The 72,089-nt window shown below is 39.4% G+C and overlaps 1 protein-coding gene and 1 long non-coding RNA gene across 2 annotated transcripts; both read right to left on the bottom strand.

Moving 5' to 3' along the window:
- Positions 1-28,304: 28,304 nt before the first annotated feature.
- On the bottom strand, positions 28,305-29,973 carry LOC142748163 (uncharacterized). Its single transcript, XM_075855281.1, has 3 exons — positions 29,462-29,973; positions 29,105-29,258; positions 28,305-28,989 (listed from the first exon to the last, which is right to left on the bottom strand). Exons 1-3 carry the CDS (start codon positions 29,643-29,645, stop codon positions 28,326-28,328), a joined length of 1,002 nt encoding a protein of 333 aa, XP_075711396.1. The 5' UTR covers positions 29,646-29,973; the 3' UTR covers positions 28,305-28,325.
- A 5,807-nt stretch (positions 29,974-35,780) lies between these two features.
- LOC142748162 (uncharacterized) lies at positions 35,781-70,117 on the bottom strand. The gene is made up of 4 exons (XR_012882165.1): positions 69,971-70,117; positions 46,857-47,002; positions 39,313-39,465; positions 35,781-36,136 (listed from the first exon to the last, which is right to left on the bottom strand). It is a non-coding gene; the product is annotated as an uncharacterized LOC142748162 (long non-coding RNA).
- Positions 70,118-72,089: the final 1,972 nt, after the last annotated feature.

Genomic DNA, 72,089 nt, shown 5'->3' with positions numbered 1-72,089 from the left:
GGAGACAATACAATGACAAATATAGCCGGCCGCAGCAGTGGCTACGGACAGAACATCACTGGTGTCCAAGCAGGTGGCCGTTGCTGTTTACTGACAAGTCGTTAATAAGGATGTCAGGTAAGTCCGCACAGAAAACGCATAAGGCATGGGGGGTAGGGACTGGTTTTAACGTTTTGGAAACCCCTTTAAGGGGTTATGCCTGTGGGACGAGATCAAACTGTTTTCTAAAGAAAGATGTCACTATACCGTTATTTTGTATAAAAAAAAAGGCTGTTCCAGGTCTCAGACTGGCAAGAGTTTCCTCTACAACATGTGAACTACTGACTTTGGAAAAGAAGGTGAAATGGATCTAACCTGGAATGGAAAAGAAGGCCTAGATGCACAACTGCACAATTGACAAGAAGTATCAAAATCTACTATTGTCATCGTCAATGACTAAAAAGATGACTTCGGGATGCTAACCTCACAGGGAGATTTACAAAAAAGTCACATCTGTAAGTGAAGAATAGAATTAAAAGAGTGTTACAGATGTTTAGACATCAGACGAATGAAAAGATGCTGGAGGAGAACTTCATGCCTTCTGTCAAGCACGGTGGGAGAAATGTAATGGTGTAGAGCTGTTTTGGTGCTAGGGAGGTTTCAGCTTTAATAATAAACCAAAAAGGTTTTTTACCATTCTATAGTACAATGTCATGCCCATGGTTATTGCTTGACTGGTGCTAGTGTCATAAGGGAAATCTGCTGAATATATGCCACCTGCCCATAGACTTTAGTAGGCAAATGTATGCCAAAAATGTGCCCTTTTGGCATACATTCAGCAGGGATATGTCGTGATTCTACAGCCCCGGCTGCACTTTTCAATACAACTGTACACAAAAAAAATATACATGGTACTGTATGTGCTTTTTTTTTTTTTTTTTAATAGCAGACCTATGCAATTCCATAAGCATTCAAACTCCACTGATAGAAGAAACATAGCCATACTACCGTCTGATGGATTGCCTGCCATAATCATGAGATCTCAGCCCTATGGAACTCGTATGGGACGATCTTCACCATAAGGTAGTAGAAGCCAGTTGCACCTCTTGGAAGAACTACAAAAGTTGTGGATAGTAATTTCCTCAGAATATCTCTATAAAAACTGACAACCAGAATGACAAATATCTGCACAGCTGTCATTGCTGCAACATGAGGATTTTTTTTTTTTAAAACGAAACAAAAGTTTGATACATAAAATAACTACATTAAATACAAATTCAAGTTATGACCTTGTCAATATATTGTCTATAATTTCTGGTCAAATTATGGGTTACTTATATTAACAAAAATCTCTAAAAACGAAAAAAAAATCTTACTTTAAATTTTTTGCAAACTAGTGTATCATTCCGTGTTATTAGTCTTTTTTTGTAAAAATCATTTGTTTTAAAAAAATCATTAACCTTTAAAGGCCAAATATACTTTCAAATACTTCAAAAGATAAGTGAGCCCACATTATTGATTCTATCAAGTATTTGGTTTGCTGTTGATATATTTCCATGTTTTGTCAATACCAGTGTGAAAGGCTTTTGCTTCAGATGGTTACTTAAGAGATAACGGAATATATTGAACATTCCATAATGGAAACACAATCTATACTGATGGAACCTTTCATTAGGAGTTCTATTGTCCTACACACGTCAGTACTCATTCAACAGCAGATACACAGTCAGCAATGTGGCAAGCTTCTATGAATGGTCTTCTTGGCACAAAACTGCAGAAAACCAGCAGCTGTGTTATACAATTAAGACACTGTTGCAATGTCTGATATGTTTACTTGTAGAATTCTTGTAACATTCCCAAAGAAGTGGCAACATTATATTGTAGTCCAAATTTGACCATATTCTGAGATACTAGTTGTAGGATAGCTAGAATAGAGTGAAGTTTGTTATGAAATTGATTTTATTATATTTTCAATTGCACTTCTATTAGTAAAAATGTTCTGTACCAGTAACTAAGCTAAGATGGCACCTATCTACCTAACTACCTATCCACAGTCTGTTATTGTATGCATGTGTCACAAAGCAGCTTTCAGGCATAAAAGGCAGTTATACAGTATATCGTCCATATCAAAGGTCTCAAATACGTGGGCCGCAGGCCCCATGAGGCCCCTGAATCTGAGTAATGTAGTATTAAAGATTTTGCAACCCCTATCTCCTATTGCAGCAGATCGGCGCAGCAATGTAGATAAGAGTAACGTTTTTTGTTTTTTTTTAAAACGAGCATTTTTGGCCAAGTTATGACCATTTTTATATTTATGTAAATGAGGCTTTCTAAAGTACAACTGTGCGTGTATTGTGTTAGTTACATCGGGGCGTTTTTACTTCTTTTACTAGCTGGGCGTTCTGACGAATCAGCATCATCCACTTCTCTCCACAACGCCCAGCTTCTGGCAGTGCACAGACACAGCGTGTTCTCGAGAGATCACGCTGTGACTTCACTCACTTCCTCACCAGAGGCTACAGTTGATTCTGCAGCAGCATCAGCCTTTGCAGGTAAGTAGCTACATCGACTTACCTGCAAACGCCGATGCTGCTGCAGAATCAAATGTAGCCTCTGGTGCCGATGTGTCCTCGCTCGTCCGACACGATGAAGGACCTGGGACAGGAAGTGAGTGATGTCACAGCGTGATCTCTCGAGAACACGCTGTGTGTCTGTGCACTGCCAGAAGCTGGGCGTTCTGAAGAGAAGTGGATGATACTTCTATACACAACGCCCAGCTAGTAAAAGAAGTAAACACGCCCAGATGTAACGAACACAATACACGCCCAGTTGTACTTTTACTTTAAACACGCCCAGTTGTACTTTAGAAAGCCTAATTTACATAAATATAAAAATGGTCATAACTTGGCCAAAAATGCTTGTTTTTAAAAAAAACCAAAAAAAAACGTTACTGTTATCTACATTGCAGCGCCGATCTGCTGCAATAGGAGATAGGGGTTGCAAAATCTGGTGACAGAGCCTCTTTAAATAATTATAGTAATGTAGTATTGTTATAGTAATGTAGTATTATTATAGTAATGTAGTATTGTTATTGTAATGTAGTATTATTATAGTAATGTAGTATTGTTATTGTAATGTAGTATTATTATAGTAATGTAGTATTGTTATTGTAATGTAGTATTATTATAGTAATGTAGTATTGTTATAGTAATGTAGTATTATAGTAATGTAGTATTATTATAGTAATGTAGTATTGTTATAGTAATGTAGTATTATTATAGTAATGTAGTATTGTTATAGTAATGTAGTATTGTTATTGTAATGTAGTATTATTATAGTAATGTAGTATTGTTATAGTAATGTAGTATTATAGTAATGTAGTATTATTATAGTAATGTAGTATTGTTATAGTAATGTAGTATTATTATAGTAATGTAGTATTGTTATAGTAATGTAGTATTATTATAGTAATGTAGTATTGTTATAGTAGTGTAGTAGTGTTATAGTAATGTAGTATTATTATAGTAATGTAGTATTGTTATAGTAATCCAGTATTGTTATAGTAATGTAGTATTGTTATAGTACTGTAGTATTATTATAGTAATGTAGTATTGTTATAGTAATGTAGTATATTATAGTAGTGTAGCACTGTTGTAGTAATGTGGTATTGGTATTATAGTAATGTAGTAGTATTATAGTAATGTAGTAGTGTTATAGTAATGTAGTAGTAGTATTATAGTAATGTAGTAGTGTTATAGTAATGTAGTAGTAGTATTATAGTAATGTAGTAGTGTTATAGTAATTTAGTATTGTTATTATAGTAATGCAGTAGTGTTATAGTAATGAAGTAGTATTATAGTAATGTAGTAGTGTTATAGTAATGTACAGGGTGGGCCATTTATATGGATACACCTAAATAAAATAGGAATGGTTGGTGATATTAACTTCCTGTTTGTGGCACATTAGTATATGGGAGGGGGGAAACTTTTAAAGCTGGGTGTTGACCATGGCGGCCATTTTGAAGTCGGCCATTTTGTATCCAACTTTAGTTTTTTAATGGGAAGAGGGTCATGTGACACATCAAACTTATCGAGAATTTCACAAGAAAAACAATGGTGTGCTTGGTTTTAACGTTAATTTATTCTTTCATGAGTTATTTACAAGTTTCTGACCATTATAAAATGTGTTCAAAGTGCTGCCCATTGTGTTGGATTGTCAATGCAACCCTCTTCTGCCACTCTTCACACACTGATAGCAACACCGCAGAAGAAATGTTAGCACAGGCTTCCAGTATCCGTAGTTTCATTTGCTGCACATCTCGTATCTTCACAGCATAGACAATTGCCTTCAGATGACCCCAAAGATAAAAGTCTAAAGGGGTCAGATCGGGAGACCTAGGGGGCCATTCAACAATTGCTACATGATGATGTGTTTCCCTCTTTATGCACTGAAGCTGGCACGTTCCCTGAGTTTTTCCAGCAAGATGGTGCACCACCACATTATGGGTGTCAGGTCCGAGTATTCCTAGATGAACAGTTTCCTGGAAAGTGGATTGGTCGTCGTGGGGCAGTTGAATGGCCCCCTAGGTCTCCCGATCTTACCCCCTTAGACTTTTATCTTTGTGGTCATCTGAAGGCAATTGTCTATGCTGTGAAGATACGAGATGTGCAGCAACTGAAACTACGGATACTGGAAGCCTGTGCTAGCATTTCTTCTGCGGTGTTGCTATCAGTGTGTGAAGAGTGGGAGAAGAGGGTTGCATTGACAATCCAACACAATGGGAAGCACTTTGAACACATTTTATAAGTGGTCAGAAACTTGTAAATAACTCATGAAAGAATAAAGTAACGTTAAAACCAAGCACACCATTGTTTTTCTTGTGAAATTCTCGATAAGTTTGATGTGTCACATGACCCTCTTCCCATTGAAAAAACTAAAGTTGGATACAAAATGGCCAACTTCAAAATGGCCGCCATGGTCAACACCCAGCTTGAAAAGTTTCCCCCCTCCCATATACTAATGTGCCACAAACAGGAAGTTAATAGCACCAACCATTCCCATTTTATTTAGGTGTATCCATATAAATGGCCCACCCAGTAGTATTATTATAGCAATGTAGTAGTGTTATAGTAATTTAGTATTGTTATTATAGTAATGCAGTAGTGTTATAGTAATGTAGTAGTATTGTTATAGTAATGTAGTAGTATTATAGTAATGTAGTATTATTATAGTAATGTAGTATTGTTATAGTAATGTAGTATTATAGTAATGTAGTATTATAGTAATGTAGTATTGTTATAGTAATGTAGTAGTATTATAGTAATGTAGTAGTATAGTAATGTAGTAGTATTATAGTAATGTAGTATTGTTATTGTAATGTAGTATTATTATAGTAATGTAGTATTGTTATAGTAATGTAGTAGTATTATAGTAATGTAGTATTGTTATAGTAATGTAGTATTGTTATAGTAATGTAGTATTATAGTAATGTAGCACTGTTGTAGTAATTTGGTATTGGTATTATAGTAATGTAGTATTGTTATAGTAAAGTAGTAGTGTTATTAAAGTAATGCAGTAGTGTTATAGTAATGTAGTAGTATTAGGGTATGTGCACACGATAGCAGGCATTTACATCTGAAAAGACAGACTGTTTTCAGGAGAAAACAGCTGCCTCGTTTCAGACGTAAATGCTCCTCCTCGCATTTTGCGAGGCTTCTGTGACAGCCGTAAATTTTGAGCTGCTCTTCATTGAGTTCAATGAAGAACGGCTCAAATTACGTCTGAAAGAAGTGTCCTGCACTTCTTTTGACGAGGCTGTATTTTAAGGCTGGGTTCACACGACCTATTTTCAGACGTAAACGAGGCGTATTATGCCTCGTTTTAAGTCTGAAAATAGGGCTACAATACGTCGGCAAACATCTGCCCATTCATTTGAATGGGTTTGCCGACGTACTGTGCAGACGACCTGTCAGCTGTCAAACGACGACGCGTAAAAATACAGCCTCGTCAAAAGAAGTGCAGGACACTTCTTTCAGACGTAATTTGAGCCGTTCTTCAATGAACTCAAGGAAGCACAGCTCAAAATTTACGGCTGTCAGAGAAGCCTCGCAAAATGTGAGGAGGAGCAATTACGACTGAAACGAGGCAGCTGTTTTCTCCTGAAAACAGTCTATCTTTTCAGACGTAAAAGCCTGCTACCGTGTGCACATACCCTAACGCGTCGTCGTTTGACAGCTGTCAAACGACGACGCGTAAATGACAGGTCGTCTGCACAGTACGTCGGCAAACCCATTCAAATGAATGGGCAGACGTTTGCCGACGTATTGGAGCCGTATTTTCAGACGTAAAACGAGGCATAATACGCCTCGTTTACGCCTGAAAATAGGTTGTGTGAACTCAGCCTTATAGTAATGTAGTAGTTTTAGGGCGGGTTCACACATAGCGGAATTTCACTTAAATTCCGCTGCGGACACTCCGCAGCGTTAATCCGCAGCGGAGCCGTTTCTCCATTGACTTTCACTTTAATTTAGCAGTGTTCGTTTACACGATGCGTACAATTCCGCTGCGGAGCATAGGCTGCGGAGCGGAATTTGGTGTCCGCAGCATGCTCTGTCTGTTGCGGAGCAGTGGCGGACTGGTTGCGGACTCATGGCGGAATTTCTCCATTGACTTCAATGGAGAGTCAAAATTCCGCAATGAAGTCCGCAGATCTTATGTGTGCTGCGGAGCGTATTGTTTTTACTACCATGACATTTCTTCATTCTGGCTGGACCTATGTATTTCTAGGTCTACAGCCAGACTGAGGAAGTCAATGGGGCTCCCGTAATGACGGGAGCGTTGCTAGGAGACGTCTGTAAATAGTCACTGTCCAGGGTGCTGAAAGAGTTACGCGAGCGGCAGTAACTGTTTCTGCACCCGGGACAGTGACTACCGATCTCAATATACATGTATCTGTAAAAAAAAATATAAGTTCATACTTACCGAGAACTCCCTGCGTCTGTCTACAGTCCGGCCTCCCAGGATGACGTTTCAGTGTAAGTGACGGCTGCAGCCAATCACAGGCCAAGCACAGGCTGCAGCGGTCACATGGACTGGAGCGTCATCCAGGGAGGTCGGGCCGGATGCCGAAAGAGGGACGCGTCACCAAGACAACGGGCGGTAAGTATGAATTTCTTTGACTTTCACTAGGGAAAGTGCTGTCCCTTCTCTCTATCCTGCACTGAATAGGGAGAAGAGAAGCACTTTTCCTGCAGTCCGCAGCTGCCAGTCCGCATCAATTTTCTGCACATTTTGTGCAGATCCGCTGCAGAATCTGCAACGCAGATTCTGTGCGGCATTGATGCGGACAGTTGCGGAGGAATTCCGCCATGTGTGGTCATGCCCTTATAGTAATGTAGTAGTGTTATAGTAATGTAGTATTATTATAGTAATGTAGTATTATTATAGTAATGTAGTATTTATAGTAATGTAGTATTATTATAGTAATGTAGTATTATAGTAATGTAGTATTATTATAGTAATGTAGTTTTGTTATAGTAATGTAGCGTTATAATAATGTAGTATTGTTATAGTAATGTATTATTATTATAGTAATGTAGTATTATAGTAATGTAGTATTATTATAGTAATGTAGTATTATTATAGTAATGTAGTATTGTTATAGTAATGTAGTATTATTATAGTAATGTAGTAGTATAGTAATGTAGTATTGTTATAGTAATGTAGTATTATAGTAATGTAGTATTGTTATAGTAATGTAGTATTGTTATAGTAATGTATTATTATTATAGTAATGTAGTATTGTTATAGTAATGTGGTATTATTATAGTAATGTAGTATTGTTATAGTAATGTAGTAGTGTTATAGTAATGTAGTATTATTATAGTAATGTAGTAGTATAGTAATGTAGTATTGTTATAGTAATGTAGTATTATAGTAATGTAGTATTATTATAGTAATGTAGTATTGTTATAGTAATGTAGTATTATTATAGTAATGTAGTATTGTTATAGTAATGTATTATTATTATAGTAATGTAGTATTGTTATAGTAATGTGGTATTATTATAGTAATGTAGTATTGTTATAGTAATGTAGTAGTATAGTAATGTAGTATTGTTATAATAATGTAGTATTGTTATAGTAATGTAGTATTATTATAGTAATGTAGTATTGTTATAGTAATGTAGTATTATTATAGTAATGTAGTAATGTAGTATTATTATAGTAATGTAGTATTGTTATAGTAATGTATTATTATTATAGTAATGTAGTATTGTTATAGTAATGTGGTATTATTATAGTAATGTAGTATTGTTATAGTAATGTGGTATTATTATAGTAATGTAGTATTGTTATAGTAATGTAGTATTATTATAGTAATGTAGTATTGTTATAGTATTGTAGTATTATTATAGTAATGTAGTATTGTTATAGTAATGTAGTATTATAGTAATGTAGTATTATTATAGTAATTCAGTATTGTTATAGTAATCTAGCGTTATAGTATTGTAGTATTGTTAGGCTGGGTTCACACGTGGCGGAATTTCACTTAAATTCCGCTGCGGACACTCCGCAGCGTTAATCCGCAGCGGAGCCGTTTCTGCATTGACTTCCACTTCTATTTAGAAGTGTTCGTTTAGACGATGCGTAACATTCCGCTGCGGAGCATAGGCTGCGGAGCGGAATTTGGTGTCCGCAGCATGCTCTGTCTGTTGCGGAGCAGTGGCAGACTCATGGCGGAATTTCTCCATTGACTTCAATGGAGATTCTAAGTTCCGCAATGAAGTCCGCAGCTGTCATGCACATGTTATGTGTGCTGCGGATGCGTCTTGCTTTTTTGCCATGACATTTCTTCATTCTGGCTGGACCTATTTATTTCTAGGTCTACAGCCAGACTGAGGAAGTCAATGGGGCTCCCGTAATGACGGGAGCGTTGCTAGGAGACGTCTGTAAATAGTCACTGTCCAGGGTGCTGAAAGAGTTAAGCGATCGGCAGTAACTGTTTCTGCACCCTGGACAGTGACTACCGATCACAATATACAGCAACCTGTAAAAAAATATAAGTTCATACTTACCGAGAACTCCCTGCTTCTGTCTCCAGTCCGGCCTCCCAGGATGACGTTTCAGTCTAAGTGACGGCTGCAGCCAATCACAGGCCAAGCACAGGCTGCAGCGGTCACATGGACTGGCGCGTCATCCAGGGAGGTCGGGCTGGATGCCGAAAGAGGGACGCGTCACCAAGACAACGGCCGGTAAGTATGAAATTCGTTTACTTTCACTAGGGAAAGTGCTGTCCCTTCTCTCTATCCTGCACTGATAGGGAGAAGGGAAGCACTTTTCCCGCAGTCCGCAGCAGCTAGTCCGCATCAATTTACTGCACATTTTGTGCAGATCCGCAGCAGAATCTGCAACGCAGATTCTGTGCGGCATTGATGCGGACAGTTGCGGACGAAATCCGCCACGTGTGGTCATGCCCTTATAGTAATGTAGTCTTATTATAGTAATGTAGTATTGTTATAGTAGTTAATATAACGAATTGATTAACAATGATTTTGTATTTTATCAAATTTGAAAGTAATGCGGCCCGTCAACTTCACATTTTTTCTATGTGCGGCCCATTTATCTGGCCGAGTTTGAGACACCGCAAACTAGATGCCTCTAAGCGTATGTTCACACGGTCAGTATTTGGATTTTTAGGGAAATCTCTGGAGAACATCTACAGCTGAAACTTGGATATTTGCTACTTATTTGCATGGCAATACGCGCACTGGTAAAAAACGGCAAAAAACAAAAAAGGTCATACCTAGAGCATGCTGCGTTTTGGTAAGGACGTCACTGACTCCATATAGCGACAAAAAAATGCCACAAACCAAAATGCTGTGCATGCATTTGCATTCTCATATTTCACTAAAGACTTTAACATCTGGTTGCAGAATTTGAGTCCCAAAAAAGGGCAAAAACACTTGACCTGTTAGACAATTTTGTAATCTTAGATTGAGCTTATTTTGTAAACATAACAAAAAAATAAAAACATGTACAGTACAAAAACAGACATTTTACGATTCTATTTTTTACCCTTTTCTTGCAAATTTCTGTTTTAAATATAAACAGCATCTTCCGGCAGATCTTATTTTGTGACGAAAATTTTGTGCCAGGTTTTTGGCACCATTTTAGTGCACTTTGACTTATTTTAAGCCGCGCCCCACAAGCTCATCTTGTGCCAAGCCCCATTTTTGCTAAGCGATGACCCTTTTTCGAGACCTTTAAACAAAGCCAAAATTGAGCGCATTTTTTGACACATCCTAGACACATAGGCAGTAGTAAATCTGCCTTTATGTGTGTTACCTGTGCAAAGGAACATTTCCTCTATGGTGCAGGGAGCTTGTGTTATTTTTTGAACCCTAAGTTTCACATCAGCATCGAAATGTGTGGCAAAGTAAGTTTGTAACAAATGCATATTATGCTGCAGATTTCAGGCCACTGCACAGCAGATATAATCTGCTGCATGTGCACATTGTAAAACGAAGCACAATAACCATATACTATTTATGAGCTATATGTTAAATGTATCAAGCATTAAAGCCTTTATAAGCTCTTTAATCACTGCAACGCTTCTATATTTATATAATAATGCCCCCTGCATATCGTTATCTAAATTTTTTATTTTCATTTACGATTACGCTCCAATCTCTACATATTGAGGTTTATTTACCTCTGTTTCTTCGTTCTGTTGCTCTTCAGATCATTGTGTTCCCTGCATGCAATGCTCTGGCAGCAGGGATTTAAATTAGATTTTACTGCGCATGCAGGATTGTAATAAAAATATGTTGGAACGCATAGGCGCTAGTTCATGAAGACGTAATTCGGAAGAGCCCACGACAGGGACGTCACAGATGATGCACCATTTGAGCAGAAGACCGGAAGAGGAGCTCGTCCGGAAGTACAGAATGAAGAAGACCAGACGGGACTTCAGCGGAAGAGAAAATTTCCGATGCTGGCAGAGTCACATGATACTACTCGGTAGTAGAAGACGACTACAGCTTTGAAATGGTAAGTATATTACAAAGATATTTTATTACATATGTATAATGTTTTGCATAATTGTTTTTCAAAGGTGGACAACCCCTTTAAGACATAAAGACTAGTACAAAGAAAAAAGTGCTGGATTTAGCCTTATTGGGCAATATACCATGTTGTGCCATATTACATAGAAGTATTCTGCATTATGTGCTAAAAACATATTATATCTTTATACAGGCTGAAACATATACAGGATCAGAGCCCCTAGTGGAGGTGGTGGTTGAGGATTGGTTGGTATTAAAATCATATTCCAATTTCTGAGCCTTTCCGCCTGGTTGGCAGAGAGGCACCACTTTATTGAGGAAAGGGCATTTGTATGATGAAAGGATTTGCAGCTACAAAGCCTTGGTCCCTCTTGGACAATGATAAAACTATAAGCATCTTATAGTTGCTCTTTATTATGTGGTGACAAAGTCACTTTAATTGTCGCACTGTCATTGTGACCCAATAATGCCTATAGAAATATACAGTAGAAGAGTCTAGTTGTAGTTTGTTTTGATGTGACATGACACATAGAATTAGTATTTTCCTCCATGCATAGTTTCCAGAAAAAAACAATAATTTATGGAAACTTTAGTTTTGCCGCTGAGATACAATTAGAATAATTGCTGGAACCAGGTGTGCACCAAGGAAGGAATGGAGATCGAGAAATAAATAATTTGCGTAGGACTTCAAGAATAACATAAAATCATTTATATTTGGGGGATTTCCTATATAAATATTGTAATGTCTCCCAAAGAATTTTAATAACATATCTGATAATGGTTCAGTTGTGTTGGTGTTGTTAGCATGTGATTATCATACAGTAAATACACTGCATGAAAATGAAATGTCATCCACATGTGAAGTGTTCAGAAAGAGAATAGATTTGATTCAATATATTATTTTCAACCAAGTGATAAACTTTAAAAACATAGCCCCAACATTGCCTAATTAGTTTTTGCCTCATAAGTGGCACAAATGCTCTAACACAGATCCATTACCTCCAATGCCCCCACATAGTGTCTCAGCCCAAGATGCCCCTGTGCAGTGCCTAAGCCCCAGATGCCCCTACGCAGTACTTCAGCCCCAATTGCCCCACTAATTGTCATCCACAAACACCCCCATAATGTCTGCCACTGATGCCCTCTAGAGTGCCTGTCACAGATGCCCTCCAGAGTGCCTAACACAGATGCCAACCAGAGTCTCTGACACTGATACACTACATATCTGCACTGACCTGTGAAGATGGTGGCTACGCGGACTGTCCAGAGTCCAAAGGTTCCTTGTCTATCTGCAGTGGGGCCACTGGTCACAGAGGGGAGTTGTTCTCATAAACTTTGATGGAAAGCGACCACTCATACGCTTTCTGTTGGTGAAAATTGAGCAAATTATGTTACCCACGAGTTCCATTATTGACACTTGCAAGGATGCATGAGAATGAAATACTATAAATTGTCAAAATCTATTTTCGAGGTATGGGAGGATTAAAATAAAGGACTTGTCAGAGCAAAATGCATCTAGTATAATCGGTGTATAATAAATAAAATGAAGCAAAATCAGTGAAATGTCATAATTGTTTATGTGTGCCTATATCTCTAGAGAGAGAGAGAGATAGAGATAGAGATAGAGATAGAGAGAGAGAGAGAGAGAGGGAAACAGATAGAGAGATGTATATAGATATAAATATATTTGTGGTTCTATAGAAAAAGTGCAATGAAGTGAAGATTTCCAGTATACATTGCTTCAGTACTGTTTAAACAGGTATAAGTTGGGTGACCTAAAGACCAATAAATGACCCCTTTGATATAGGTAATCACAACTCAATTCCATCCTGATTGCTATTGACCTAAATGGCTGCTAGTCTAACATATAGTGTAATGCAATGATAAGTGAAAGCTGCTGGAGGGTTACAACAGCCTCGTACTTACAGGCACTTAAGATATCTATGATTATAATGTACAAACAAGTCATTGTAATTCATTTATCTCTACTGGAAAGAATACATTTAGTGTTTATAGACTCTTTTTCAGGTCAGGCTGTGTTTACATTTTTGGAGCTTTTAAGGACCGCAAAATTTGGCACACTAGTCCCTCCATCCAATTTCCACTGAACGCAGCTGAATTTTATCTGGTTCCTTCGTAATATAGAATATACTGGGTGTTTCAAAAGCTCTTATACTTAGGGAAAATAAAACATCCTAGTTTTTTAGTTCTTGGATTAGCCTTCATTGTACTGTGGAAAGGTGTTCTACGTTTCTAGACTGCATAGCACTCAACTTTTACATGTAAGGGCACTTGAAGGTCATAGTGTAGAGTAAAAGATATGAAACATGAATTATCTAAAGGAACATATTCAAAATACGATTACACATTCTATATATATATATGTACAATACTATACTGTATTTCTAGGACAATGATAAAAGCTAGTTGAGAGAACAAAAACAGTTGCCTCGTCCTTGGTAACCAATCAGATATCTGTATTGACTTTGTATTCTTCTCATCTGATCTATGACGATATCATTGTGCAAATGAGTTCCCTGTATAGGTTATACTATATTAGAAAGTCAGGGACGAGGGACAGAGTGCAGCATATATGCTTCTTGTAAAGGCAATCTAAAGTTGACGCTAATTTAAACAGGTAGAAAATGTAAGCAATGTTTTCTGCTTAGGTGAATTTCAATGAAATATCCAGACCATCGGAAAATAATCTGAATATTCACCAAGCATGTTGTTTATGACAACATTAGACAGCAAGAGATGAACAATGAGGCATTAGTTCTGTCCCTTTAAAAAGGACACATTCAGTAATATCCCTTCTTATAATAAGGTGGATTAAAACAGATGGACTAGAGATTAAACATTTTGATAGAGATTAAAATTTCTATTGACCTTATAAAAAAAGAAATGATTTCCCCTTCTGTCTTTGTGAAAGGAGGTAAGTAAATGGCCGCTGGACAGAAAGCACCTTCAACTCTCAGATTCTTGGAACATACAGTATTTTACAACTAGCAGAATAACTAGTTTCATAGACAAATGGAGCTATAAGGCCAATCTTGTCATCTCAAATAGAAGTCCTCTATAGAGCGATATCTTAGATTCAGTTTCAGCGTAAAATAATCATAATTTTCCAGGCTCTAATATAATAGCCTTTCCCTAGAGCAAATCACCTTTGTAATTCTTCTGCCAATGGTAACATGGTTGCTGCATGATAAGTCTCTATATACACAATTGTAGACTTCTGGCTAATAGAAAATAGGAGATATTCTTTGCAGATATTGTGAGTTGGGAACCAATACATAACACTGTCTTTGATGAAAGGTCACTAAATCATGTAACACGCTTCCTAAACTAATATTCTATGATTTTCACCAGAAATGTGTCAAGGGAAAAACATTTTCTCCCAGCAATGTTATAGTTTTGGTAACTAAAGTAACAAGAGCAAAAAAGGTTGTCCATGTCATGTCGTCTGGAAAAGTTTAAAGGGTATATATATTTTTTTTAATTTATTTCTGAAGACCCTGTATTAAAATGATATGGTATGATAAGGTGGTAATTTTTTTTTAGAAATGTTTTACAGAAGTAGTAGTGGATTTTATACACTAGATACAATTCAAATGCCATACATTACTAAGCTGTCTAAGATTTAGACAGGATATACTTAGACCAGACAGTCTAGCACACTGTATAAAAACGTGGTGGCTTTTGCTAGACTCTTTACTCTTCCTTATACCAATCTTGTTTGGCTTTGTTTTTGTTTGTCGCACTTTGGTTCATTTTGGCATATTTTAAGCCACGTCCCTTCCCCGCTAAGCCACACACTGTTTATAAATGCTTTTTATAAGTAACTCATGAGGCACGTCTATTCTTAAATCAGTCTAAAATGAAATACACCAATATGCTAATTTTTTGACGGTGCAGACACAGTAGCAAATCGGCCCCAATAAGAGTTCATAAATTATTGTTGACGTCAAAAGAAACCTAAAACAGAGTCCAGATCAGTGATTCACAAGCTCATTACTATAGAGAAGCCAGCAAAAACTGTTTCTACTACCAGGGAACCCCAACTTCAATTATGAATTCACAGAAACTTGATGTAGTGGCAGATAAAGTATTCTATTCCTGTTTTATATTTTGGCCAAATAAGTTGGCTGCTTTGCCTGCCTCAATGCCAAGTATCTCCAAAAACAATTTGCCAACCTTAGTGTATAAATGACAGCTTCTGCTGTCTTTTGGGGAACTCCTAGATTCCAGGCTCGGAAACACTGGTCTCGATTCTCATAAGGTTCATTGGCTGTGGAATAAACTAGTGGATTAGAAGATATGTAATTGAATTGATCCTGAATGAAATCATCTTCTAGTTGACTATAATAGACTCTCCTAGAAAGAAGAATTATATTTTGAACCCATTACAGCTTTTCATTTGGCGGTTTTAAGGTGAGTTACATCGTTGTGTCTTAGAGTGGTGCCCAGAATGTATTATATAGCTCAGAAAATTTTCAGAGCATAATCCGGTTCTCTCTTGTAGGTGGTAAGTCCCCTTGAAGCTATAGTCGAGTGTCTAGGAGATTTATAATTTACAGACATCATTTCCTCTATAAAAATTTAAAAAGGCTACTCGTTTACACACTCAAACTGTAGAGTTACAACATGAACTAGTCTTATCATGGTTATGCTCAAAAAAAGTACACTAATATGTGTATTACCTGCCTGCTACATATTGAGCCACTACTCGATGAAACTCCTAAACAAAAAAAGTTACGTTATTAGAACCAATACAATTATTGGGCCAATTTACCTAACAATTTATTTTAGGAGTTTTGGAGGAAACCAGAGTACAGAATGGAAACCCAAGGAGTGCATACAAACCCAACGCAGATGTTGTGCTTTGCCAGATTAGAACCCAGAACCCTAGCTCTGCAATGCAACAATGCTAACCACTGAGCCCCCATACTGTCCCATATATGCAGCCATCTCTTACCAGGATGCCATATAACACCAGACGCATTAGTCCACCATTCTGCATGGCACTTAACTCGGTAAGAAATGAAAGTCAACATTTGGGCTCAAGTATCAACTACTGTACAATGAACGTGCAATTCAATTACTCAATTACTGTACAACATATGCAAGTTCATACACCATGTTTACAAATATTTGCTTACGAAATCGACAGCTATGCGAGTCTTAAGAAAGGAGCAGTGGTTAAGCAGTCATTATATACCTACATACTGTATGTAAAAAATATATTTACTGGATTTTTTTTTCCCACCAAAGAAATTACAGATTCACCAGCATCCCTTTTATAACAAATGTGTCATGTGAACAATACTATTCATACATGATCCCCTTTATATATATTTTATATTTTGACATTATTGGCCTTACAAGCAGTATTATTATTAGTCCTTATAAGTATTCATTAGTTCTAATATATATCAAATAAAATGATGAAGTCTCCCTTTCCAGCTTAAAAAATATAATTTACAATTGAATCAATTTGGAAAGTTTACGATAAACGTATTCCTTTGTATCTTATTAAACAGGGAGCATTCTGCATATTATGTCATCAATATACTCTGCTATCATTTCCTAGTGCGGGAAAAAAACATTTCTTGCCACTCGCCACACAGTTGTCTGACATAATAGGTTCATACAGCAGGCTCAGAGGCAATCGGAAATTAAGTGGTTTGAAGGGCTGCTTCTCGGGCACATTAAATGGCTTCAGGTGTGAAACCCTTGTCTTCAAGAGCATTGCAAAAAAATGTAGATCTCCTTTCAGGTGGCTCCCTCTGTCCTCTACAAGGGGAGACAAGGACGCAGGGGGACACTCCAAAAGCAATTCCCTTGTCAGGCCGTGAATGCGGGAAGCTTTTCACTGTCTCCCTTGTGTTACTGGTATGGGGTGCAGATTGCAGTGGCACAAACAGCTTTGGCCACAATAGTTCCTGAAGAGAAAGACGCTGAGAGAATAAGGCACAGAGAAGGATGTCTGCATGGGAGGAAGGGACAATTGTTCATTGTGGTTAAATGTGTTTCAAGTGTGAAAAGGGTTCATGGACAATGTTGATCCATACCCAAGAAGGGAGATGCTCGGTTCCTTTTAAAGCATTTGTATCACACCTGTGCCACGTATTATTAAAGAAAAGAACATTTAAACAGAATTCTCAAACATACATAAAGCCATAATACCCTATAAACAAAAGGTTCAATTATCACTTTTGAGGGAATTAAGGGCATTCCACTGTATAGCAGGCATTCATTTGGTTTCTTTGTATAATAATACATATGGTATAATGTAGTCGTACCTGTAAAGTATAATAATAATAATTGAAGTCATCTATATGTCCCAAGACCGTCCTAAGCACGAGGCCACTTGCATTTATACAGGTCCCGAAACTCATCATTGACTTCTAATATTTGAAATAATTTATATTAGGCTGTACAATATTCCTTATAATACAAACTTCAGCTACTGCACTACCTCATTTTTTGGGGAGTAAGGGAAAGCTTCATTTACACCATTAACTTATTGATATGATATGCCCTCATCCTTTCCAAAAAGAATGTTGTCGGGGCTTGTAGTACTATGTCTTGCAGCAACTGGGGTACTGCACTGTATAATACATGCTGCAGCTGCTAAAGAACCTCTTCTTAAAGAAAGAGGAAGCACTACATGTTAGTCAATCAGTGGTTGGCACAGGTGAAGAAACCTTTAGCAAAAGATCTCTGTGATAGACTGTTTCTGCAGGAAAAGATGAGTAGTGTCAACGTAGCACTGCTTATTTCTGTCCCCTTAGTCCATGGGGCTCCAGAGTCCAGGGGACCCACAGGCTCCCCTGCCAGTTCAGATCCATCAGGGCCCAGCACACAAGATTCTGACACTGGCCAGCGTCAGCACGTTGTATGCTTTGCTCACAAGTTCTTGACGCTACGCAACATCAGGACGTTGGGTACTGCAGCGCATACAAAATCCTAACGCTGACGTCAGGACGTGTGTATCTGGCCCTAAAGTCAAAAGTAACTGGCAGTGAGGAGAGGTACGTAAATACCTTTTTTTATGCACCCGGATAAAGTCGGACTAAACGCACTATTGATATCATAAGCCATAGCCATGCAGTGGGACCTTCGGCTGGCATAGCCTCTATACACCAGAGCAGTGGTTGCTATGAGGGATAAGAATATTGGCTATCCCCTGGATTAATTATCAGTATTATAACGTACACTGGGAACATTAGAGATTAGGTCATTGTCAAATTAAGAAGTCTTAGGGTATGTTCACACGACTTATTTTCGGCCGTATAAAGGGCCGTATACGGCCGAAAAATTGTAAGCACAACGCCTCCAAACATTTGCCCATTGATTTCAATGGGTAAAACGTCTTTCTGTTCCGACGGGCCGTTTTGAATATCGGCCGCGAAAAAGAAGTGCAGGTCACTTATTGGGACGTTTTTGGAGCCGTTTTTCATAGACTCTATTGAAAGCAGCTCCGAAAACGGCCGTAAAAAAAACTGCAAAAAACGCGAGTGGCTTAAAAAACATCTGAAAATCAGGAGCTGTTTTCCCTTGAAAACAGCTCTGCATTTTCAGACGTGTTTGGTTAATTGTGTGAACATACCCTTATAGGCGGTGAAGGAATACCGGACCTGCTATGCGTGAGTATCACCGGAATGATTTGTAAGCTATTATACTTTACACTCTCTGCTTATATTTTTGGCATACGCATTGGATTAATAGCGCTGATATTTGGAGCAGTAATATATGTATATGTATTGCAGTTATGCAAAGTAAGCCAGACATATAATACCCAGCTCTTGGAAAGTGTGCTATTTGTGGCAACTTTGACATCTTGATACATCTTGCAATTTTTTATTATTCTGGACTTAAAAAAGATGTTGTTTTGTGCAGCTCTCTCATACAATTTGCCGGTGACATCATTGAAGTACTTATATATTGTGACTATTATTATATTATGCATTTATCAAGTTTACTGCCTACACTGGCCTGTTGGTTGGGAGACCTAGGCTTTGCACTAAAGTAGTTGCACAGTGTTCAGGTTATTTTTCATGATTATAATAAATAATTTATCTTACCAAATTCTCTTAGTGTTTTCTAGTTGATCCTACTTGGATTACTGAGCACAGTACATTAATATTATTTGGCACTATGACCGGATATTGGGCTACATCACTTCATTGTATGTTTTTTTGTTACCTTTTTTTTTTCTCTGATCTGGGGTCTGATTGAGAAATAAATGAATGGAGAACTCTCAACGACTTTGGATCAAACATTTTGATTGACCTGTATGTATTATTGGCTAAAAATATTTTTTTTATTGTTTTTTATTTCAAATTTTGAATTGTTTAGCTTCTGCAGCTTATATGTGTTCCAATAACACTCCGACAGACTGGATCTCTGATGGCTCAATCTTCAATGGCTCCAATCTCCACCTGAATACTCATTTAGCTTAGATGAGCGTTCAGGAGAAAAAAAAGGAACGGATGGAGATCGGGCTGTCAGATATCGTAGCCCGTCTGTCGGATTGAGCTCTAAGCGGCATTCAGCAGCTTGCTATGTAATGAAATAAACGGAAGCTGCAGATGCTAAATGTGCAGCTCGATAAAAAAAATAAAAAATTGTTCCAAAAGCGTTCATTACCTTTAATGCTTGGTTGCACATATAAGCAACCTCTCTGAGAAGTCCATCCGCAGAATGCAGTTTGCCAAAAGCAGAGCCTGTATTCTGCTAGCTCTTTGTTTATTAGGAAAAAACTTTAGTTCTGTTTTTAGGGAATTGTTTGTAGTGTGTAGACCATACTGTAGATATGGCACATTTATCATGAAATGATATCAAACCTTTGTACATACTCCTCTTCTCTTTTATAGCAAAGGGGTCTTTGGCCATTCTTCTGCCCTCTTCCTCCTCTTTGCTTGGAGAGCAAAAGCTAACAGAAAGTACATTAGAAAAATACATCGGTTTTAGTCCTCTTATTTAAAGTGGTCGTCCCATTAGAATAAGCCCTTTCTATTGACCTATTAAAGCATATTGATGTCATAGAAAGGATACCCCACTCGGGACTCCATCTATTATTCAGTGTGGAGAGCTGCTGCAAGTAGTATTTTCTGCTCCGGAGGACCTGGTGTGACCAATCATTATGTTGTCACTTATTCATTCATAAACATGTCGTAAAATCCTCATGACTTAGTAAATGTTACTGTTGAAAATTTTAGAACAATATAAAAAAAAACACTCAAACTGCTCATACACATATGGAGCAAGAATATGCAAAATATTCTAAGGAATTATGAAATTTTCCACATTTTTATACGAGTCCCATTTTATTTTTAGCAGTTATATTGTATATTTTTTTTCTAGTTTGCATGATCATTCCTAAGTTTATTTGTTGTTCAAAGAATCTACAATATATACATAGTAAAAAGGAGAGTTCTACAAAGGTGGAAGGAAGCAGAGTCCCTTTTGGATCATATATCATGAGGTTGTCGAGTGTGAAAGCAAATAAATGGCTTATGTTTATCTAAGCTACACTGTGCCGTTCTCTAAAAGATTCACTTCATGTAGCTTTATTCAGCCATAAATAAATTGACCAAGTCAGGGCCTGCAGCTGATAATGAAGTGCTGTCGGAAGCGGATTCTCTCCGTTTAGATTCTAACCTCCTTTTATCAGGCCCTGATTGGGAAAACCCTTTTGCTAAGATGAAGTAGGTAGGAATCAAAATAAATGGATCCTATTAAAACTAGCAATGCATCACCTGCCTGATAAAGTGATTAATATACAGCTTTGGATGGTGATTGATTAAAGTCTTTAATCAAACAGCTAAACTGACTTAATATTGATAGTTTCGGAGCGCTCAGACAATATATTTTCTTTTGCCAGTGCTCAGTGGCTCTCGTGTGTGCCTTTTCTGTTGCTGTTTTCAGCATGGGAGTCGCTCATGGGGAAATCATTTCAGGGCAGGTCATAAATAACTTATCATTTGTGAGTGAGGCTGCCTAAATTTTGCACATGGGGTATTCCAACCATATTTTTGTTGCGAGGTCCAAAATCATTATGATATATAAGATATTCATATTGAATATGGTTAATACCATAAGTGGGCTTCTCATGCATTTAACTAAATGAATAAAAGAGAATTAGTCGCTGGTGTGTGATAAGATGCATTAATTTCTGTAAAAATGGTGCAAACTGCACAGAATTTATCAGAACGGCACATGTCACATTATATGTTTGCCCACAACTTGCTAGGCATGTAAGACACATTTCCATGCCTTACTCCACCTTGTGACTGATATGGTCATGTCTTAGAGGATAAACACAACACATTTTGTGACTCCCCACTCCTTTACCCTTACAATTTTCAAAACTGTCAAAGTAGGTACAAAAGGTATAAAAAAAACAACATAATAAATTTGGTGCATACCATGTACTTAACTCTAGTCACCTCTACTGATAACGCTACATGGCTCCCTTAAAGGGGTTGCCCAGTCCCAAAAAATTGATAGCCCAGCCCCAAGATTTTCCATCAATATCTGATCCGTCGGGGTCCGACTCCCGACACCCCCGCCAATCAGCTGTTTTGAAAGAGCTGCAGCACTCGTATGAGCGCTGCTTCCTTTATGGTTTCCTAAACTGCTCACACTATGAATCGCCGACATACTTGTAGCAGTATTACAGCCTTCTCCCTTTCACTTTATATGAGCGCTGTGGCCCCTTCAAAACAGCGGATCGGTGAGGGCTTCCGGGAGTCGGACGAAACGTCGTACTTTTGGGGTCAATAAAGCACCCACTTTTTTCACCATAAGCCTTTGCGAGTGCTACCTATTTACTGCTTTTTGTCTAGAGGGACAGTGGTCAGTTCCGTAAGGCTTGCAACCCCTTTCATTTAAGCCTGTGCTGCTGGATTCTATTTTTGTATATATATATATATATATATATATATATATATATATATATATATATATATATATATATATATAAAAGCTTGAGAAAGGCTCAGGTTGTGATTGTGAGAGCCGAAACGTCGCACTTTTGGAGTCAATAAAGCACTCACTTTATTCACCATAAGTCTTTGTGAGTACTGCCTATTTACAGTTTTTACTTTTATATATATATATATATATATATATATATATATATACACATACACATACACACACACACGCACACACACTAATCAGCCATGACATTGAAATCACTGATAGATGAAGTGAATAACATTAATTATTTGGTTACATTGGTGGGAGTGGAGTATATTAGGCAGCAACATTGGTGGGAGTGGAATATATTAGGCAGCAAGTGAACAGTCGGTTCTTAAAATTGATGTGTTGGAAGCAGAAAAAGTGGGCAAGTTTAAAGATCTGAGAGAGTTTGACAAGGATCAAGAGACCATCTGTAAAATATCAGGTCTTGTGGCATGTTTCTGGTATACAGTGATTAGTACCTACCACAAGTGCTCCAAGAGAGGACCGCCGGTGAACCGGTGACAGGTTCATAGGCACGAAACTCTCATTGATGCGCATGGGGAGCAAAAGCAAGCCAGTATGGCCCACTCGCACAGAAGAGCTACTGTAGCTCAAATTGCTGAAAAAGTTCATGCTGGCTATAATAGAAAGGTGTCAGTGCATTACAGCTTGCTGCATTTTGGGTTGTGTAGCCGCAGACCTGTCAGAGTGCCCATTCAATTACCGAAAGCGCCTACAATTGGCACGTAGTGTCAGAACTGGACCATGGAGCAACCGAAGCTAGTGGCCTAGACTGATGAAACAATAGTTATTTTACATTATGTTGACGGCTGGGTGCTTTTTTTGTGTACGGAGCCTTAGTTATATATGACGTTGTTTCATTTTACTTTTCCAAAAGTGTTAGGAGCAGGCAGTAAGTAATCAAACCCTTATTGGTCAATGCTATAGAAAAATGGATTCAGCTCTTATTTTGTTTTCATAATTGAAGAATACATGTCCACTATATTAGTGGTTTGAGGGCTATGGTACACAGTTGACTGGTGCATTTTGTATTTTTTCAATTAATCAGTACACAGAGGAATCATATATAAAAAATAATTTGATCCTTTTATGTGAAACATTATCTACTGAGCAACCATTTGCACCTTTGTTTGTAAGGGCATATGGATAAAGTTCAACACAACAATACAAAATTAAAGAAAGTGTTCCAAAGTAGACACATCATTAAAACTCTACAAAGCTCTATCTCTATCAGATGTGAGAAGGAAAGTTTCTTTATTTTAAGGACAAGCCATTTCATTATTTCATTCCAGCTAAACTGTGAATCTGCCTCTAAAAATAGGCCATTTTGGCTTTGTTTGATAGGCTAAAAACAATACTTCCAAGTGTATATATTCAGGGCTAACGAGTGATACCATCTGCAGTACTGGAATATTTTCACACTCCTCTCTATTATACAAAACAATAAAGTCTCTCCAGCTGATTTTTTCTCATTGTAGGACGCAAATTGGCAATAAAAGACCTCGGGGTGTGAGAAGACACTTATCAAATAGTCATTACACATTCCTCCTCCTAGCTATACTATGTAGAGACGATAAGTACAATGCTGGGAGAGAAAGCTACCTGCAAATCAGCCTTTGTGAGCCATTCTCTAACTAACCCTTTCAAGGCATGACTCACATTAATGGCCAATCAATACTAAGAGCAACAGTTCTTTAATTGGTGTTTTGTATCGCGTCTTTCAGTTGTAGCATATTGGAAGAAACACTGGACAGATCACAATTTAAAAATAGATAGTGATGATATTAAATAATATTAGGAGTAAGAGAAAGAAAGAAAGAAAGAAAGAAAGAAAGAAAGAAAAAAAGAAAGAAAGAAAGAAAGAAAGAAAGAAAGAAAGAAAGAAAGAAAGAAAGAAAAAAGAAAAAAAAAAGAAAGAAAGAAAGAAAGAAAGAAAGAAAGAAAGAAAGAAAGAAAGAAAGAAAGAAAGAAAGAAAGAAAGAAAGAAAGAAAGAAAGAAAGAAAGAAAGAAAGAAAATTTTCTAAAAGTTTAGTTCATCTAGGGTTATAAGCTAACTGAGTTTTAGGGAATTGATCATGTGTTGATTGATGTTTATTAAGTTGTGTTTACACACAGCATTTTTACCCCTAACCAGACTAATGTCTCAATAATCTTTTATAGGGACCATCATCTCAGCTATATGCAAAGACAGAACTGTTCCTGAGCCCCAATGCAAAATCTGTAACAAGACTATCATGGGCCATTTATAATACTGATGTTTTCTTATGTGGTAAAGAGGTCGTTGAGCCCACTTAGGCACCACAACCCGGGTACGACTGCACTCCCTATAGCTATACTTTTGGATACTCTTTGATAGTGTTACTTGCCACTTTATTGGGTGGACAATATTACTTAGGAGATATTATGGCAATATTACACTCCATTTTCATCTGCCCAAAAAATTATTTGATGAAGGCCTCAACACAGGTTTTGCCCTGGGGCAGTCACAGACCTTGGTCAAGTCCTAGGATTTACCTGCTTAAAGTGAAATATTATTCCGTATCATTTATCAAATAATCTGTGAAAAATACAAATATTTGGAGTTGAATTCTCAGAACCCATAGCCATCCCTGCACTGTGCATAAGAAAATACTCATTTGGGTCAGACATTAGTAAATATTTTGTTCTATAAATAGCATTGCTGCAGGAGGTGTGTGTACAGAGCTGTTATAGCAGCTCCAACCCCAATTTATCGGATAATACTTGAATATTTTTGCAGATTTACTCAACATTTTAAACACTGAAGTGATAAAAAAGAAATGGTAAGGGTATGTTCACACGGCCTATTTACGGACGTAATTCGGGCGTTTTAACCCCCGAATTACGTCCAAAAATGCGGCTCGTTAGCGTCGGCAAACATCTGCCCATTCATTAGAATGGGTCTTACGATGTTCTGTGCACACGGTCATTTTTTTTACGCGCCGCTGTCAAAACTTTTTTAGTGTGAAACATTTTAAACATGCATTTTTTCTGTCATTTTTCAAATTCTATAAAGAAGCCTATGGAAAAAATGCCATTCGCAGAGAATGCTACATTTTTAAAAATACTCCACTGAACCCAAAAATGCCACTAAAGCGCCAAAAATCAATACACTATGGAGCAGATTTACTAACCCTGGCATTTCATGCACTAGTCTTAGCCATCCGCTCCGCTGGACTAAGATGCGACAGATTTATTAAGAGTTGCACGCCTCCTAATAAATCTATTGCATGTTTCCGCGGGCCATGACCGCGGTCGTGCGCCATAATTGGGGTCGGTGCAACAATAGCGGGTGTGCACCCTCCATTCCCATCCCCAATCGGACATAAAGTTAAAAAAATTTATACTTACCTCACTACTCTGCTTCACTTCTCCCCTTCAGGTCCCATCAGCATTTCAGGGAGGTTCATACAATGTCCTGATGCCGAGAATCGTCAGGGCCTTATATGGGATGCATCACTCAATGTCATCAGTGCCGCACCGAATACAATGTTCTGACGCTGCCCAGCGTTAGTACATTGTATGAGTCATGCCATGCTGTGAGGACCCGGAGGGAAGAAAAAGAGCGGTGAATCTTTTTTAAATTTACTTAATTAATTGCCTGAAAGAGAAAATTGGGTTCGGAAGGGGGGTAGTCTGATGGGGGATTGGGAAATATACAAGACTTAACCAGGGCCTTTGCCTTCCTATGCCCCACAGAGTTAAATCTACGCCACCTAAAAAAGCGCCATGAAAAATAACGCTGTGTCTTAGGTCTTTTTAAACATGTATTTTAAATTTGCAGTTTTTTTCTGCCACTTTTCAAGTGCAGAAAAACTGCATACCCAGAGTATGCTGCATTATGAAAAAAACGCCACTGATCCCAGAAATGCCACCTTAACGTCACAAATCAATATTTCACTATAGACTTTAAAGTAATATCTCACTGCAGCATTTTTTATCTAAAAAAAAAAGCCTTGGAAAAACTCAACATAAAAACACAATGAAAAATGCTGAAAAATGCTGTGTCTAAATCCAGCCTTAGGCCTCATTTACACGAGCGTGTGCGTTTTGCGCGCGCAAAAAACGCTGCGTTTTGCGCGCGTTTGGATGGCGTATGCACTGCGTATACGCAGCCTTGTTGCGTTTTAAACGCGCGCACGACAAGCGTTTGCATCGCGCGTAAAAAACGCAGAGGGGATTAGTGGGACGCCCGCCTACAAATAGGCCAGCTGGCCCAACCCCTGCTTGCTGGTAGAAATCTGTTTCCAAGCTTATTTCCGCCTCTGCAGAAACCACAGTGTTTGTTTTTCCCTTCAAATTGGAATCGCTTTGACACCCAACTATTATGGCTTCGCCAGCACTGGCGCGTGTGCTTCTTCTCTGGATGATCTCACGTCGGTTTGGCCAGCGCCGACACATGCTGCAGCACCACACGCCTGGAAGAAGTCGCATTTGGGTTCACCCACTTGTGGCCCAACGTACAATAAAAGGGCATTTCCATACCCTGTTTGAGGACTTACGCAGGCATCCCGACAAATTTCGAGCCTTCTGCCGCATGTCTGTGGCCACATTTGACCTTCTGCTTGAGCAAACTCGCTCTGGTCTCACCTTCCAGAATACGAACATGAGACGCTGCATTTCGCCCGAGGAACGTCTGCTTGTGACCTTGAGGTATGTATGAAGCTGCTATAACTTAGTCCATGCTGCTGTCTGCTTTACCAGCCCCCCACTAACATGTGTTCTTCCTTACTTTTTCTTTCTCTTTATTTGCTAGATTTCTGGCCACAGGCAATAGTTATCATTCGTTGCATTTTGAATTTCTTTTGGGAGTGACCACCATTTCGTTCATTGTCACATCCACCTGTGTCGTGTTGTGGCAGAGTTTAAAGAGCACGGTCATGCCTCAGCCCACGACAGAACAGTGGCTAAGTATATCAGAGGGATTTCTTAGAGCTACTGAATTTCCTAATTGCATTGGTGCCCTTGACGGCAAACACATTCGTGTGAGAAAGCCCCCACGCAGTGGCTCGCAATACTATAACTACAAGCAGTATTTTTCCATGGTATTGTTAGCCTTGGCGGACACTAATTATTGTTTCACTATTGTTGACATTGGCTCGTATGGAAGCTCGGCAGATGCCCGCATATTCCGTACATCAAGAATGGGGAAGCGACTCGTGAATAGGCGACTGGGGTTGCCGGAACCCTCCATCCTCCCAGGCTCCAGCGGGCCCCCAATCCCGTATGTAATCGTGGCAGATGAGGGGTTCGCACTCACAAGGCAAGTCATGCGTCCCTTTGCAAGAAGGGGCTTGGATGACCGTAGGCGCATGTTCAATCTCCGCCTGGGCAGAGCTCGGCGATGTGTCGAATGTGCCTTTGGCATTATGTCGAACAGGTGGCGTGTCCTTCTGTCAACAATGCAATTGTCCATGCATAATGTCACACGTGTTATCCAAGCGGGTGTAGTTCTGCATAACTTCTGCCGCATTAATGATGCAAACTTTGATGCTGACTATATCATAACACACGCAGACACCACTGACAATGTCCCGGTGATTCCTCTCGGGCGATCTGTCTCCTCCGGCCTTCGAGTTCGTGATACTTTGGCGGCATATTTTGAGTGCCCATCTGGACCAGCACCGTGGGGGGCTGATGACCTGTGAAGGGGTGAATGTTCTTTTGACGCTTCACTACCGACCTGAGATGTGGGCATTTTTGTTTTGTTTCTTTTGTGTGTTGGGGTTGGGGTAGGGACTCGCAAAACATGAGGACCCTTGACGCGGGTTGCGAGCTTATATCTCTCGGGGTTTGAGCAGGACTTTACACAGTTGCCGCCTTACTTTGCCCATATATCCTGTTGTGCGGACTGCAGTTAGGGAAGTCCAATTGCAAGTGTACTTATTTTGCTTCAGGGCCCATGGCAGGACCTAAACTTTGGAATCCCTTTCAAGCCATGTCAAACCACGAGAGATTAACTAAAACCTCATATCACATGTCCATGCATTGGTTCAAAAGGCCTGAAGTGTGTGAGAGTGTAGGCTAAGGAAATGTGTGCCACACCTTCTGTTGGGTGGTCGAAAAGAATAATAAAACGAAATCAAACCATGACCTTTTTTTTTTTTATTAAGGTATTCGGACCAATCCCAAATTTTGGGGTAAAAAACAAACACACCAACATGGTGTAACGAAATCCAAACGAAAAACAGGATCACACAATATACGTGGCCAGCCCTGCACCACACACAACAGTGCCGTCCAGAAATATTGGCACCAACACACTCAGAGGTGTTGATATAGTTGGGCTGGGGAGGCATATGCCTGCATTTCAGCACCACTATGCTGGACCTGGAGCTGGGAAGGTTGTTCCTGGCCAGCATAGTGGTGCTGATGTGGTGGCTGGAATGTGGGCCCCGCGAAGTGGGGAGCCATAGGGCGCATGTATGGATGCGGACGGGCCATATGGGGAACAGGGTGAAATTGGCCAGGCACCTGGGCCGTGGGTGGCGGCATGTAACTATTTCGCCACTGCTCGATTGCCGTGAAACACGGATGGGGATTGTGTGGCGGTCTGCAAGCGTCGATCAATGTGACGATCGACGCCTGCAGACGGCCCATAAGGTCCATCGGCACCAGGCGTAGGAGGGGCACAATGCTGCGGCCAAAGGCATCATTGCCATCCTCCTCTGCGGCTCGCCTCAAATACTCGAGTACCCGCGTATCCACCTGGGCAGATGTGGAGGGCTGTGGGGCACGAAGACGCCGACTGCGGGCTCGCACGGGCCGCTCCTGGGCTGGAGAGCCAACCGGCCGTTCTGACTGGCCTGGTGCGGGCTCCTGGGGTGTCGGCTCGGGGCTGGGTGGCAGGATATTGGGAGCAGGGGCTTCGGCCACAGACTCCCCCACGTCAGTCTCCTCTGCTGTATCCTCCAAATTGTCGGTGGTTCTACAAGGAGGCAAAAAATTATGAGTACAAAATCTAACAATGCCCACAACAACACGTTGACAGACAGGACCTGGACAAACACACAGTACACTCATGCAACGACATAAATGCTTACGTGCGCATATCCATGATGTCCTTCAGGAACATCAGCTGTTTAGTATAAATGTAGGGCCGTTTGCGAGATGCCCCATCTCCGCTGCGTCCCTTGTCACCCATCTCTCGCCTGAATTGATCACGGCAGCTCCGCCACCGTGTCTTGATATCTTGGACTGGTGTATGTAACAAAAACAAAACACGCCATCAGAACTATCACCTCTCACTACAAAATGAAGGGCCCTGCAATGGCAATGCGGTGGGACGTGGGAAGCACCTGCTCCACCAAAGTTTCTCGTGCTCATGTGCGCAATACACATACAGGGCCCAGGTTTTCAATAGGCATGACAGGCATTGACAGAAAATGCCAGGTACTCACCCAACCGAGTGCGGTCACGGGTTCGGCCTGTCTCCCACTCTTGGCCAAAGAGGTTTTTGGCCACCAACTCCCATGCGTCCTCCTTCACCGTCCGGTTGTGATACTCCTCACATCTATTATCCCATATTGCTGGATGCTCCTGGATAAAAAGAATGAGGCGCTCCACATCCATCCCGCGCGGCATGGCTGTAGTATGTGGCTGTGAAACACTCCAAAATAGACCCAGACAACTCTCCTGGCACTGGCTAGTCTTGCCCCCTCGCACTTGAAAGGCAGGCACTTCCTGGTTTGGAGAAGCTTTGTGTAGCTTTATAGACTAATTAGAATGGACATAACAGCTCTTGCGTGTTTTTCGCGCATGCAACGCAGGACCGTCCGTGTGGCATGCGTTGTTTTCACGCACCCATTGAAGTCAATGGGTGCGTGTTGCGTGAAAAACGCACGATTATAGAACATGTCGTGAGTTTTTTTCTGCGCACACGCGCTGAGCGCAATTCACGCATCGTCTAAACAGCCCCATTGACTAATATAGGTGCGTACGACATGCGTGCAAAGCACGCGCGTCGCACGCGCGTATAATACGTTCGTGTAAACGAGGCCTTATACGCAGTATTAGGGTGAATTCACACAAAGCAGATTTGTTTCAGACATTTCAGGAACTGAAAATCCATTCCATACATCTGAGGTTGTTTCTGCAGCATGTGCATGGATTTCATGGTATCATTCTTTCATAGTTTGTAAGGCCGACAAAAGTCCATCCAGTTAAGCCTATTATTCTGTAATGTTTCTGCAAAAAAATCTGTCGCGTGGTAATATATTATACCCTTATACTTTGCCCTTTCTAGTATTCCGAAAAACGGAACTCATCTGTTCTGTGTGAATGTGGCCTTATATACACAATATATAGTAACTACACCCAAAACTGATAACTTGTGCAGATATCACACACCCAAATCTATCTTTGCTTGGGTTCTATAATGTAGGAGTTCAAGGATTGCCACAATCACTCTCCCTCAATCTACCTATAAAAACATTTTAACAATATAAAAAGTTTTAACATTTTCAGCAATTTAGATCATGGAAACCACCTGACCAATCACTGGGTTTTATTGACATCAATGAGGCATGAAGCTTTTTATTGCCTAATGTTTCAATGATGTCACAATTTCCCGACGAGCTTATATAGACTGAGCTTATATAATGGCAATCTTGGAGGGGGTAGGCAGGGGATGCATTTTAAGAATGCAGGTCCACATCAGCTAATCTTGTCATTTAACAAATAGCAAGCAGAACAACAATTAAGATCAAATTAATTTGTAGCGTTCCAAGACTGGAGCATTCAAACGTTCACTGGTTCTCCATGATGGATGAATTATGTGCAGGTCTAGCCCAAGTTACATCTACTTTCAGTGGTACACTGAGCAATGGGACATTCCATTAGGTTTCTAGGTAACGAGAATTTTTGAGAAACAGAGAGGATTTCAGATGGGGCATAGCTAGACAGCATAGGGGTTGTCAGCAATGAGGTGCAATGACATGTCAATTTGATTGCCTTTGTGCATTCACTTAAAGTGTCTCATAGTATTCCTCCCTGCTTTGATTTTTTTATTCCTTTTGTCCCAATAGAACGTCTCCCAATGGTGCTTGACAATGAATGATCTTTCACACCCGCTGGGTGACCCCTAACTTTCCATGCATAACCTTTGACTCTGCATTTGACAGTTTAATTTATTGTCCGGTGTTATGATTTATAGAGAGCTGCTTAGAATAATTAACAGAAAACAGGTGGTGGCACAATATTTTTGATTACCCAGCAAAACACCACAATGTCGATTTAGTTTTTTGTGCCGATGAAAAAGACATCAAAACAATTAGAGATTAAACTCAACAAATCTATTTTATACCTTAATCTGGCAATTGTGGCTTGTCCTTGGAAGCATGGCTGGTGGAATTGCATATTATCACACAAGCTCTGTTTTTGTGTTGAAGAACACCAACAAAGAGCAAAGAGAGCAGTAGTCTCCATGACGAGAACATAAAAATATCCATGAATCATTTAAATGTCTGTCCGTCCATCCGTCTGTCTGTCTGTCTGTCTGTCTGTCTATGTATCTACCTACTTGAGAAAGGCTCCTTTGAGTGAGCCGAAATGGCCCACGTTTAGGTGAATAAAGGATCCACTTGTTTTCAGTATATCTCAACTGCTGCCTTTTCATCTATCTATCTATCTATCTATCTATCTATCTATCTATCTATCTATCTATCTATCTTTATCATGGCTATCTATCTGTTGAATAACACGTTTTCTGTCTAAAAGCACATATATATATGGATGTGCATATAACTATTAAAATGGACAAGAGCTTAGGTGGTTATAAGGGTCAAATATAAAAGAAAAACATTAAGAGTCAACAGAAAACAAAATCCAACCATAGAACTTGTGACTTTTCATACTTTTAAGTAAAAAGTGTTAGAAATAAGTAAACCCTTCAAATTTTATGCTGCATCATGAAATTTGGACATCCAAGAATTAATTCATCAATCTGCCAGCATTTCTGACAGGAGGGCCTTGTTCTATTAGGGTTTTGTTTATCCCCACCGAAGAAAGAACAAAGACCTTTGAATGTCTGAGTAAACTGAAGATCACCAGTATTGTTTTGTATCATCAATACAAAACTGTCCTTCATCATCATCAGTGTCATGTTTACTACAAGTGTTTTTACAGACATAAGAAACTTTTTTGGGGGGTATTTTTGTTACATTTTTTTACATTAAATTAGGAAATTTATCAGCTAAATTGATAGAAAGATAGATATGGCAGATTATTGGAGATACGGATAGATAGATACGGATAGATAGATAGATAGATAGATAGATAGATAGATAGATAGATAGATAGATAGATAGATAGATAGATAGATAGATAGATAGATAGATAGATAGATAGGAGACAGATAGATAGATAGATAGATAGATAGATAGATAGATAGATAGATAGATAGATAGATAGATAGATAGATAGATAGATAGATAGATAGATAGATAGATAGATAGATAGATAGATCAGTTACTTACTTTTCACAAAGTGAATTTTAAAATGTATGCATTTGCATCATGATAATACTAGGATAAACTATGTTTTATGTTTTCAAGTCCGTGTGTAATTATTTATTTATTTATTTATTAATTCTAACCAAAAGTCTTCACAGGTGTTTCTTTCACACTATGAAAAAGTCTTGTTTAATGATATTACTCTTTTCCTCCTGGAGTCCAGTGCATTACTATTATAATATGATCTAACTAGTTAAAATCCAATTTATAGTGTTTTAGTTTTCCATCAATTCTTAAATTAATTATCTGCAAGCAAGCAGGGCTTAATTTTTGGCATAGACGTTTTGATTAGAGGCTGTGACCCCTAACATCTTCTGTACAATACTGGTGACACCGAAAGTGACCCTTGACATCTGATTCAACAAAAAGTAACTGCAGACCCAGATCTTCCATATTCAGCAATCTTTTTGTATTCAAAGGAATAATTAACCTTGTCTACATCTTAATCAGTTTTCTCCAAACGACAGACCAGTCGCCATCATAATTCATGCATCTTCCATCCAAACATATCAACTGTTCCTATTTCAATCTTATCTTTCCAACATATAACATTATATTTGGAAGTAATAAAGATATTTGCACACTAATCTCTACACAAAACTGAATTCACAGCCAGGAGGAGATAATAGGAGGTTTATAATAAATAAATAAATAAGTAAATAATACATAAACAAAATGGGAATTTGTAATTTGGTTGCTAATAATAATATAATTTTTTAACTGTTTTGTTTTATGTATCTTTCTGATCTATTGGAAAGAGGATTGGGACATATATGAAGTATAATGGTTTGTTACTTAAATTTTCTATTATTCAAATAATTAGCTCCGCAAATGGGACTGGATCCGATAATGGGCGATGCACACGGCTTTGTCACTTGCATGCGGACTGTAAGGCGGCGCACTGAGTCTCTATATGTCTGTATTATGAACCCAAAGGCACTCTATGTGCCGCCATATGGTGCCTCCATGAGACCTGTTTTTTCTACCTCAAGCAATGTTTCTAGGGAAAAACACCTTCTTAATACAGCACAACACAATATTTAAAAAAAAAAAAAAATTACATCCAAGCTGCCAAACATGTAGAAATATTTTTTTAAATTGAATAATAAATTTAAAAAAAGGCATACAAAATTTAGAAATCATCCAGTTTGGGAAAATTGCCTGTACATCTTTTCACAGAGATCTTTAAAAAAAATTAAATAAATAACATTGTAACATTTTGGAAAAGCTTCAAATGCAGCCAATAGGATGAGTGATGCTGTTCTTTTGACACTTAAAGGCTATGGAAACCTTTGTGCATGAAAAATAAATATACATGTGTGTTACTAAGCCCCTGCAGAAAAAAAGTATCTTATCTGTTTTATGCATTGAGCTTTCCTTTTTATGGCTTCAGCAGCTGTCATAACAAGTTTGCAACCTTTTCTCCATTCAAACTTCTTCTCTAGGGGCGTTCCCGAGCACTGGTCACATGTTCTCTTCTCTAGGGGCGTTCCCCAGCACTGGTCACATGTTCTCTTTTCTAGGGGCGTTCCCCAGCACTGGTCACATGTTCTCTTCTCTAGGGGCGTTCCCCAGCACTGGTCACATGTTCTCTTCTCTAGGGGCGTTCCCCAGCACTGGTCACATGTTCTCTTCTCTAGGGGTGCTCCCCAGCACTAGTCACATATTCTCTTCCCTAGGTGCGTTCCCCAGCACTGGTCACATGTTCTCTTTTCTAGGGGCGTTCCCCAGCACTGGTCACATGTTCTCTTCCCTAGGGGTGTTCCCCAGCACTGGTCACATGTTCTATTCTCTAGGGGCATTCCCCAGCACCGGTCACATGTTCTTTTCTCTAGGGGAGTTCCCCAGCATTGGTCACATCTTCTCTTCTCTAGGGGCATTCCCCAGCAGTGTCACATGTTCTCTTCTGTAGGGGCGGTCCCCATCACTGGTCACATGTTCTCTTCTGTAGGGGCGTTCCCCATCACTGGTCACATGTTCTCTTCTCTAGGTGCGTTCCCCAGCACTGGTAACATGTTCTTTTCAATAGGGGCGTTCTCCAGCACTGGTCACTTGTTCTCTTCTCTAGGGGTGTTCCCCATCACTGGTCACATGTTCTATTCCCTAGGGACATTCCCCAGCACTGGTCACATGTTCTATTCTCTAGGGACGTTCCCCAGAACATGTTCTATTCTCTTGGGGCGTTCCCCAGCACTGGTCACATGTTCTCTTCTCTAGTAGTGTTCCCCAGCACTGGTCACATGTTCTCTTCTCCAGGGGCGTTCTCCAGCACTGGTCACATGTTCTATTCTCTAGGGGCGTTCCCCAGCACTGGTCACATGTTCTCTTCTCTGGCTGTGTTGATTTCTCATGCAGCAGCACAGCCTTCTCTCTGCTCTCCCCTCAGCTCTCCCCCTCCCTTCTGCTGCTTCTGAGGCTGGATATGTTCACACGAGGTCATTACGTCCGTAATTAACGGACGTATTTCGGCCGCAAGTACCGGACCGAACACAGTGCAGGGAGCCGGGCTCCTAGCATCATAGTTATGCACGACGCTAGGAGTCCCTGCCTCGCTGCCGGACAACTGTCCCGTAATGTAATCATGTTTTCAGTACGAGACAGTTGTCTGGCAGTGAGGCAGGGACTCCTAGCGTCGTACATAACTATGATGCTAGGAGCCCGGCTCCCTGCACTGTGTTCGGTCCGGTACTTGCGGCCGAAATACGTCCGTCAATTATGGACGTAATGACCTCGTGTGAACATACCCACACAGTTACACAGCGTGTCTATGTATATCCCATCCTCCACCCTCACCCTCTGAGCTTCTGCTCAGGATCTTCTAACTACACTATAGCTCTCTGCTAACACAGGGGTCATGGATATGTTGCACTGTGCATGCCCAGCTATCTGTGGTTGGGCGTGATCGCTGGGCATATACTGTTATCTCCAGTGAAGAGGAGAAAGTGGCTGCTGAATAACGGAAGGGGAACTGTTCTCATCTGCACAGCACACACCAGTGAGTAGGACCTTACACATGCGCAGATGTCCCACTAAATGCTCATACATGAGTCTACAGAGGAGGAGCTGCTGAGTTTGCCGTCAGGGAGCTGACTGACGGATCAGAGAGAAAACTGAAGACAGCAGCTGGCCATGTACTGAAATACACTGCAGGAACAGAGGACAAACGATAGACAATTTTTAATTAAGACCAATTAGAAATGTCGTTTATTTCGCAAGAAGCATACAATGCAATGATAAAGAAAAAAACAGTGCAAAGGTGTACAAAGCCTTAAAAGTGCAGGTTGCGTTGTGGGCACCCTGCTCTGTGCATTGACCCTTATGCTAACTGAAAATGCCAGCTCTGTACCAGCAGCCCAAATGTTTTTGCAGTACACAAGGAGGTTTCTCTGATGCTAATTATAAATTTAATTTGCATTTTAATTGGAATGGAAGCAAATTAAAAGCACGGCAGCTGGAGAATGTTGAACGCTTTGCAGTGATTTCTTGTCTGTATCTCCCAGTGTCCTTTGCTGTCCTCCTCCATCTCTCTCCCATTCATGTGTCCATTCTGTTATGTGTTCTGTGCTTAATTTAAAAAAAAAAAATATTATGAGAACCCTTCTAAAAAACCCACAATAAGCTATTTATTCATATTCTTTTATTTTGGTTTCATGTTGACAGCAACATTAAAGATTGCTCTAAAGAAGTACAAATTATAATAAAAAAAACAAAGCGAAAAGATTCCACTGAAGTATACTGTTTAATTTAATTGCTTATATTGGTCAATTCTCCAGCTGAACCTGTAATCTAATCTTAGACTAAGGCTAGGTTCACATGACGTTTGGGCATTATGTTCTGTGTATATGCCAGGAAATTCTTCCGCCTTATGCTTCTAACAAGCCCATAAGCTATTATGAGCCAGACGTGTGCCATAAGTGTGTCCTTTTTGCATATGTTAGGCAAGTATACATTGGTATACCTTTGCTTCACTTGTATTGAAAGCGTAGTTATACTGCATGGTATACTTTTTTTTTTAAAGGAAGCCAATGCCAGATGCATGTAACTGTATAGGCACACAATTAAATAAATTAGGAGCATACATTTGGTGTTTTTTTTAAACATAATGTGAACCTAGCCTTAAAACATGCATACACACACACACACACACACACACACACACACATGCAAAAACCAAACACATATAAGATTTTAACCTGATTTTACAATTACAATTGGATTACAATCAGTCTAAGTGTTTAGCTTAAATCTATAAAACATTAATTCCCGACCAATGGAATTATATTTTACTAAATATTCTACTGATTTTTCTCAGGTGACCACTATAGGGAATAGAAAATTTTTATTTTCTTAAGAATTTAAAGAATTGTTACCATTGTTAAAAAATATGCCTACATTTAAAAGGATTGTTCATGAAAATAAGTTTTTTGTTTTTTTTCAGTGACTATTGAAGCTCAGTAGTACTGCTACTTCTACTACCACTACTACTACTTCTACTACTCCTACTACTACTATGTGTCCGAAGATGTTCATACTTTCCAGCAGAACAACAGTAGCTGAAGACTCAGCATTGACCTTTTAGGGTATGTTCACACAGAGTATTTTGCAGGCAGAAAAATCTGCCTGGAACAATCAGCTCTGTTTTTTTTTTAAGTGGCTTTGCACCACAGGCGTTTTTTGGCGTGATTTTTGTTGCATTTTTTTACGTGTTTTTTTTTACCTATTTCTTCAAGAGGCAAGGGGAAAAACCATTAGTGGTTTTTGACATAAAGCATGTCAAAAACGCCTCAAAAAACGCGTCGGCCGTTCACAGCATTTTTTCCGTCTCCCATTGATTTCAATGGGGTTTTTGAGGCGGAAAACGCCTCAAGATAAGGCATGTCGCTTCATTTTCCTGCGAGCATATTTTCTGCTCGCAGGAAAAAAATGCCTCCACCTCCCATCGAAAATAATGGGAGGCAATTTCGGCCGATTTTTGCCACGGTTTTTGCCACGGTTTCCGCTGGAAAAATGTGTAAAAAAAACTGTGAATAGGGCCTTAGGTGTCTAGTAATGCTTTTAAATTTCTAAACACAAACAAGTTTAATGAATTATGAAAGATTATTTTTCATAATGGGCTGCTGCATGTATGTAAACCCATATATATATATATATATATATATATATATATATACAGACAAATACACCACAATATTTATAATAGATAGTTGACCTATCAGTATGAATTTCTGAACTAAGGGAAATACAAAAACCTTTTGGAGAGTTCAACACTGAGAAAACATCACTAAAACTTCTGATTAAAATTAGGCCCTTCCACCCAGAGGAATAACTTACTATACCTGATTCTACCTCTTTTGATAGATCTGTTACTAAAAATTCTAATATTTTGTCCACACCCAATCTTAGAGTACATCATACACAGAATACTGGCTATTACTCCAATTGATTGTATTGAATGAACATAAAAGGTAACATATTATTTTAATATTTATTGCTCATTTTGTCTTTTGCCAAGTCATTACCAGTTTCCCTATTAGGTTTCATTGGGAAAGATACAGTATGTGCTATTTAGCCTTCGTTTAAGTATAATCTTCAATTTTAGTCAATTTATCACATGCTCACAGATATTATCAGGGCAGAAAAAACAAAACATACATTTGTTTCTTTATCAAAAGTTGGAATGGTGGACACACCATCAACAAGTAGTGAGTTCAGAAATCTTATAATGTTTGGTTATTTTGGACTTCACTCTGCCCCCTGTATCTTGTCTTCCCCTCCTTGGCTTGTCAGTCTAAAGGCCCGATCACTCCGATCACTCGTCCCCATACGTTATTATCATGTCAGCAGCACCTCTACCTGGTTACACATAGAGATGTGCTGCCGACAATGATAATATTTAACTTTTTTAAAACGATACGATCAGCAGATAAATTAGCATTTGCTCGTTCATCTGCTGATCGCTGCCCTATTTACACAGGGCAATTATCGTCAACGAGCGTTCTATGAACGATCGTTTGCCCGATAATTGCCCAGTGTAAAACCCCCTTTAGGCATTAAATTGGCTCTGTCCTTCTGCACGCTCTTCTTCTTTCTATCTACCCTTTCATTAGGTAGATTCTTCCCTTTACAGCAGCAGCAATTGCTTCTTTAAAGACTTATACTAGAGTAATAGTAGTAAAAGTGAGCCCACTAATCTGAATGACCCTATAGCAACTACAATGACCACTATACTGGTAGTTACGCTATAATTGAAAATTATTGTTTTTTTGTATAGAACATTTTCTTACATAATTAAAACATCTTCTAGAATGACTAAGCGGAAAGAATTGAATTTCATTAAATGTACATGGGGATGTGTAATGAATACATGTGTTGATATCAAGCATCTTGTCTTTTAATCTTATGGGGACACTATGATGTGCCAACACATACTCTATAACTTGGGTTGACCTTTGGGTCCATCTATGGACAGATCTGTCGTTTTCTCTATAAGGTGTCTGCTTGGTCATTTTAATTTCTTCTGCTTACTTTCCCCATGGTGTCCTAGCTCAATAATTTTTCATTAACTGATTGACAATGAGCAAAGACCTTGCTGAACCTGATCTTACTTCCTTGTATGTTTTAAATAATAAGTGCTTGTATGTCCAATAACCTTGTCACCTCATCAGCAATCAGAAAATGAGCATGCAGATGTATGTAGAAAGTGATTAGGAGCGTAACTATTAAAGGAGCCTTGGATTTACCATGCAGGTGTCAGAGGATATTTTCATTTCAGAAATGACAGCACCTATTCTACTGCTAGGAAGCTCATTTTTCAGATAAAACTCGATAATTTGATATGCTTATTATAATACACTGTGATATGATTCTTGAAGTTATTACAGGAGCCAGCAGATCTAGAAGAGATATAAAGCAGTAATTTTTAGAATATTAGCCTTCATTTTATTATTCACATTAAAGAAGCTAAAAGGAAATTACATTTGTAAGAAATCTAAATATACAACAAAGTTAAACTTATACACGTTATATTTCTGTAAGTGAGGAAATTACTATATGTATCACTTATCAACCTTCACAATCTCAGATTAGAAACATTTTAAAATTAGGCCAGACCCTTTTCCCAATAGACCACACCCTTTTCTCAATAGGCCACACCCCTTCCCCAGTAGACCACACCCTTTTCGATAATTAGCTGTTGTGATCAGAAGTTGCAGTTTTTGATTGTGTGATTGAATTCTAACTACAGTATATATGTGCCTGACTGCATTATGAAGGCCTTATTGAAGAGAACCTGTCCCCTTCCACTGTTTTTTTATACTTACAGCGGCCTGATTTTAAATTGTAAGGGCACGGCCAGACGTGGCGGAATTGCTGTGGAATTGCACTGCGGACAGTTTCTCCATTGGTTTCCATTGGTCTTTAAAAAAAAAATCTCAGTTGACCATTTGGTCATTGCCAGAAATTCCCATTATAGGGAATAGCAAAGTTTTTTTTTATTATTTTAAGAATTTTTCCCACTGTTAAAAAAACATGCCTTAGAAAAAGTTTTCAGGACAATCAGGTTGCCTGGGTATTTTTTTTTCAGTCACTACTTTGGCTTTGCAGTAGTCAGAGGGAACTTGCAGCACTAAAATCCCATCAAACCCTGTCAAATGGGAGCCGCTGTGGCGATAAGCAGATCGCCACTGGTCCAGTCCACAACAGTACCTGGTAAACAGCTGATTTTGCCGAGGGAAGCTGTAGTCAGATAGATATATTTCCTGCAAAGGTGTAAAAATGGCAGCTCACCATTTTGACGTTTGTGTGCTCGTCCACTTGAAATGCCAATAACAGTCAGTGCTCAGATTTAGCTGGGGGGGGGGAGGTATCTAAGTGTAAAATCCAAAGGAAGAATTGTACCTGCACTTGTAAAATCCAAAGTGTTATTATAGTCACGAAAACAAACTATTCACATGGGGTAAAATCAATGCTCCTGCAGCAAGATCATTGATTTTACTCTGTTTAAATAGTTTGTTTTTGTGACTACAACAAAACTTTGGATTTTATAAGTGCCAGTACAAGTTTTGCTTTATCATATCCGCTGTAGATAAATGGCCATTCATGTAATACAGCGAGGCTCTCTGTTCTGGCTCATAGAGGGGGTCCTACTTTGGACAGAAAAATGAAAATTACATCCATACTAATATAAAAACGAAAAGACCTAAAAGAAACACTGTGTTATGCCTAGTGCCGGCCGTGAGAGAGTGATGAATGACACAGGCATTGCCTCGTCGATGTTTTATGAATCCTCAGGCCCTGTACTAGTCATAACACAGAGTATCAGGCTTGTTTGGCTAGTTTTGTTTTCTATGTATAAACTTAATAATTGTCTAATTTGTACAATACATGCCCACAAATCTGCTTCCTTTAAATTAAAAATGTGCAAAGCCCCCATGTCTTGGGGTTGGCAGTGATTTTGTGGTTGTACCTAAGACTGTGAATTGGTTTTAGATCCTGATTTCATGCAAAAGTATATATAATTAAAGAATAAAACTAAAAAAAATTCTATCCTTACCGACAAAATTATCATGCTGTGTGTAGAAATGCAAAAATAAAAGGATTGATGACCCGAATGAGCAAAGAAATTCAATCCAATGATCTTGGTGGTATCCTCCTCTAATCCACCTTGAGGGAAGGTAACAGCACCATAAAACTGGTGCAGCAGATGTCAGTGCTGGCTGGGCTCATTATTCCATGGCCGTCCGGCCGTTGACATCAATTTGATGTCAAAATGAGCCTACTACGGAAACGATGACACATCAGCATCGCCAGTAAATTGTGGTAGAAAAACAATTGCTACTCACAAACAGAGCTTTTAAAAACAGCATATAAAAATCAAGGCACGCCAAGTTAGCTTGTCCCGGGTTTCGCCGTATTGACTTCTTCCGGTGCATGTGTAGAAATGATCCACAATCCATAATTAGACACAATTAGTTATAAAACAGATTAATTATGAACTTTAATGAAGGAAGAAGGCCGGCTGACAACAAATGACCTTCTGTTTCACGTTCTGGTGTATATTCTGCTCTTATTTTACTTTTGAAGGTTCTGACTGCCACATAGAGCTATTTGCAGAGAACGTAATCTTTGCTGTGTTAATTGAATCCTCATCTTGCCAATTGACAAGTTCCCGGGAAAATGGAAGAAACGACAATGTTAATCAAGTTATTGTTCTTTAAGGTTGTGACTGGATATCAGCCCATCAGAAAATGAGATGGACTTTGCCATTAATATTTGAGACCTCTTGGTGGCTGCTCATTAAAAAGAGTGGAATATGACAGTTGTACTTGCTGTAAGTCCACTATAGTGGCAGACAATAATGCCAAAATTACATTCCAGCCAAAGAATGGACACAGTGTTAAATACCATTATTCGCCTTTCTTTGATGTCTGAGAGTCATTATTGGAGCAATTACAGCAGTTTCTCTATCTGTATGTCTACTGGGTATTTATCTTGCTCTGTCTGATTCCACAGCCAGGTGGGGGAATATGTGCAGTGCATTAAAAACATGGAAATTTAGACTCAATTATCAGCCGTAGAACAGAATATGTAAAAGACTGAAAATCCAGTTGTTTCACGAAAATAATAAATGTGTAATTCTTTTCTTTGTTGTTCTTTAAACAAATGTACATGTTGAGCAACTGATTGCAATTGTTCCGGTGGTATATCATTAACGTCCTTGTATTGTAATAGACAAGAGCATAATGTGTAAAATCATCATAACATTATATATAATGAAGAGTTGTGTAAAGACAATGGCAATCAAGTATAAACACCATACTGTAGGATTAAATAGGTCATCGACCTATGGTATTTCCAATTGTACGGTACAGAATAATGTCACATGCTATTCAGTTCACTTGTGGTAAAAGTTTATAATAGAAGTAGAAATAAAAACTATCTAGTACAACACGTGCATTAGTAAGATTTTGTCCTCCCTGTTATTGCTGTAGGGTTTCTACATTTCTACATTATAGCAGCCAGCGCCTCTCATCTCCATGACAAATACTTTCTTATGGCAGCAAATGTGCATCAGATTTCAGCTCCTTTTGTAAGGCTATGTTTAAATCTGCGCTGGGGCATTTCATTGGGCATTCTGTAGGAGTTCTCATCATTTATGGCGGCAAAAATAGTACAACATGCAGCACTGTGACGGAAACCAAGAAAGAACCCACACCTAATGCAGATAAGTCACGGCGGCATCCAACATAGCGCCATGGCTTCCATTATAAATTAAATCCATGATGCTAGTATGAACAGAATCTAATTTTCTTATGCTTGTCCAAATGTCAGTTAATTCCGTAAATTCCACCTGAAAAAACGCACCAAACGTGTGGTGCAGTTTTTTGGCTCTCCTGGATCTGAAGAAATTAAGGGATCTGGGGTCGAAATGATGTATTAACCCCTAAACGCACCTTGATGTAAGTGCACGTCATGGTGCAGGAGGAGAAGTAAGGAGCACGCTAACGCGCTTAACACGCTTCATATGCTGCGGGTGTCAGCTGTGTATTACAGCTGACACCTTGCACTAACGGATCTCGCTGCTCCTGGCCATTTAACCTCTCATATGCTGTGGTCAATCGCGATCGCAGCTTCTGTGGCATTATAGACTGGGGGGAGGCCACTCTGACAGCCCATCGGCGCCCCCACAACGCGATCATGGGGTGTTGATGGTTGTCATGGCAGCCCAGGGGCCTAATGAAGGCCCCCGGGACTGCCTTCACTCTGCCTCTGCTATATACAGAGCTATAATATGGTTATGTTCATAAGGTGGACAAGTAGCCCAGTGAGCCCTTATAGGCAAAACAGGTTCTTACTCCTGTAGCTCAGTCCACTACTAACCATCACCTCCTGCTTTAGATACCTATACTTACATATACCTGACAGAATTTCTCGATTTCAGTTGTTTACGTTCTATTACCGAGGCCCACTTTGTCTCCTTATTAATCTGCAGGACATGCATGAAATTCCTCATAGCCCTTATTTTGTTATTATTGGTATGCTCCTACGACTAAATTGAACTTTTCTTATTGTATTGTACTAGTGAATTGCTATTTATGCAACTGCCCAATACATTGTTCTAAGTATCTCCAATGTGGAGCTTCATTTTTAGAAATAATGGTCCTCATCATCAAACTGTCTAATAGTAAAACTGGCCTTGTTCTCCATAGCAACCAATCAGAGCTCAGCTTTCATTTTCCTAACTAATCTGGAAAAATGAAATCTTCACTGTTGTTGGTTGCTATGGGCAACAAAGCAAGTTTTTCTATTAGAGAGTTTTGATAAATAAAGCCAGTCTACATGAAGCAGATTGTAAATTGGTTTGTGTACATACAATAATTAAAGATCTCCTAAGATGTATATTACACAAAATATCCTATGCACAAAGGATAAAAACAAATGAACGTTGGAGGAGGGATACGTAACAGTTTACCTGTAATTTAGATATTAAATACTATTAAATTGTTGCTTTTCAGGGTTAATCGAAAATAGACATGTTCTTCCATTTGCAGTATTTGTGATCACATCCATCGATGATAGTTTATTTAGAATGCTTGCCAGTTCTCTTGTGTTAGATGACTCAATTTAGATTACTACTAGTAATAAAGACTAAGGCCCCATGCACACGATCGTGCTTTTGCGGCCGCAATTCCCCCGAGAATCAACGGGAGAATTGCGGCCCCATTCAATTCTATGGGGCCATGCACACGACCGTGCATGGCCCGGGAGACCGCACCGCAGAAAGAACGGACATGTCTTATTGCGGCTGTCTTCTGCGGCCTGGGCTCATTGAAAATAATAGCCACGGCCATGTGCATGGCCCCCGATTTGCGGGCGGCTCGCGGCTGACAGTCCGCTGCCGGCCGACACGAAAATCACGGCCGTGCACATGGCTATGGTCGTGTGCATGAGGCCAAACATTTGGCCAGAACCCCTTCTTGTTTCCATGCATAACAGTCCCCTAGTTTTTAAATTAGAACATTTTACACCCCCATTTGACATTAGAAAATTGTTTATGAACAGTTTCATATTAGGCCCGAATGTGTTTTTGCGTCCACAATTCATCAGCAAAATTGGTTTCCACGGTCCGTGCATTGGCCGTGAGCCCAGACCGTGAAAAAATAGGACAAGTCATTATACAAGCCGCATTTGCGGTCCGGGCTACGGCTGTGTTCATAAGGAGTTAATTGTCTCTCACAAATGTAAACTGTATACAATCAATTAAACTGTATCTCTTTGAAGACTCTTCTATCAAACTATGTCTTCCAAATTGTCCTGGAATTTTCTAAAAAAAAAAAAAAAGGGGAGATCTTTTGAACCCCAAAAGGGCAAGCAAGTCTCTTGCAAATATTTCTCTGGCACTGATCTCTGCTGATAGAGATCAGACACGATGTGAGATTTCAAGATCTGATTGTTGAATACTCATGTATATTGCCGGACAGTATTGTATTAACAGTGCTCTTATGATCAGAGGCAGCCAGAGTGTCCCCCAAAAAACAGTAACATTTTTATTTGAACATATAAAAAAATATGGCTGATAATACAAATAAGGGCACATTTTTCTCCCTCTGTTTATAAGGGCACTGTTATTGGTACATTCTGTCTGGCAATGTTTGAGGGCCATTCCTATTATGGGCATTCTTTAATTGGCTCTGTTTTTGGGGACTTTCCAGCTATGTTTATGGGGGACACAGGACATTTTATGACTCATGCTGACAAATGACATCACATTACTCTTGCCTCATTTCCTGGGAACCAGCAATATGAACACAGCCCCACCTCAGGGGTGGACCCAGTAGGTAAGGGGGCCCACTGTCACCTTAAATAAGCCTTCTTCTATCTATTAGAGTGCATGTAGATGCTTGAGGTAATACATTTTATAACTAGCAATTACTGATGGATTGTTAGAGAGACATAAGAAGAGGATCTATAATGAGATATTGGAACGCAAGGGGTCCATATGCTGAGGGCCCTCAGCTTTCTGTGTCCACCCCTGCCTCACCTTATATTACACTGGACTACCATAGCCAGTAGTACAGATCTAAGATGTCCTGCAAAACCAGCTGGCTCCAAAGAGCTCATTGTTCACAGATGCTATGAGAAATGTGTACACCTCAACTCAATGCAAAAAAAGACAGATCACTGCTCTCTGTCTAATCTTTTCTTTTCATCCATACCTTACTAAGGGTCCTTTTTAAACCAGTCAATTTTGGCCGTAACAACAAGCAACGATCAACGAGACAGCTCGTTGATCGGCGCTCACAAGGAGATAAGTTACTACGATCACTCGTCCCTCTGCATCGATGGGAAACATGAGTTCATATGAACGATCGTTTACCCAATTATTGGTCCGTGTAAAAGGGCCTTTATTCTTTAAACTCTTTTTATATAAGCCTTTAGATCTATATGAATGCTCTAAATCTTTATCTGCATCTAAAAAAAATGGATGTCGCTTCATTGCATGCAAATTAAAGCATTCTTTTAAGAAAAGCTTAACATGGAAATACAGTGACCTGTGTACAAATGGATACGTATTTATATATGTATACTTCTTTTTATTGCCACTATTTGTGTCGAATTACAGAATCATTTCAAACTGTGCTTACCATGAAATCCTTATCAGGATCCTAAATCATACAACACATTGTGTTCAGTGCTACATATCAGAAAAATAATTGTGCTACAAAACCAATTGGATATGGCTAGATTAGTATTTACTGCATATATAATGACCCCATTGGTCTGAATTTCCTGACAAAAAAGCATATTCCTTTCTAACACATGTGTGTCTTTACTTTCATATAAAATATTATGACTTAAATAAATTTAAATGCAAAGAATAATGCTTTGGCATGAAGGACCGGGAAAGCTTGTTTGTCATTGAGGACATAACCCTCTATATATTGAATGAGCTTAAAAAAAGCTCAATCATTTTATTTTCTCACTGATATAAATACTGTGCACTGTAAGCAATATTTCAGCTATTTTTAATGCAATCTCCTTACAGTATATCTATTTTTGTATATTTTTTGGTATAACATAATCTTCTGGAAAAAAAATACAGTCAGCTTAATTTGGAGGATAAACAAATCTCTTTTATGTAATTGACAGTATTTCAAATACCTTTGTGAGTTATATAAGAGTGGTTCTCCAAGACTCAAAACTTCTGGTTAGCAACCCCTCTCAGCAACCTAAAAGTTCCATCAAAATGTTAACAAGATGTTAAAATAAGTCTACTGTATCTTACATTATTGCCATGTCGGTATTCTGGAAGGACACGAGAAGAAACTGGATTGCCAAGTTCTATAGTCTGCCCAGTGTTCATTTCTTAAAATTGGTGGCCTCATTTGTATATTTGCTATTAGCATTGAATATATTGCTGTGAATATTCCACTGTGGATAGAGTAAAATGGTTAAAGTGCTGTAATATTAAGCTGCTGTAAATAAAAGAATAAAATGGTACAAGCTCTCTTTAAAATATCCCTCCACCCATAGGTAAGACGAATCAAGCAAAAAGTCTAGACCGTGAGGAGAGTTAGACTTTGAAGGTTGGCGGTATAATGCGCAAGAAGGGTGGAAAATTTTCAATTACTGCTTTGAGACGAATAACTACATAAAATCCAGTTGTAGTTGCTGCTCCCTTACTCCACAGGACAATAAAGGAAATAGTTTTCTCTTAGTATTTTAGAAGCAGTGCAAGAACTGCAACCTCACAACTCACCAGTTTCATAAGGAAGAGTATAGTACTTGCAATACTTCTACTTCTGGCTAATTCTAGCCGCCTCACCTGGCAGAAGGGGCGGGGGGGGGGGGGGGGGTCAGGGGACTACTATTCTTCCAAAATTTTAGTGGTACCAGAGGTTCGACCTCCAACTGTCAGACATGTATAGCGTATCCGAGGGATAGGCTATAAAAGGTCTATGTTGGGAAAAAAACTAAAATTTTAATTAACTGCAAATGTAGTCTACGGTAAAACATATCAATTCTTTCAATGTTTCTACCAAATCTCATATTTAATTGCCACACTGGAGTCCTGGATCAATCCCTCAATTATAATTTTGGTATTATAGGCATGCATTGATGCCTGTTGTAGGAAGACCACCATTATCACTTCCTATAAAAGAAAAAAAAGAACGCCCTTTCTAATGTACATGTCTGCAAAGGCTTCTTCTTTTGCTGTCAGATTACTTGGCTTAACAGCAGAGAAAATGTCAGTCGACGTCTATCTAAAGTGTAATACCACCTTTCTAGAATAGACAATTACCACCTACTATATCTACAGGACAGGTGATAAGTGTCTGATTGCTGGGGGCCACACCGATCACTAGAATGGGGGTCCGGAGCCCCCATTCCTACTCACCGCAAAATCACAGTGAAGATAACTTTGAATGGAACGGCGGACGAGAATGCTCACTGCAGCACTTTACAATTTCTATGGGACTAACTGAGACAGCCAAGTAGAGTGGCTGTTTCCGTCAGTCCCATAGATATTAAATAAAGCAGAAGGGCGCATGGTTATCCACTGCTCCATTCACGCTCCTTCTCACTGCGGGGTGTGCAGTGAGGTCGAACAGGGGGCTTGGGACCCTCATTCTAGTGATCGGTGGAGGTCGCAGCAATGGGGCCTACAGTAATCAGACACATCACCTGGATAAGTATTAAAAGTCTATTCTGGGAATACCCCTTTAGAGGTTAACTAAACTTTCAAAAAATTTCTGAGATGTCATAGTGACATGTCAGAAGTTTTGATCGGTGGGGGTCTGAGCACTGAGACCCCCATCGATCACTAAAACGAAAATCGGCAGAAGCGCTCAGGTGAGCGCTGAGCTGCTTCGGTTTTGATCAGCTTTTCTAGGAACGTCGAGCAATTGGTGTACGGGCTCATAGACTTTCTTTTGAGCCCGTACCCCAATTGCTTTGTCTTTCCAAGAAAAGCCATTCAGAAACAAAGCGCTCAGCGATAGGTAGGGGTCTGAGAGCTCAGACCCCCACCGATCAAACAATGTCACTATGACATGTCAGAAGTTTTTTGAAAGTTTAGTTACCCTTTAAGCTCATCAGCTATTTTTTGTTTTTATTTTAGTAGCCCTGGTCTGGTGAAAATTGATCATGAAACGATCATATTCATTTCAGTTAACCTAAGTATTAAGCTGCAATAAAGATTGTGATGCAGGAGTTTCCTCTTGTCTTAAATAAACCATATTAACTTTATTATAATGTGAGTTAATTCATTCCACTGTAATCTGTAGCATAGATAGTGTTTTACATTATTAAATAGGAAAGTGCCTAAAAGGTAATGTTCATAAACCTGGTATAAAGCATCGCTATGAATCACATTAATTCACTCAACGATTAAAAACTACATTCTCAGTCATTTCATGGTATTTCATTACTTTACATTAATCTGCGGTTTGTATAAAACATTCCACTCGTTACGATTTCCAATAGCTTGCCCTAATTAACTCATTTTTTTCCCTTTCGGTAGAAATCAATTACAATTAAAATATAGTTTGTTAAATCACAATAAAGTATGGCTTTATGTTAAAACATTTTTACTCGAGAGATCAAGTGTGATTAATTTCAGAGGAAGGTTAAAAGTTCATTACTCTGTTAGCAGAGGGAATCATACTCAGCTCCTGCCTCTCACATTCCACCTAAGCTTAGGAAAATGGAACTTGCACCCGACTGAAGATAATGTTATATATGTTATAAGCCAAAAAAATGTCTATAAATTACTTATGACACACTAATATTCATGTTTATGTTGTTTTCTTTAAATACGTCCACAGCAATCTATCAGAAATACTGGGCAAGCCCCGCAGAAGCAGCACCTGACCTGTCCAGCTTCTTCTCTGGTGCGGGCCCAGTCAGTACAGAAAGAAATAATGAAAAAATTAATAAATACGAAATCTTGAGTGATTTCCCTATTATTTTCAAGAGCAATTGTATAAGAATATAATGGTGCATCCATTATATTTAACTCCTTTCTACAGTATGGTACTTGCCGCACCACACCAAATTATTACAGCAAAGGATTGGCGCAAGCTCAGGAGACGTACTCACGAGAACATACAGCTGAAACTCTGCTGCAATAGTCAGAATCAGAGATAACTCCAATCCTGACTGTTTAACTACTTGGATGTCACAGTCAATAGCAACCGCATCACCTAACGGTATGTGAACACGCAAACTCAAAAACGTCTGAAAATACGGAGTTGTTTTCAAGGGAAAACTGCTCCTGATTTGCAGATGTTTTTTAAGCCACTCGCGTTTTTCACAGTGTTTTTTCCGGCCGTTTTTGGAGCTGTTTTTCTATAGAGTATATGAAAAACGGCTCCAAAAACGTCTCCAGAAGTGACATGCACTTCTTTTTTGTGGGAGTCTTGTTACGTGCCGTTTTTAGAAAATGAGGCGTAAGAAAATGCCCCATCGGAACAGAACGCCGTATTTCCTATTGAAATCAATGGGCAGATGTTAGTAGGCATTCTGCTTCCGTTTTATCAGGCGTTTTTCAAGGCATAAATGCCACGAAATATGCCTGAAAACACTATGTGTGCACATACTCTCTAAGTGTTTTTTTTTACAAAGGGAAAGGGCTCCCTCTATAAGCCTCTCAGCACCTCTGCAATGAAATCACTGGGTGTCAATGGGCAGCCATGGCAACCAGGGGTCTAACAGAAACTGCCTGGTCTGCCAAGTAAGTGAGCTTATTATGTCTGATAGGTTGCCTGGTAGTAAAATAGTAAGATTAATAAACAAAAATATTTTAAAAAAGTAAAAAAAAAAACAAATGTAAAAAGACCTACAAATTTGTGATTTGTCCCACAAGGTGAACGCTGTAGAATAAGCAAAAAACTTTGCCGTAACTTTGCCATAATTGCTGTTTTTGGTTCATCCCACCTCTCAGAAAAAGGAATAAAAAGTAATCAAAAAGTCGAATGTGGCCAAAAATGGAAGCAATGAAAATTACAGCTCACCTCGCAGAAAACACGTCCACATAAAGCTATGTCAACAGAAAAAAAAATGTGTGGTTTCCTGGAATGCTTGAAAAAAATTGTTTTTATTGAACAAAAGTTGTAAAACACAAAAAAAAACCTGTATGAATTTAGTATCACCGAAACAACCCGAATGTTATTTATACGGCATGGAGAACGCCTAAAAACTAGTTAAAAAAAACAATGGCAGAATTTATGGTTTTTTTCCATTCCTCCCACCCAAAACAAAAAAGTTATTCAATGCATTACATGTAGCCCAAAAGGCTGCCATTAAGAAATAAAGCTTGTCTCACTTTCAGAAAGTAGATTCAAAAACGAAAAAAAATAAAATAATCTGCATCCTTATTGCCCAAACTAGGCTGCGTTCTTAATGGTTGAGCAAATGAGCAAATCTCAGATATGGGATAGATCCACTTTAATGAAAAACAGTCAGCATACCATTCAAAGGTGCAAAAATACAGATGAGAAATCATAGAACTTGCGAAATCTTCTTTAACTTTTCATTATTATATTTGTGTAATTAATCAATAGAAGAGGTACCTCTGCTTTTTTCAACTAATACGCTTCTAATAAAGAAAATTTAGAATTCAGTTAGTGCTTGGATTTCTAGTTTTTATTCTTTAAGAGCCAAACATCTAAAATTGTAGTACAGAAGTTTACAAAGTGTTGGAGCGTTCATGAAATTGTGTTGCAGAAATTCTCACATGTACTACTGCAGCAAATAAATGCTCAAGAACTTTAGTACTACACGAGCACTATATACATACCAGGCCAAAGTAAGCAATATTGATGCACTATATTCTACCCTCCCTGCAGTACTGTCCACATAGAATCATATGTCTTTGTCTTGCAAAAATTTCCTAGAAAGCAAAAGCCACTTCATCTGTCTTACCTTCCTTAGATAATGTAGAGGATTTCCAAAAGAGTATGTTGACTTTCGACTTGGTCAACCAATAGGAAGGACTAGATTTCACCTTTGCAGTTTCCTGATCATGGTTGCACTCGTAAACTTCATTGACACATTTGTACTTGTATAGATCTTTTATGAATTACCACCAAGCCACCAGACAATGTTGATAATCCTGTACTAAATACTGGGGCATAGCTATAGGCGGTGCAAAGGTAGCAATGGCACCCAGGCCCTGGTGCCTAAGGGGGCCTTAAGCCCCTCTGCCATATAAAAAGACACCAGTATTGACATTTTATTGAAGAAATGGAAAGTATTTATTGTACAATATCTTAGCAAAAAATAAATTAAACTGCTGATGACACCATTTACTCTCACAGAACGGTACTTCCTATAACATATGAGAAATAGTTTAGAAAGATTAAAGTGACTTAGGGATCTGCCAAAATGTGCCATGTTTTCTTTTGTTTAAGAAAATCGGAAAAAAATTTAAATTATAATAGCCATACACATGGGATATCTGTTGACCAAAAAAGTGTTCATCTAAAAGCTATTTCTCCCAGCTACCCCATAAACATGCTTTGCTTACACCTATGAATATCGAGCCAAAGAAAACTTTACCAACTTCATTAAAATAGAAAAAAATATTTAATGGGACAGCAGTAAGTACAATATATTGAGAAAAATAATATAAAAATTGCCAAGCCTCCTCACTCCCTATAATGCCTTCAGCTCAATGTTTATTTCTTTTGTGCTAATACCCTAAGTAATCTCAAACTCATTATTTAAAGGTGTTGTCTAACATCAGAAAAAAAGGGTCTAATTTTTTACCCCAAATATAAGCGCCAGGGAGCGTCTGTCTGGTATTGCAACTCAGCCACATTTATTAGAATATGGCTGCAAAATCAGACACAGCCATTTGACAAGAACGACCCTGTTTTGGGCATATAGCTGACTTTGGATTTTTAGTCAATCCCTTTAAATGTTTTGGTTGACAACCTTGTATAAAAGACTGTAGCTATTAGGATGTGTGTTCCTAACAACTGGTCCATTTCAAATGACCCTGAGACCAGGATCAGACACAATTTTGAGGCAGGTTTTTGTGGCAGTTTTATTTATAATTTTTCATCCTTTTGGATCCACTTATGGCTTTGACTGAATAAACTGAGACAGAAACTGCTTTAAAACTGTGTGTGTGACTCTGGCCTTAAACCTGAAAAGGCACCTTGCTGACAGCGGTGAAGGAGAGAAGTATCTTTAAAGAGGGCCTGTCACTAGGTCATATAAATTGAACTGGTTATCTGACCTGATATGCTAATTTGCTGTAGTTAGCCAACAGGGTGTAGCTAGCTTCCTTGCCTCTAATGCTGACCAATCAGCGCGAGGCAGCGTGAGGGCAGTTCACGCCCTGTTCGCTAACTATAGAAAACTAGCATAAAGGGAGTCAACACAGCAGAGGGCCATATCTTTGAAACCAGTTCAACGTATATGACCTAGTGACAGGTCCTCTTTAAAGTAACAGTTTTATGAATATTATTTACTGTAGTTAGATAACTTTTTTGAATACATTGGTATCTGCCCTTCAAAATCATTGCCTAATATAAAATCGTAAAAGCAAATCAATGTACTTTAGCAACAAAGCCATCTGCCAGTTGGAGTTCTCCTTTAAGTTGTCAAAAGAAAACCTGAATTCTCGTTGTATTACTAAAGAAAAAACAAAACAGCAGTTCTTAAATAATTTGTCTGATCATTTAATCCCAACAAAAGAGTATGCGGAAACTGAAAAGGATGCATGATTGCTACCACACCTAACTTTCCTTACAATACACTTTCCTGTTGGGATAAAAACCTAGAGATGTGGGAAGATAATAATGAGAGAACTGCTGTACTGAGGCTTTCTTGCTACTCACTGTGAGTGGTAAACAAAGCTTCCCAAGTGTCAGCATTACAATTAATTTCAGGACTAGCAAGCATCAGATGATTGTATATTGTGCCCCTGAGCTTCCACTTTTCTTTCTTTTAAACTGCAGAAGTATTTCTCTTGCTTTCCTACAGTTTTTAAGTAGATAATAAGTTCCAAAATTTGCCAGCCTTCAGCTGAAAGAAGCTTGTCACGGTGGTTGGTAGCTAATGAAGATCCTTTTAGTTTTATCTTCATCAATTGTCAAATATTTGAGTCCGTGAAGTGGTGTGATGAGGTACAAAGACAGATATTTGAAGGGATTTTAACTCATTTGAGCAATTACATGCTTAACTGCCTTGCGATAATCTGTCAGTCTGAGCCTTTTTTTTTCGCAGAGCAGCACAAGTGGGGAGTTTTAGAAGAGCCGGATTTAAAGCATAAAGACCCTTCTTTGAATGGAAGAAAGGCACCACTGAATTTAATTGCCAGTAACAAACAGCAGGGCCGCTTGCAAGTTATAGATCACAGTTACCTACCAGCCGTGCTAAAAACCAGCTGTAATGTAAAGGAACAGTCAGCATATTCATGGTGGTGTGGCTGGATTAGGAACCCATATGAACATGGAGGAACTCAAAAATAGCACATGATACCACCATTAACATGGTGAACCAACAATATCTTATTATTATACACCGTACACCTGCGATTTAATGCAGATATCTAATCAGCCAATTGTGTTACACCAAATCAATACATACAAGCAAAAAGGCAAGGTCAAGCAGTTCAGTTGTGGTTCAGAGCAAACACCAGAATGTAGAAAGGACATCTGTCTGACAGTGCAGTGGTTATTGATGTGAGATGTGGCTATTTGCAGGGCCGCACCTGCCATGAGGCAAAGTGGGCCTGCTGACTCAGGCGGCGCTACCTAGTGAGAAAGGGGGGGGGGCAGCATTTTCTGGTAATCTCTGTCAGGATTATGGACGGGATGTGATGGGTGGGGTGTTTCAGAGCGGGTGGGGGTAGGCTGACTTAATTGGCAGACGCGCAGCACGATAGGCTCATGTAGTACACTCCTCCTCTCTGACGCTGCATGCAGCACGCGCCACCAGAGAGGAGCAGTTCATCGGGAGGAGCAGAGGCAGAGCGGATGTCTGTGAGGTGAAGCTGGCTAATTTAAAAGCGGTCGGCCAACGCTGGTGGGTAGTGGTTACTGAACATCTTGCTGACACCAGAGGGCTCTGTGGTGGAAATAATCCCCCCATAGAGCCCGCAGAAGTTACAATACTGCATGGGGGTATCTCTGAGCATTTTACTAATATGCCCCCCCCCCCCCACAGAGCCCTCTGCTGCCAGTAAAATGCTCAGAAATACCCTCCCTTGCAGTATAGTAACTACAGAGGGCTCTATGGGGATTTTTCCCCCCACAGAGCCCTCTGGTGTCAGCAACATGTTCAGTAACCCCCCTGCAGTATAATCGCACACCCCACATAGCATCAGCTGATTACTTTTGAATTAGTGGGGGCAGGAGGCTGAGCACATGATAATCCCTCCCCATAAAGCTCTCAGCATTCAGTCAGACGCTCAGATCCCCCTTGCAGTATAATTTCCCCCATAGAGCCCTCAGTAGTTATTATACTGCAAGGCGGGTGGGCAGGTGTCTGACTAACAAAACTTTTAAAAAACAAAAAACTTCAGATTTGCCATAGTGACATGTCTGAAATTTTTATTGGTCGGGGTCCGAGCACTAAAATGCCCACTGATCACTAAAACGAAGTAGCAGAAGTGCTCAGGTGAGCGCTGCCACTTAGTTTCTGAACGGTTATCCTCGTACAGCAGAGCAAGAAGTGTACATGCTCATAGGCTTTCTATTGTGCCGTACACCACTCGCAAGATTACGCTGTAGATGACAGGTTACAACGAGATTACGCTTGCTCTGCTGTAACTACCACAGAAACGTTAACGAAGTGCAGGGATTGTGAATAGACATCCAGTGGATTGTCTATTCACTGTCTAAACACTTCAGTATCGTTAATCTGTTCATATAAGACAGCACATACTGATCTAAAAGGATCCCTATGCACTGACTAAATGAATGGAGAGAAGTGTATGATCCTGATTGGTCAGCGTCATACACTCCTCTGTACAATGCCCACTTGGTCACTAGTAAAACACGCCCAGTTGTCCATTGAGAAACTCATTAGCATAAAGCTAAATTCGCTTATAAAGTGGTGAAAATAGATCGTTTTTTTTAAATAAAAAGCACTGCTGTCACCTACATTACAGCGCCGATCTCCTTATGTAGGAGATAGGGCACTTATAATGTGGTGACAGAGCCTCATTAAAGGGGTTACAAGATTACATGTTATCCCGTCTACAGGATAGGACATAACATGCTGATCGGCGGGGTTCCGACCATGATTGAACACTGACACAGTTGTTTCATTTTTGTATTTGTATTTTGGATATACTTTGCCCTGGTCATTTTACTAGTACTTATAGCTGGGGTAACATAGGGATATTGACTACACAATTGCCTGTCGCATCATGAGACCTTGCAGCTTATAGGAGTGTTCAATAATGTATTTTTTACATAGTTTTACACTTTTGTTTCGATTTACAAGTTGTTTCTTACTTATGATTTATTTATTTTTCTTTGCGAATGGGAGGGTACCATTTATATTTTTGTCTCAGGCAGCAGAAAAGCTAGAATCGGCCCTGGCTATTTGAATATCTCTTTTACAAAAACAATTTCTAGAGTTTACAAAGGTACAGTGCACAAAACGAAAAGACATCCAGTGAGAGCCAGTACAGTAGTCCTTGTTAACCCCTTCCCGCCGCAGCCCTTTTTCAGATTTTCATTTTAGTTTTTTCCTCCCCACCTTCCAAAAGCCATAATTTCTTTATTTTTCCGTCGATATAGTACTATGAGAGCCTGATTTTTGCAGGACGAGTTGTAGTTTTTCTTAGCACCATTTATTTTGCCATATGTTCACACGCAGTGGTTTCAGACGTAAATCGGGCCGTTTATGCCTCGAATTACGCCTAAAAAAATGGCACCATTACCCCTCCAAACATCTGCCCATTGCTTGCAATGGGACTTACAGTGTTCTGTTCCCACGAGGCTTAATTTTATGCGTCGCTGTCAAAATATGTCGCGTAAAAAGATACCCGCGAAAAAGAAGTGTAAGTCACTTCTTGGGATGTTTTTTGGGATGTTTTTGGAGGCGTTTTTAATTGACTCCATTGAAAAACAGCTCCAATAACGGCCGTAAAATACGCAGCGAAAAACGCGAGTTGTTACAAAAACGTCTGAAAATCTGGAGCTGTTTTCGCTTGAACACAGCTCTGGATTTTCAGACGTATTTTGCTAAGCGTGTGAACATACCCTAAGAGCTTGCAAGACTTGGGACTGAACAGAAAAATATTGTGGCTTGTATGATGGCTTGTAGGATGGGGAGAAAGATTAAAAAGTATCTGTCTCTTGGCCTAATGACATTTTATTGCACTGTTAGGCTGGATTCACACGAGCATGTTCGGTCCGTAAAGGACGGAACGTATTTCGGCCGCAAGTCCCAGACCGAACACACTGCTGGGAGCCGGGCTCATAGCATCATAGTTATGTACGACGCTAGGAGTCCCTGTCCCGTACTGTAATCATGTTTTCAGTACCGGGACAGTAGTTCCACGGAGAGGCAGGGACTCCTAGCATCGTACATAACTATGATGCTAGGAGCCCAGCTCCCTGCAGTGTGTTCGTCCGGGATTTGCGGCCAAAATACGTTCCGTCCTTTACGGACCGAACATGCTCGTGTGAATCCAGCCTTAGGGGTAAAATAAGATAAAGGAAAGATGGAATTAAATTTTCTATAATAGAAACGATTAGTGTTCTTTGTCATAATTGTCGATCCAACTTTACTAGGGCTTGAATTTAATATCAATAAAATACTAGAAATATTGTTACAGTTAACAGTAAGCATCCTTTAAACTTTAGTTCCAAAAGTTAGTTTTTTTTTATTTTACAGTAAAAATCTAAGAAAAAAATTGAGAAAAGTGGGCAAGAAGGAAAGATTCCTCAGTTAACTTAGCTAAAGAGAGCCATATGTTGGAGAGATGATCACATGACCTTTTTTTTTGGAACAGAGTAGGACAAAATCAAATTACTAATGGGTTGCTAATGGTGGAATGACATTGTTTTAAAGACAAAATTGCATGAGAAGAAAATGTTCTGGTACGATGAATATACTGTATGCTGCAAGGGCAGACATACTGTTTGTGCAATCTGTGCAACTGCACTGGTGCCCTAAGTGGAAGGGGGGTCTAGCCCTAATTTCCTATTTATGGAGTGCCCAGTAAAGTCGTTGTTCCTGCCGTAGATTGACAGTCAAAAAACAGCCGTTTGTTATTTACACTATTGAAATCTTAAAGATAATAAAACAGTGTTCTCCCTTATACACGGGCCAATGATCAGGCAAATGAGCGCTCGTACAAATGCTCATTCCCAATCAGCCGACAAGCGAGCACACAATTTTTTGTTTGTTGATGAGATCTTTTGAGGCGGGCCAAAAAATTGTCCACTCTTGACAGTACATCTCCCTGTATAAAGATGCAAATACATGGGGATAAATGATCACATAAACGATACTGTATCCTCACTCATTATGATCATTGCTCTGTTTAAATGGAGCAAGCGAGCGCCTTCAGAAGCAATAGTTAGAGAGATATGGCCACCACATCTTAGCATAAGAGCTCCTGGAGAGCAAAGAGCACATAAAACTGTTCATACTCTGGAGCCCGTTGCTGTCTCTATTCACGCCCTTTTTATTGCAACAAAAGAGCCATATACAGTTGACACTCAGAATTAGTTTAAGTTTGACAGAATTAGCAGTAGTTAGCCTGACATTATAATATGAGTTACTGTGTATAATATAAGGTGTTATTAGGTATTTATAGTAAAAGTACATTACACTGAAAGCTGCCATACATGTAACACATTAGCCAATACATAAAATAATTTAAACCTAAGTTGCACAATTTTCCCTACCTCACAATGACATTCATGCAAATTAATACTGCACTATGCTGAAATAATATGCTGTGAAACATTTTAACATGATTATTTCCTAGTGTTGAATAAAAAATACATACTTTTATAATATTGTTTAAATAGTGCTGCCATATGTGCAACATACTGTATGCCACTGTACAGTGCGGACAACTGTAATTTTTGAGACCTTCCAAACAGTTGTTGCCTATAACCTCGTTTATTTTATCCACTGATGAATCCGTATATATATATGGCGGAAATGGGTAAGGATTGATGGGGGTGATTATAGGATATGCTAGTATAGAAAACCAGTTACACGGGTTTGCTAGGAAAAGGAATGAGAAAAAGTATTTGTAAAAAATATTATAAAAAAAATATAGAAAACCTAAGAAAAATGTGGAAGCGTTTGCTGAATAATAGATTATTCACCCAGAGTAAAGGTATAATGTAGTAGATGTTACCTGCAGTCCTATGTAACACCACAGATAACACAGTGATAACTCTCTGTGTACAGATAATGTAGATGTTACCTGCAGTCCTATGTAAGGCTCTATGGTCCGTTTTTCTCAGCCGTTTTGCATCCGTTCCGTTTCCGTTCTGGGTCATGTTTCCATTTTTAACGGACGATTTTGACCCATTTAGCATCCGTTTTTTTCCTTTTACATTTTAAAAATGGATGAATTTCATTTGTAAATTTTCTGCCACATACTTCCCTCTGTAGATAATACCACACCATGCCCTCTGGAGATAATGTCACACACTGCTCTAAGTATATGGACAGTGACGTCAGGAACTTCTCCTGGAGCGGAATAATCGGCCACAGCGCCGGGGATTCCACTTCCGAAGTCCTTGATGTCACTATCCATATATGGACAGTGAAGTCAGGGACTTCTCCTGGAGCGGAATCCCCGGCCACAGCTTTGGTCGAAGCTGTGGCCGGGGATTAGGGATTCAGCTCCTACAGGGAGCAACAAAATACCTTCCTCCTCCTCACATGCACTTCGCACTGTGAGGAGGAGAAGAGAGCGAGCGAGTGGCCCGGGAGAACGGCCTAAAACCGGGCCGTCAAAAATCGGCCGTGTGAATAGCCCCATTTGGGGTCTATTGTTCCTACTGCGACCGTGTGACGTCACAGATAACACACAGTGATAACTCTCTGAGTACAGATAATGTAGATGTTACCTGCAGTCCCATGTAACACCGCAGGTAACACACAGTGATAACTCTAATTGCAGATAATGTAGTAGATGCACACCCAGAAATATATACACATAAAGATAGATATAGGCACTTAGACACACAAATACACACACACACACACACACACACACACACACACACACACACACACACACACACACAAAGACACACGTACACACATACTGGAACTTATACACACACACAAACACAGAGACACAGACAAATAGAGGCACAAACAACAGACAGACTGAGCACTCACATCTCTATCCTCACAGGCTTCTTGCAGGTCGGGCTGTGGGTGGAGCTAACTGTGCCTTGGACACCACGTCCTTGCCAAAAATATATATGATGATAGGATAGCAGGTTTAAAGGGAACCTGTCGCCTGCATTTCACCTATTAAACCTGCACTACCTGGTGGTAGTGGGTGAAAAATCATTTCTATATAAACTATAATTGTCTTCTTAGTCGGCTGTATAGCTTTAGTATTCAGTTTTTAGTGTTCCCACACCGTATGCTAGTATCTTAGTTTGAAAAGAGTAAAATCTTCATTCCTCGAGTCTTTTCGAGTTTACCCCGCTTCCTTACCTTTGATTGACAGCACCTCACCTTCCCCCAGCACACAAAATCCCGCACTTGTGCATTGATGTCCTCTTCTGGTGTGTACGTACAACGGGACACCGGATTATTACCATAAAAAGCGCAAAATGTTTGCAGACCGTTATTTACAGTCGGATGAGGAGTTTAGGAGAGGGGATAATGGCAATGAACTTTTGATAGCAGCGGTCAGTGAGGGATATGTAAAGTTCAATAGGTGAAATGCTGGTGACAGGTTCCCTTTAAAGGGTCACTTTTTGGGCTCAGTTTAGGCACCTAGCCAAGGTTGGGTAGGGTAGAATCGCCTCCTCCCACTTTGGAAATCTAGAGGAATTTAGTGAGACTGTATTATTTTCCTAAAAGTTGAATGCAGAAATCAGGAAGTTTAAAGTGTATTTAATTACATTTTTGTTTGGTTTCTGACAGAGGATAATTTGGACCGAATTAACAGTTATATTTTAACACGGTGACTATTATTGTTCTGTGACGACTTCACAATAATATTCATGCTAATTGTTACTGTACTGATCTGAAACAGTCTTTAGTACAACATTTTAATGAATCTTTTTTGCCTGTATTTTGCTAATGAAACTCCTGGTATGTAATAAAAAAAATACATAATTCTATAAGTTTTTTTAGGTAATCTTAATATAGAAACAGTTCTGTTCTTTTTAACACTGCAAAATGTGTTTAAAAATAGACTCCCCCACTTATGAGCAGATCTTACGAATTTGTAGAAAAGAAAAAACAAGAGCCCTTAAGATTTTAATAACCCTGTAATTGTTTGCATGGATATTTGGCAAAGCAGAAGTTCTTGGATAATTAGTCTGAATAACTGTGTTGTCTGCAATTAGACTATAATCTAGAGAGTTCTTAGTGTTGTAATAAAAAAATGTAAAGCTTCATCTACCAGTTCTTGGTTTGGTCACACATTTGACTTGACGAGACTTATTCTACCATTTTATTATAATTACTATAAAATATGATATATATATGGAATTAAACATTGGACTGCATAACCCTCATTTCTGAGTCAGCAGGACGGGCTTGAGCCGTCATCCTTAATGAAGACATTACTGTAGTCCCTGCTCGCTTGAGAAACCCGGCTGAATTTCAAGTCGTACAATAAATTAATGTTGCAATTAAGCCTTTGTGATTTTTTTTCAGAATTTACTAACAGGAAATTTGACCTGGAGAACTTTCACATTTCGAGGTTGATTCTAATTACCATCATGAGATAACATGTCCTATGTGTTCGGTTAAAAGATATCAGGGATGTTTCGAGAAGTGATGACTCTTTATCCATCAAAGTCTGTTGATGTCTGAATGGCTGACAAAAAGCCAAGCCAACAACTGGCATATACTGATGTATTTGCATTTTTGCATTTCATTATGCACATAATTGCATATCAACAGAGCTAGTCTTCCACATTATCTCCAAGAAAATTATCAGCGACGTCTGAAATAAATGCCTAAATGTCAACAACAGACAAGTTCGAGAAGCTGACCTTTGAAAGATTTCATTCTTTACGGATTTGCCATGGTATGACTCAATTCTTAACTTTCTGCTTGCTGGTGATAACACAGAATGAAACAAAAAGAAACCCATGTGAGAATTCTGTTTAGAGAAAAGAAACTCTAACTTTGTGAAGTGCAGAGGCACAAGGACAGATTATAATAACTAATAAGTGCTTGGGCATGACAGATAAAGTGGCATATGGAGAGCAGTTGTCTGAAGGGGGTTATTTATCAAAGTCTACAAACCCAGTGCAACTAAAACAAAAATTGTTGTATCAAAGAAAAACATCCAAGTCTTTACACGATTCTTTTTCTTTCTGTGATAGTTTTGCAGCAATGAGAATTTGACAAGTAACCCGATCTAAGCATGAAAATATAGAAAGCCGACAATGTTTTCAACCAAAACACTGCATGAATTGATTTAAAGAACTTGTAATACATTTGCTTTACATCCATGAAAACAATTTCCTAAATTCTTTTACTGCTCCTCTTGACGGATTGGCTTAGTTAATCTGTTAAGACATGTTGAGCTTCTGTAGATAGTCTACAACAACATTACATTTTTCTTAAAAGATGAGGTTTTCCTAAAAAACATCAATCAGAAATTTTAAGATCTTGGAATTTAGCTTTTTTTTTTTTATCCATATAAAAAATTATATATATTTCTATTATAAATAATGTACAATTGAGCCTTAACATGAATGTCCCTGAATGGAACCCCCTTCTACTAGCCAATGCTGAGAGACACAGTTATTTGGGCCATAGTCTTCCATTGAAAACAATACACATACTGAATTTTATCTGTGGTTTTTAAAGGGATTTTCCTACCGTTTAATGCATTGGCGTAATTATAGCAACAGCAGTTGTTATGGGGCCCAGAGATTGAGGGGGCCCACTCAGGTGCAAAAACTTTGTTGCCATCTAGCACTTATATGTGGACTTTCTGACATATGGCACTATTATCCACACCTTTAATTATTGCTACTTATGCTGCTATTTTTTTTTCTCCAACACTAAATATTGGGGGCCTACCTCATTTTACCATGGTGCGCTATGAATTCTAGCTACGCGCCTGATATTATGCCATATATATGGGGTATTGCAGTTTCAACAATTACGGGTTATTTATTGTATATCAAAATATTGTACTAATTTCCTAAATATTTTCTGCATCAACTTTCAAGATCTCTGTTTGCTTTCAATCATCATTAGAAACCTTCATTGTTTACTTCCAGAGAATACAAATCTGCCCTGGTCATGTATAAGACACACAGATGTTCGGCTTGTAACAGTTAGGGTATGTGCACACACACTAATTACGTCCGTAATGGACGGACGTATTTCGGCTGCAAGTCCCGGACCGAACACAGTGCAAGGAGCCGGGCTCCTAGCATCATACTTATGTACGACACTAGGAGTCCCTGCCTTGCTGCAGGACAACTGTCCCGTAGTATAATCATGATTACAGTACGGGACAGTTGTCCTGCAGCGAGGCAGGGACTCCTAGTATCGTACATAAGTATGATGCTAGGAGCCCGGCTCCCTGCACTGTGTTCGGTCCGGGACTTGCGGCCGAAATACGTCCGTCAATTACGGACGTAATTAGTGTGTGTGCACATACCCTTACAGTATAGTATAGACAACTCTGCCTTGTAATGGGCTGGACATTCTATGCCATAACTTACTGATCGATGGGGTCCGACCTCTTATTGCCAGAACACTGGGGATCACAGAATTCATAGAGCAAAGGTGCTGGCCACTTAAATGTGGGGTTATGTTGTGGTTCTCTGCTTAGCGCCTGGTTGGGAGAGGAAAATAGAGGAGTTGTCGCAGCCCCTCAAAAACCCCCGCAACACCCATAATCACTAAGTTAAGACATATCCTAGTGATATACCACTGCTTACTATAAAGATGAATATGTGTATTTACATTGTTGTTCCAATGCTATATAATCCACCTCACCTTCTAATGATGAATTTTATTAAGGGTGCTAACAATATGAGCTTGATGTAGCAGATAGATTGAGGTCTATATAAGTAGATCGAGGTACTCATTTTAAATTATATAGATTTTTATAGTTAATGCAGTCCCGCCAATGATTTCCCACCAATGTTCGGTTCTATTAAATATTTATGAATAAATGCAATTTGCTCATACACAAGTATAGATTCATTGATGTGAGTCTTTTACTAAGTAATGCAGAACTTATGAAATATCTTGCTTTTAAACTATGTAGTTCAGTACCTTTAGTACAAACACCAGAAAACAAGAAAATCCTACAGCAATAACTGAAATTATGTTCTACCCTTCCTATATTAACAAGTAAAGCAATAAAGAGCTATCTAGACATGGCAACCATGGTTTATTCTGACTATACGAACTGTAGCTATTATCAAACAGCTACTTGACACTACTATAGTGAAGAAAAATACCACAAAGGTGACAAGACTTACAAATCAACGGTTGTCTTCCTATTGCAATTGATGCTTTACTTGATCTGATTTTGTTCAAGCAGTTATCCCTTTTCTCTTCCTGGAATCTTATAACTTTGTTTTGATCCAACTTTAGAGTAGATTTTGGAAAGGGGAATGAACAAAAACCTGAAAACTCTGTCATCTGGCCCAAATGTTTTAATATTTTTTTTATGTGCTTTGGCTGGCTACTATATTGAAGTGTTGAGCTCAAAGCCTGTATAGTAAAAGTCTTTAGCAAGCTAACGCAGGGACATAGCCATAGGGGGTGAAGTCACACCTGGGTTCTGGATCCTAAGGGGGCCCAAAGGACCATCAGCCACATAAGAAGGCACCAGTACTAAAAATGGCACATGGTAAGTGTTGGACCCTGTATCAGATTTTGCATTTTAGGGAAGAAGCCCCTGATAATATATAAATGTGCTTCAATGTGAAGAGCTTAGTAGACGTACATTAAACAGAGTTGTTGCATTTTTTCAGTTCAAATTATTTGTGTGCCCAGATTTAGAAAGCTCCATTAGGAATATTGTTGTATGTAAGATATAGCTCTCTTTCTTTACTTACTCCTGAAACAATGGCAACAGCTTCTTGGTGTGGTTCAGCGTAGGCTTTTTTATTCATTGTTGTTAAATGTCTATCACTGTTGACATGTAATGAACTAATATATCACTCAGTTGTGTTTCTACTTAATCTAAATGGATGGCAGGATATGTCTGTCTGGATCGTGAGATTTTAATGACAGGGTCACTGCTGAAAACTGTTGTCCAACACAGAGGCCAATATGATATAAGCCTCAGCTGTTGTGGAACCTTAACCTAGCTGTCACTCACTGTCCAGCTTGAGGAGCGTCACCAGTAGAGGTACATTTACTGTATGGCATATTAATGTCTGTGCATATATGAAAAGGAATATAAAGTCTATTGTCACTTCATTATTTAACCGATCTTCCCTAGATCAATAATTTAAGGGTAATATGAATATTTTACCAAATTCATATTTTATTTTGTCAAATAATAGTTTTAAAATACTAATAAATAACTTTACTTTATTTGTTATTGTTTGTTTTCCCAAGTAAACAAATTAGAGTGTCATATCCGTGACACAAATAGATTTTAACCCCTTCCCTCTTTGGCCACTTTTGACCTTCCTGACAGAGCCTCATTTTTCAAATCTGACATGTTTCAATTTATGTGGTAATAACTCCGGAATGCTTTTACCTATCCAAGCGATTCTGAGATTGTTTTCTCGTGACACATTGGACTTTATGTTACTGGCAAAATTTGCCCGATACATTCAGTATTTATTGTGAAAAACACCAAAATTTAGCGAAAAATTGCAAAAATTAACATTTTTCTCAATTTAAATGCATCTGCTTGTAAGACAGGCAGTTATACCACACAAAAATGTTGCTAACTAACATCCCCCATATGTCTACTTTAGATTGGCATCGTTTTTTGATCATCATTTTATTTTTCTAGGACGTTACAAGGCTTAGAACTTTAGCAGCAATTTCTCACATTTTCAAGAAAATTTCAAAATGCTATTTTTACAGGGGCCAGTTCAGTTGTGAAGTGGCTTTGAGGTCCTTAGATATTAGAAACCGCCAATAAGTCACCCCATTTTAAAAACTGCACCCCTCAAAGTATTCAAAACAGCATTTAGAAAGTTTCTTAACCCTTTAGACATTGCGCAGGAATTAAGGCAAAGTAGAGGTGAAATTTACAAAGTTCATTATTTTTTTCCAGAAATTCATTTTGAATCCATTTTTTTTGTACCACAGAAGGTTTTACCCAAGAAATGCAACTCAATATTTATTGCCCAGGTTCTGCAGTTTTAGGAAATATCCCACATGTGGCCGTAGCGTGCTACTGGACTGAAGCACCGGCCTCAGAAGCAAAGGAGCACCTAGTGGATTTTGGGCCTCCTTTTTATTAGAATATATTTTAGGCACCATGTCAGCTTTGAACAGGTCTAGTGGAACTAAAACAGTGGAAACCCCCCAAAAGTGACCCCATTTGGGAAACTACACCCCTCGAAGAATTTATCTAGGGGTGTAGCAAGCATTTTGACCGGCCAGTTTTTTTGCAAAAATTTTTGGAACTAGGCCATGAAAATGAAAATCTACATTTTTTCAAATAAAATGTAGGTTTAGCTAATTTTTTTTCATTTCCAAAAGAACTAAAGTAGAAAAAGCACCACAACATTTGTAGAGCAATTTCTCCCGAGTAAAACAGTACCCCACATGTGGTAATAAACGGTTGTTTGGACACACGGCAGGGCTTAGAATGGAAAGTGCGCCATTTGGCTCTTGGAGCTCAAATTTAGCAGAAATGGTTTGCGGAGGCCATGTCACATTTGCAAAGCCCCTGAGGTGACAAAACAGTGGAAACCCCCAACAAGTGACCCCATTTTGGAAACTATACCCTTTGAGGAAATTATCTAGGGTATAGTGAGCATTTTGACCCCACAGGTTTTTTGCAGAAATTTTTGCAAGTAGGCTGTGAAAATGAAAATCTACATTTTTTCAAATAAAATGTAGGTTTAGCTAATTTTTTTTCATTTCCACAAGGACTAAAGGAGAAAAAGCACCATAAAATTTGTAAAGAAATTTCTCCCGAGTAAAACAATACCCCACATGTGGTAATAAACGGCTGTTTGGACACACGGCGAGGCTGAGAAGGGAAAGTGCGCCATTTGGCTTTTGGAACTCAAATTTAGCAGGAATGGTTTGCGGAGGCCATGTCACATTTGCAAAGCTCCTGAGGGGACAAAACAGTGGAAACCCCCAACAAGTGACCCAATTTGGAAACTACACCCCATGAGGGAATTATCTAGGGGTAGAGTGAGCAGTTTTACCCCACAGGTTTTTTACAGAACTTATTGTAACTAGGCCGTAAAAATGAAAATCTACATTTTTTCAAAGAAAATGTAGGTTTAGGTATTTTTTTTTCATTTCCACAAGGACTGAAGGAGAAAAAGCACCACAACATTTGTAAAGCAACTTCTCCCGAGTAAAATAATACCCCACATGTGGTCACAAACATCTGTTTGGACACACGGTAGGGCTCAGAATGGAAGGAGCACCATTTGGATTTTGGAATGGTTTCTGGGTGTCATGTCATATTTGCTGAGCCCCTGTGGTACTAGTACAGTGGAAACACCCCAAAAGTGACACCATTTGGGAAACTGCACCCCCTGAGGAATCATCTAGGGGTATAGTGAAAATTTTGATCCCAAAGGTTTTTTGCTGAATTAATTAGAATTAAGCTATGAAAATGAAAAATATTTTTTTTTCCAAGATGTAGTTTTAGATACACATTTTTCATTTTTACAAGGAATAGAGAAGAAAAAGCACCCCAACATTTGTAAAGTAATTTCTCCCGAGTACGGTAACACCCCATATGTGGTTATAATCGACTGTTTACATATATGGGAGCATTCAGAAGAAAAGGAGCGGTATTTATCTTTTGGAGCGTAGATTTTGCTGGAATGGGTTGCGGATGCCATGTTGCATTTGCAAAACCCCTGATGTACCAAACAAAAGTGACCCCGTTTTAGAAACTACACCCCTAAAGGCATTTATCAAGGGATGTAGTGACAATTTAGACTCCACAGGTGTTTTTCAGAAATGAATACGCAGTGGATGGTGCAAAGTGAAAATGGCAATTTCTCCACTGATCTGCCCATTCACTGCACAAGATGTTGTGCCCCTAGAGAATCTTACCCCATAAATTGTTAAGCGGGTTCTCCCGGGTATGGTAATGCCTTACTTGTGGCCATAAATTGCTGTTTGGGCACACTGTAGGGCTAAGAAGGGAAAGACCGCCATTTTGAGCATGGATTTTGCTTGGTAGTAGTTCTGTTTGGGATTTTGCTGGTATTTCAGTTTATAATGTGGTGGCATATGTAATCTGTGCGGAGTATATCAGGGTATAATAGGAGGGTATAATAATGGGGTAAATAATACAATTATCCATAGATGTGTGTTACGCTGTGAAGCGATCCGTTATGCGCAGGCCGGCGTCACACTGATAAACGGTTTTCTTTCTTATCCCCCTTTTATAACGCTCTGCACCTTTTGGGGACTTTTTCTCCTTCGTAGTTTGGGAAATATTACTGGGAAAGTTTTGCGCTGATATAATACGGGCGCCCTCGCTTCCAGCGGATGTGCTATGTCCCTGCCCTTTCCTAGTTCCTAAATACTAGGGCCCTGAAACTGAAGGAAGGTTCCCCTCCGGCCTGCGCATTGAGATGTTTTTTCATCACCGCATTACTAGTGCCGTAACTTTTTTGTTTTTCAGTAGATTGAGCGGTGTGCGGGCTTGTTTTTTGCGAGACGGGCTGTAGATTTTATTGGTACCATTTTAGAACACATACGACTTTTTGATCACTTTTTATTTCATTTTTTGGTAAAGGAAATTACCAAAAACAAGCAATTCTGGAATAGTTTTTTATTGTTTTTTTTTCTCTGCATCCACAGTGCGCCCTAGATTACATGTTAGCTTTATTCTGCGGGTCGATACGATTACGGCGATACCAAATTTATATAGTTTTTTTTATGTATTGCGGCTTTTGCACAATAAAATCACTTTTTTTATAAAATCATTTGTTTTCTCTGTCGACATATTCTAAGACCCATAACTTTATTATTTTTGCGTGCACAAAGCGGTGTCAGGGATTATTTTTTGCGGCACGGATTGGCGTTTTTTATTAGTACTATTTTGGAGTAAATGTGACTTTTTGATCACTTTTTATAGCATTTTTTGGAAGGAGATGTGACCTAAAAACAAAGATTCTGGCGCTGTTTTTCATGTTTTTTTTTTACCGCGTTCACCGTGCGGGATAAATTACATAATTGTTTTGTAGTTTGGGTCGTTACGGACGCGGCGATACTAATTATGTATAGTTTTTTTTATTTTTACGGTTTTTCCCATAATAAAATACTTACTATGGGAAAAAAGTCAGTTTAGCTTTATTTTTATTTGAAATGTGTGTGTTTTTATTGTTTTACCACATTTTTATTTACTTTTTTTTACTTTTTTTACTTGTCCCACTAGGGGACATGAGGGCCTGATGCCCCGATCGCTACTCTAATACACTGCACTACATACGTAGTGCAGTGTATTAGCGCTGTCAGTTATTCACTGACAGCAAGCCTATGAGGACTCGCCGCAGGCGGGTCCTCATCGGCTCCCGTACAAGGCAGACTCGGACGCCATTTTCTGGCGTCCGATTGCCACAGCAACCCAGCGATTGCATCACTGGGTTGCCGATCGGGTGAAAACCTATCAGATGCTGCGCTCTATTGAGCGCAGCATCTGAGGGGTTAATCTGCCGGATCGGAGAATAGCTCCGGTCCTGGCAGTTACAGGAGGGTGCCAGCTGTATAATACAGCTGTCCCCCCGCAGTGATAGTGCCGACTCTGCTTCTGAGCCCGCACCATCACTGCGCCGTATATATACGGCGCTTTGCGGGAACCACCTCCCGACAGCGCCGTATATATACGGCGTATGTCGGGAAGGGGTTAACGGTATATCCAAACAACTGTTTTGGGGCTACTGATAGTAGATGACCACCCGTAATTTCATCAATAACAAGTCAAAGTGTTGTTACTACCACGCTCCAATATACCATTAATGTAGTCAGTTGCTCGCTAACTCCTTCATATTTAGGACAGTGTCATAACAAGCAAACATGTTATTTGCAAATAAATGCAAGGTGACTAACTTGATTTTTAGCCAAAGTGTTCTGTGGCGTTCCAGAGTACTATCCTATCGGTCTATTTGAATAGGCATTAATCTTCCGGCAGATCAGTCCGTTTTCTTCTTCACACCGACCAATCTGCTGGTGGATTACTGGGACACTATGGGGGGAATTTATTAATACTGGTGTTTCATACATCAGTCTAAGGCCGGATTCACACGAGCGTGTTCAGTCCGTGATATACTGTCCACAGGTCGGCCGCATTTCCCGGACTGAGCACACTGCAGGGAGCTGGGCTCTTATTGTCATCTATGACGCTAGGAGTCCCTGCCTCGCTGCGGGAAAACGGTCACGTACTGAAAACTTGTTTTCAGTACGGGACAGTAGTTCCGCGGAGAGGCAGGGACTCCTAGCATCATAGATAACGGTGATGCTAGGAGCCCGGCTCCCTGCAGTGTGCTCAGTCCGGGAAATGCAGCCTACATGCGGACCGTATATCACGGACTGAACACGCTCGTGTGAATCCGGCCTAAATAGAAGGAAAAGTTGGAGCAAGATGCAACCCATTTATTAAGAGGGCTTCGCCTCTTAATAAATGACCATGCACCATCTATTCCCCCACATCGGCCTTATTGTCTCCGATAATCTCTGGTAATCTCCGGCCCCTAACGGATTCTCCAACACAAATGTGAACGAGGACTAAACAATTTTTTTTTTATTTACAAATTTATTTTACAGTAAGATAAATAACTTGTAGCTTTGTTTGCTCTTCCCAGGAAAGTATGTAATTTAATAAAACTCCATGTCATTTCAGTGCAATTTATTTACACTGCTGTACCAAAAAAAAATACAAAAAATGCCACCCCCCATCTATGCAGAACATTTGCATGTATACTTTTAATCTCATTGTAATCCTAAATCTTTGTTCACACAGTGCAGATTTGCTGAAGATTTTTCAAGTATTTCTTAAGCCAAAACCAGGAATGGAACCTAAACAAAAGAAATATATAAAGCAAGGCCTTATAGGTCTGCTCTCCTGGATACAATTCTAGTGTTTTGGCTTAAAAAAAAAAATGCATTTCAAATCTGCAGCAAATCTGCACTGTGTGAACAAGGCCTTAGTGTTATCATTGCACACACAAGACAAATCAACAATAAGGTCCAATAAGTTATTTACTAATCAACTCCTAAGAAATAGCCCTGGTGATACAAGATTGGCTCCAAAGTCAGCTTCAAACGGGGTTGTCTACTGTTAGTTCTTTAGGGTCCATCATTTGTGTCAGAACCTTTACCCTCTAAAACATCCTCTGGTATACTGATGGGCCTGTCTGACATTGGCACGGCTGCAATTAACTAGACACATCTTGCACAGAATATTATTATTTTTTTTTTATTTGTTAACTCTACTGTACATTGATGTATACAGGAAGATTTGTAGGGAGGGCTACAGAATATAGCCCCTCAATATAGCCCCCTTAGAAATGTATTATTCATGTACTAGCTGAAAGGAAAAGTATCAGATCTTGGACTCCATCTAGAGGATAGGAGTCATCCTCAAGGCCACTGGCGTAGCTATAGGGGTCGCAGCGGTCGCAATTGCGACCGGGCCCCGAAGCCAGGAGGGCCCACAGTCCCCCGCACCACATCAATAAAAAGTTACTATTGTAACTCGGGCCGCGGGCCCCTGTTACTATAGTAACAGACTTTACTTACCTTCCTGGTTCCGGATCGCAGCGGAGGTCCTGACGTGAAGCGCTGTGTGCAGCGCATGACGTCACAGCGCTATGCGCCGCGCACAGCATCGAGACGACAGAACTACCGCCGCGGCTGAAGAGGAAGGTAAGATTAGCCCTGACTGGCGGGGTCTGACTCGTACGAGAGCTGCTCCCCTTCATTCCGGTCACTTCATTCCGTTCACACTGTGAATCGGTGTCGGCGATTCACAGTGAGAGCGAGTAGTGAAATGAAGGGGAAGCAGCTCTCGTACGAGTGCTGCGGCCCCTTCAAAACAGCTGATTTGCAGGTCCCGGGAGACACATCAGCTATTGATGGCCTATCCTGTGGATAGGCCATCAATGTTTAGGGACTGCACAACCCCTAAGCCTACGATGTAGCAGGCTTAGGGGGCCCATGAGACAGGATC

This window comes from Rhinoderma darwinii, chromosome 3, assembly GCF_050947455.1.
Source record: "Rhinoderma darwinii isolate aRhiDar2 chromosome 3, aRhiDar2.hap1, whole genome shotgun sequence".
In the NCBI taxonomy this organism is placed as follows: Eukaryota; Metazoa; Chordata; class Amphibia; order Anura; family Rhinodermatidae; genus Rhinoderma; species Rhinoderma darwinii.
The sequence above is the reverse complement of the archived record's forward strand: the minus strand, read 5'-3'. Positions and strand labels throughout refer to the sequence as shown.

What these genes read in the sequence shown, in the direction of transcription:
- LOC142748163 (XM_075855281.1), bottom strand. Translation starts at nt 29,645, where the DNA reads ATGCCGCGCGGGATGGATGTGGAGCGCCTCATTCTTTTTATCCAGGAG. An exon ending in CCGTGACCGCACTCGGTTGG is followed by an intron (nt 29,259 to 29,461) that starts GTGAGTACCTGG and finishes TACATACACCAG; the next exon opens with TCCAAGATATCAAGACACGG. An exon ending in GACATCATGGATATGCGCAC is followed by an intron (nt 28,990 to 29,104) that starts GTAAGCATTTAT and finishes GCCTCCTTGTAG; the next exon opens with AACCACCGACAATTTGGAGG.